Below are 51,540 nucleotides of genomic sequence, written 5' to 3' on the forward strand. Positions count from 1 at the left end.
TTCTCGAGTTGGTGACATGTGCATGTGTACTTCACTCTGATTGTATATCTGGATTTAAAATCTTTTAATATTAAAATTGCTAAATAACTGTTCTTTAATTAAATTGTAAATAATATTCATTAAATTTGTAACTACAATCGACAGGATGTCAATCGTAACATTAAGTAAAATGCTCAGATATAATTTTCTTTACAAGTTCTATTTAAAGGGTTGTGATCTTTGACCGTGTTTCTGGAAGCCAGAAACGGTTAGCATAAATTTTAAAGATTACTGGTGTAAAAGTAAAGTTAACTGCTAGTTTAAGGCAAACCTGAGAGAGAAAAGTTTAAAAGTATAAAGCATAACATTTTTTTTATATTACTGTAATCTTGTATTTATTTTGGTTTTTATTATGCGATGTTTCAAAAAAAAGGTCGTGAAACGATTAATTTGATTTGGTTTCAATTAAGTTGCCTTGGTTCATTTTTTTTCTGAAGAAGTTGATATTTTTTATTGTCCACAATGAATATTGCTTACTATGAGGTTGTGTAAGAATGTCGTCAGCAATGTCTTCCAGTAGTTTTTATTGTGATAGCTAGAACTCCCTCTTCCTATATTGTAAGGAAAATAAGCTATCAGGTGGGTAGCACTTTTTTTTTAGATAAGTGTGTTTTCTTGGAAACTAAGAAACCTGGTACTTAGTGAGTCTAAAACTTCTCCCTTAATTATTCAGTCTACTTGAGAAATTAGTTTGACAAGTTGAATCTGAGAAGCCACCTAAAATGATCTTTAAAAGAAAATACAACTACACACACTGAGCTTCTATATAGTTTATTGATAAGGATTGTTTGCTTATATGTATTTTTCCAATCTTGAAATTCCATTTTACATCGACTCACTTAACTTGAATGAATTTCCTTTTACTTAGCAGACCTATCGAGAGTTATGCCCTAAACTAAATACCAAAACCATGTTATAGCCACATTAGCAAAGACAAAAACACTAGGCCCAAAACTGCAAAAAGAAGAGGCTAACTGGTTTAATACATCTCTGATCAACCTAACATTCCCCATTTATTTCCAAGTTTCTGAAGAAATTCATCAACCACGACAAACCATAACACTAACACAGACTATTCTTCTCCTTAAGAAAAGTTTTAAATTAGCTTGCTCAAAATTCAAAAGCTAAGTATCACTCTTTTTCGCTGAATCTGTAAATATATACTTCCTATCAGTAATATAGATATGTTCACAAAAAAAAATTTACTTTGTTTTATATTATATTACATTTTACTTTTTCTCATAATTGGAGTTAACTAGATAGCTATAAGATTATTGTTTCTTTGTTTTGAATTTTCCCAAAAGCAACACGAGGGCTATCTGCACGCCGTCACTAATTTAGCAGTGTAAATTTGTTTGTTTTTTTTTATTTCGCGCAAAGTTTCACGTGTGCTATCTGCGCTAGCCGTCCCTAATTTAGTAGTGTAAGACTAGAGGAAAGGCAGCTAGTCATCACCACCCACCGCCAACTCTTGGGTTTCTCTTTTACCGACGAATAGTGGGATTGATCGTCACATTATAATACCCCCACGGTTGAAAGGGCGAGCATGTTTGGTGTGACGGGGATTCGAACTCGCAACCCTCAGATTACGAGTCGAGCGCACTAACCACCAAGTCATGCCAGGCCAGTCATTGTTCGAATTTATCACCAACAAGTCACAGACACCTACTATAGAAGAATCCTTACCCCACATATACATTAAACCCTGACACACAGTCAAATCATAACTTCTCTATTCACTTTTAGTTTCATTGACCAGAACACTGTTCATGTTAATAGGCTTATTAATAATGACTTCTATACTAGAGAAATAAGCGGAAAAATGGAAATCAGATTCAAAAGACACAAGAACTTTCACACGTTTCTGAACACTGCAAATTAAATAAACACAACATAACCACAGAAAACACTTAGATACTGAGTAAGGAAACAAATATAAACAAACGTGAAATCAAAGAGCTCTTACTTGCACAACGACTAAAATCAAATTAAATCAATATAAAGAAATACCTTTATACCTATACTAATTAATAACCTAATATATAACTGCAGCGTCTCCTACAATCCCGTACCCACTTATACTCTCGTTCCTAAGACAACTGCCCGGCAACGGTCAGTTGCAAACTCTCTCTTTGTTAGCCTAAAGATGACCTAAGGATGTCAACGTTGTTCTCTGCTTTATTAGTAAAATTGATACTACCCATACCAGACTTCCTGAGATACATTTTCTCTTCAGTGGCATTCCTCTTCTGAACTTTGGATTCGACCTAATTTATTGTTCTGTTTTACACGAAGTCAAAACTCTGACACAATTTATTTATGTATGTCTCGCAGTCCCAGAGCTCCTTCAAATGCTTGATGAAGTTTAGGGTTGGACCATCTACACTCTGGACTAGAATTTAATACCCTGTCCTGGAGTCCAGCTATTCCATGCAGTTACTTAAATGAAACATTTCAGAATATGTTCTAAATATTCCATTAATATGTTTCTATATGCTGGTGGAATAATCTCCTTTACTCTTCTCGTAAGAACTCGTGATTATGACCTGAAACTCTGCTTTCCAACTTCTTGACCATCTTCTGCATGAGATATTCTCGACATTGTCAGTACAACAAGGTTGGAGTCCTCAGGGGCCAAAACACGTTCATAAGTGTTAGGTTATTGAAGCAGAGTTTCAGAGAAGTGAAGTGCTCTAGATAGCTTATCCATCATCTCTGCTTAACTTTATAATTCAGCATCCATCTTCTCACTATGGTGAGAAAGCTCCAGTGTTCAATAATGGTGCCCAAGTCCCACTTCATCTCTGTGTGGATTTGAACTGAGATGGTCTTGAGACATGTTGGTTAACATAAGTCTGAGCGTCATGTACAGCTTACTCCATCTACTTCCAGATTCATAAAATGTCAAACTAACACGATAGTTCTCAGTTTGTACTTCCCTTTCATCAAGGTCATTATTCATGGTAAGAGCCCAATCAGTTAATATTTGTACATAAGATCGAGGTCAGGTATCTTTGCAGCATTGGCGGAAATTCAAAGTCCAGGAGAATACTTTTTCAAAACTCAATTGTTCTATCAGAGAAACATCTTCATAGGTTATTGACTCTACTTGGAGGTCCATCAGCCTTTAAGCAGTTTCTCTAATCAGATGTATTTTTTAGCTTAATGATAATATAGTTCAAATAAAGTGCAGCATTACTTTCATCAGATATTACCACGCTTCACAATAATGATATCCTGTGATTATTGCATCAGAGTTTCTCTAACTTACCCATTCCGTGATATATTTAAGCGAATTGAGTATATATTTGAGCTATCGGATAGATATGCTGAATAACAGGAGATTCGTTCAATGAGTCACTGTGAAATAAAATATCAAGACTGCACAAAAGTAATGTGCAAATGAAGAATCTTGATTAATAAACTAAACAAAAACTTTAGTTTCTATGAGACATTTTATGTAACCAGAGCAACATCTGCTTATCATGTAATTGGTAATTCTCATTACAATAAAAGCAGGGCTCTAATCTTTAAATATCCTCCTAACAACCATTGTTAGGATAGGACACTGTTGTCTAAATTCTTATAAAACGTCTTATTAATCAGTGTTCTCCACTGACAGTAAGAGATATTACCCATTTTTGAAACAACAAAAGCATATACGTAACTTGAAACAAAGTAAATTTAACTTTTTTCTCCACTGCATGTTACGTGAAACATACGCATTTTCAGAACAAAGAATAAATTCGTAAGTATTATAACACTACGTGAAGATAAAAACACATAGTATATTCATACATTACAATAGGATAGGTGCTTATCAAAAATTAGCATATGCTTCTAACAACTAGAAGTTTCAAATGAATTTCTTCATATTTCACAACTGAATATGAAAATGAGCATAGATTTTGTTTGTTTTTTAAAGTAGTATCCTCGAACAATATAAGATGTAGCCCCTTATTGAAAGTCATTAAGCCAGAGATTATAATCTTAATTAATGTCAATTGATTTCTTTTATTCAATTAATTAACACTCAAATACTTTGTTAATACAAAGGGTACTAACAATAATATTTTCATAGCACACACAGCTTCAATCTTAAATATCTCATTGTTGTCTACAAATAGGAATTTCTATTTAACAGCATTTTATCATTGAGTGGATTAGGCTAATAATTTTGCTACTTCGGGGTTGTGATTGGACAACAGGTTATATATCTCTCATTATCTAAAAAATATAAAATTTTTATCAACAAATGTTTTCTTTAATTTCTTAAACTATTAGCTACATACGATATTCAGCGATTGCAAACCTGGATTTCAAAAATACTTTGTAAAAATGTATCTCGGGACGACTGGTATGGGAATTAACACATTTACCAAATTAAAGCATAAAACAACGTTTCGACCTTCATAGGTCATCTTCAGGTTAACCTGAAGTGTTAATACCTACACCAGCCGTTCTAAGATACATTTTTACTTCACATGGGTTTCTCGTCATCACGAAAAATTCTTGGTAATTTTATTGTTATAGTTGGAACACACTTATATTTGTATGAATAAAATCCAGAAAATTTGTAACAGAAATATACGACATGCTTATTGAAAAACATATGTAAGAGAAAATTTTCAAACTTTTGGTAAATAAATCTTAAATTGGTATAATGAAATGTATTTAGATACGCAATGTAGTTTTACATGGTAACTGCGGAGAAGTTACGATTCCGAGAAAAATGTACTCGTACAAACATCAACGCCATGAGTCATACCCACTTTTGGGCATATTCGATTACCGAAGTTTCCCGAATGATTGCCTCCTCAGATAAGTTATTCTAATTTTTTTCAAAAGATTTTATTTTTGGTATACATATATTTAAGTATTAATTTATAAATCTAACGCAATACTTTTAAAACGTGTAATTGAACGTTTCCTATAAAATTTTTATGGCCGGAACTAAACGTCATTTTAACGTCACCATTTTCCAGGTACGGAACCTTAGTAATGACGTCAATCAGTTCAGAGTAGATTTAGAAAGGAATGATGTCATCGGGCGTATAAAAAGATACAGTATTTCTCTACCTTTATAATTTGTGTGACTCATACTCAAGGAGGAGGGTTGGTTTAAGAGTTGACAGTATTAAGTTTTGTGAGTTCGTCAACGTAAAATACGTTTATAAGAAAGTATTTCTTGATTTCTCAACAACATCCACGTTTAACTGATAACTGTATTTTCAGTTTTACCAGTCGATACCATTTCTAACGTTGAGAACTACAGATATGTTTACTCATTGTTCCAATGATTCGGAAGCTGAAAGCTCGCTCTCTGATTCACAGCTTACAGGTCCAGCTGATACTTCTGAAGTTGAAGAACAAAATATAGCAAACACGGTAGGTTATTAGTAATATCACTGAAGTTTACCAGTAATTTTGATTGTAAGATGAACAATTTTATTGAGACATTTCTCGTGTAGCTTTGTGCGAAATATCGATAAACAAACAGAACAAAGTGGTTTGGTGAATTAGGTAAATACTGTGAAAAACTGATGGGAGGAAGCCAACTGTAAGAAAGTTTATGCTTCACAATGTTTTAAATTTTGTTAGAATTTAGAATATGTTTTAAAACGCATTCAATGTATCATGTACCTGTTAGAAGTAAATAAGGAACTTCTGTGTGTCCAGGATGGTATGAATTACATATGTATTTGGCATATGACTGTAAGAAATAAGAAAAATTAAAAGAGGATTAAAGTTTAACTTAAAGCATGTCTCATGGTTTAGGTTTTGAAAATTTTATTGTCTCAACAACTAGTTTAATGGGAAAGCTGTGTTGTGAAGCTGATATTTTATTACACACTTTTGTTAGCCATACTAAAAATATTTGTTTTTTGACTTGTATGGAGCACTGTTTTTGTTTTACCTAATATGTATAAAAATATATGTATTGGAAAACATTTGATAAGGTGCCTTACAAAAATTAAATCTGTGGGTGGGTGAGGAATGTTATCAAACTGGAGAGAATATCAGCTGGAGAGTTGTAGTAAATGGAGTTAGATCTGAATAGATCAGTTACAAGTTGTGTGTCCCAGAACTCTGTACTAGGTCTTCTGTTGTTTGTGAATTATATTAATGATATTCATTTTATAATGACTAACTTAAAATACATTAAGAATTTTGGGGTGGTTAACTGTATCAAAGATACTGGGAAATTTAGGTGGTTTGATGCATTATGCCACTACATGGCAGATGATGTTTAATTATCAAAAATGTAAGGTGATGCATGTAAGTTTTCACAATTCAGGTTATTCCTACAATTTAAATGGGAATACATTAAATATTGTAGTTGAAGAAAACTATCTTGGTTTTGTGATTTAAGAATTCACTTAAATCATCTAAACAGTATATTGTAGCTGGCAACAGGGCTTTTAGAATTCTAGGCGAAATCTATAGAAATATTGAATACAAGACAAGAGATATTGTTTCACTGTAGAGATCACTTGTATGGCCTCATTTAGAGTGTTGTGTACAGTTTTGGGCTCCTTTACACAAGGACATTGAATCATTGGAGAAGGTTCAAAGAAGAACCACTAGGATGATATATGGGATGGTGGGAGTTTTTTTATGAGAATTATCTAAAATCTCTGAACTTGATTTTTCTGAGAAGGGTCAGAGGGAATTTGATAGAGGTATTTAGCAGTGAAAACAATAGGACATGGGGTCATAAATTCAAATGTTTGAAGTGTAGGAGTCCTCTGCAGCTTGGACAGTATTACTTTTCAAACAGGGTAGTTGCCTTTTGAAATGAGCTGCCTTCAAAGGTGATGGAGGCAGAAAATTTTACTGAATTCAAGAAAAGATTGGATGAATAGATGATTAGTAAGGAGTAATTAGAGTGTGGAGCTGGAAGTGACATCTTTGACAGACTAATTAGTTTCTTTTTGTCCCTTTTAATATGTTATGGAATTTATGAGTACTAAATCTATAGTTAAAAGTATACTTTTCAATTGAAAATTAGCAAAAAAATTGTTGCACAGTTTTCTGTGCTCTAACTACATATCATTCTGTATTATCATTGCAAAATAATGTTTCTAGATTTAGGAATAATTAAGTACTCAGATTATTGGCTATTTTGTTAGTATATTTTAAAAAAAGCTGGATTAATGGTCATTACACATTTTTTTAATAATTATTTTTTATCAAGCTGTGTATTCACACTCACAAAATTATTGAAAGATGTCTTAGTTTGATTTTAAACCTTTTCTGTATTTAGTTGAACTTGTGTGGATTAATATCAGGAATTCTAACCCAAACAACACACACTTCCACACCAACAACCTTGAAGAATATAGAAGAATCATTTTTGGAGCTACAGCCTGTATCTCCAACACTACTAGAGCATCAAAATCAGGCTGGTTTCATACCTCCTTCAGTCAGTATTTTGGACACCTCTTACCAACCAATGACTATTAAGCAAGAGCCAGAATTTGTAGTATCAAGTCTGACATCATCTTCAGATATCTCATGCTCAACAACTGTAAAGTATAATGGATCCAAAAATACTGGTGGTCGAAAACCAAAAAATGATCAAGTAAGTTTTTATTGTATATTTCTAGGAAAACTGCAGTGTATGGTACCTTACATCTTGATATACGTATGTTAATGTATAATTTACTGTAGATCTTAAAATTTGTAAAAATGTTAATAGCACCACTTATTAGAAATTAAAAAAAAAAGGTTTATAAAAAAGCTTACAGCCTATAATTACAATTTTGTTTATAATGGTATAGTGAACTTGTTTTTGTGTGTGTGGGATAGGTGACAGCATAATTCTATTAGCAATCACGCTGTAATGAACGTTAGCATGCATATTGTAATTACTTTTAAACGACTGCAATCAGAGGTAATGTTCTTTTATAATTATTATTTTTGAAACAAAATGTTTGAATAATGAATGCAATAACAAAATATCAAAATAATTCTGTTAAAGAAAACTAGGTGTAAGATCAATTATGAAAATTATTAGCTAATTTTGTTATTGTATTAAAAAAAAAAGCCTGATTACAGTAATGAGGTCTGTGCAATTATAAACTTATCTGTCATTCATACTTAAATTATAAGTATCAGTTTGATAAATGAATTAAAAGGTTAGAAATTTGCCTACTCCATTTTTTGTGTGTAATAAGTGCGTTATTGTTACAATACAGTATTATTTAAAATCGTGGCCAGTCGTGGTTTACAAAATTTGAAAAGAAAACTATATATGTATTTACTTCCTACTTTTAAATTGTACTGAAGAAAGGCAAACAATCATTTATCAGCTAATTTTGTTTACTTTATTTGACATTTTTATAATTAATGTCTAAAAATATTTTCATGTAGCAGGTGTGTTAATATTTGTCATTTGTCTTATCAAAAGCTTCCTCCTGAAGAAGAGGAGCGAATGAGGCTACGTAGAGAACGAAATAAACTCGCAGCAGCAAGATGTCGTAAAAGAAGACTTGATCACACTAACAGTTTGTTGAAGGTACAAAACCGTACATATCTATGATTTGAGATCATCATGTACAACAATATTTCATTTTTAATATGTACAGCATTTAGAAAGCAAAATATTATATTTGATTGAGCTAATTTTACTTGTGTACTTAGTTTTCTTTGTTTTCAAAAGTTTTTTTTTATGATTCTTTCTCTCAAATCTTTGCAAACCAACTTCTGTATAGTTGATCAGACTGAGTGCAAATGAAACATAAAATATAACTTTTAATTTCTTTAGTAAAACAATTATATGTTATCGAGGATAGTTTTTGTTCAATTATTTTTTATTTTCATTGTTCTGAAAAAATAGTGGTTATATATAATTTTATTAAAATGTAGAAAAAACATAATCATGATGGTTGTCTACAAAAATATTCTTGTACTTGTAGGAAACTGAAGGTCTGGAAGAGAAACATCAAACACTTCAAAGTGAGATTCAACTACTGACATTACAAAAAGAAGAGCTGCAGTTCTTGTTAGATGCTCATAAAGCAACATGTAAACTCAAGAAAAATAGTAACAAAAATGTTGAACCACAGGAGCATAAGCTCTCAAACAGCCGCTATAACAGAGTATTTGAACACAACAACCTAGAAGGCTTGAGGACCAAGAACATTCAGCGTCCCACATCTCTTCCAATCTCGTCGTCCTTTACTAATCCTGCTGGTATCTCAATAACAACACCATCTGGTGGTATTCTGAATCTTGATTCTTGGTTAGAATATGGTACTGGCTTAACTCCAGTTTCTTCTGGCCTCACTCCAGTCATTTCATCCTGCTCAGAACAGCAGAGAAGCTCAAAAACAGACTTGTCAAGTCCAGACACATTGTGTTCTGTTAAACTTGTCTCCCTGTAATACTTAAGTGGTATAAAATGGCTAGATGCACATTTAAAACAATTTTTTCAATTAGGATGCATATGATGAAGTCTGTGGCATTTTCTTTTGTGTATAGAAGTAAAAAGAAACAAATTACTTTTTAATATAATGCTATATATATGTAATATATAATCTCAAGACAAATTTTAAAGTTATGAAGACTTGTGTTGAAACAAATGGGGATTATTTTGGTTTTCATGGATGTTATTGTATATACAGTGTACAAAAACATAATACATTATTTTTCATGTGGCATTATTATTCACAAGCATTCATTTCAAAATACAGCTTTTAAGATTATTCTAAAATATTATTTTAACTTATGAACAGTTTGAATGTTTATCACATTCCATAAATACAAGAGAATTATCAGTAAAAAACAAAACTATTGATATTTTATTATCATTTTTAGTCATTATCAACAATTCATCATAATTTTTATTTATTTCATTTGTACAAAGTTGCAAACAAACATTAAATAATAATTTATCTAATGAATGAGTTGCTTTGAAAGTCAAACAGAAATTTTCTGCTCATTTCAACTTTAATTTTTATGTTATAGAATGTAGAAATGAATAAAACAGTTATCCTAAAATACTTGTAAACTGTTAATGCAACTTTATTTTAAATAGAATATGTGCTATTTATTTATGTCAATTTGTTTAAAGTTCAATAGTTTCAAATAAAGAAAGAATTAGATATTTTTAATGCTTGTTGGTAATGTGCATAGTGTAAAATTCATAATATTTTAGATGACTGAGATGAACTGGTCAGAGAACTTTCATTGTTTAGTATTAAATTTTTAGAGCTGCAAAGTTTTACAAATAGTTGTATGGTCATTTTGTATTACATTTGCACTTGTTCAATGTTGTTTGTAGTAGTGGTGGACAACATTCAGCCCCTTAGGGGCCAACCTGTAAATTAAACAACACAACTGGTTTGTCTATAAGTAATATCAGCAAGCATCATTAATGTTAAAAAATTAAAACAACTTTTATTTTTAATATTGGTAGAAAGGATTAATGCAATTTTAATGTTACACACACACATAGCTATTTTTTATTAAAAGTGATTGTTTTTGGCTAAGATTGATAAAAGGATACTTGTAGTCCTTCAGGATGTGTAAGAACCACACTTGTGGCTTATGGAATGTTTAGAGTTATCTACTACTCATTTACAAGATTTTTCTTTTCATTTCATATGAAAAATTTTAATTTATCATCACAAAAAGTTTATTTATGCTACTCCATAAACTACTTCTTAATTTAGGAAATAAAATATTTCACAAATATTGCAGATCAAAAATTGTGGATTAATTTATTTCATTGTATTTGCATTTACGTCAAGTTATTAGTAAGAAATGCTGAATTGTCAAACACACAGAAAAAGTACCTAATATTACTAACAGTTATACTTGCATATACATGTGTGTGTGTGTGTGTGTGTGTGTACACTACATATATACTATGTAGACACCCACTTATACATACATACTAGGTGGTTAAGAAGGCTAGTCACAAACAAATAATTCAGAAATGAAAAGGTATTGAAGAATAACTGTTAGTGGCATGGGAAAAGGTGTTGTTGGTCTACCATGATGAAATCTCTGAGGGTTATTCAAGGTTATGCCACTTGAAGATTTTAATTAAGATTACAGTTTTGATTCACAGCCCAAATACATTGTCAGTAGCAAACTGTTTGTAATATATAGAAAAACATTATGATTAAGCCACAAGTATAATAGAAATCTAGCATTATATCCTAAACAAAAGTATTTCTTAATAGTTAATCTTGCATACAAATGCTTTATTAATGAAAATTTTGACTTCATTAAGTAATAACACTATGTAACACAAATTTTGTTTCTTGATAGTATACGTATTTCGTAATTGCTTATGTTGTAAAAGTACAGACAATGGTCATTATTCCCTTAAAATTTTGCTTTTGTGATCTGGATAATGAAATTTAGAAATTAACCTATTTTCTATGTAAAAAAATGGGCAAATTTGCACATTTTCATTTACATTAGGTGTGAATAAAACAACATGAATCAAGATTTACATGTATTTATACAAAAGTTATACAAAATGAACAAAAATGCTTAGAAGTGAGTAGTTTTTAGAGTTGGTTTGTTTTTGGAATTTCACATAGCTACTCGAGGGCTATCTGTGCTAGCCGTCCCTAATTTAGCAGTGTAAGACTAGAGGGAAGGCAGCTAGTCATCACCACCAACCGCCAACTCTTGGGCTACTCTTTTACCAACGAATAGTGGGATTGACCGTAACATTATAACGCCCCCACGGCTGGGAGGGCGAGCATGTTTGGCGCGAACCCGCGACCCTCAGATTACGAAGCGCACGCCTTCAAGCGCTAAGTTTTCAGAGATTTGCGAGGGTAATGTAAATCACTTTCACGTATCAGCCCCCAAATACAGTTACCACAGAAAGTGTTCGTACCCTACGTCGTGAGTAGTTTCTCCTCATAACTTAAAAAGTATTACGATAAGGAAAATGAAAGTATAGTGTATTATAAATATTGTACTAACACACATCTACATAAAGTTTTATGTAAATTAAATGACAAATAAACTGTTTATAAGCATATAACCAAAAATAGGAGGAGCAGAAAGTGTGAAAAAACTGATGTACCCGTAAAAATTTTATTTAGTTTGGCGAATAAACTACATTATACCATTCCAGAACTAGACACTGGGTTCATAATTATTGGAACTTAGCCAGCAAAAAAATGTACTTCTGGCAGTTTAGCACTGTCTCCGTCATTATCTGCTTGGTCATCATGGCGAACAGGAAACAACTGTCCAGTGATTTAAAAAACCGAATTATTGTAAAATACAAGTCTCTTACGTCTCTTTCCGATATTGCAACACAACTTAATGTGCCAAAATCTGCTGTTCAAAGCATAATTGCCAAGTTTAACCTGTTGACTGCCAAGTATTTCAGCTGCTACAATACAACTCTAATGCTTCTTCATTTTGTAACTTTTTCGTGACGCCATTTTGGATCGGAAGTGATTCAATTTGTAAGTAGGTCAGATGCATGTATAGTGCTGACATCTAGCATTGAAGTTAGGTATTATTGAGAACAATTTATTCGTCCGTGACACTGTGCTACCGATTGGCTTGGACGAGTTATCTCGTCTACGGCACTGAACAGGTTAAGCTTACAGGATCAACTGCTAACCTCCCTCGTTCCGGCCGCCTCACTAAAATTCCAGAGAGTACCAATAGGAAGGTTCTCAGAGAAGTTAGTGGGAACCCTCGTTTAACACGTAATGACATACAAAAACTGATAAGGGAAACTGGGGTTGAAGTATGCACCTCTACATTTACGAACATGTTATGCTCTTCTGGGTTTAAAGATGCCGTCCTAGTAGAACTCCATATTTAAAGCCTGTTCATTTAGAAGCACGATTGAGGTATGCAAGAAAGCATGCAGATAAACCCTTTACCTATTGGAAGAGTATTCTTTGGTTAGACGAGAAGAAAATCGAGCTTTTTCGGCCACAATGATGTTTCCTATACTTTCCGTAAGAAGGGAGAACGAAATCTTCCAAAGAACACCGTCCCTACAGTTAAACACGGAGGTGTCTCGATGAAAAAAGAAGAGTACATTGATATATTAGGAACTTATATCAAGAATGATGATCGGAACTTGCGGCTTGGGCTTTATTGGATCTTCCAGTACGACAGTGACCCTACACACACATCGAAATATGTGTAATCCTGGTTGCAGAGGAACCATATAAGCGTTCTGGAGTGGCCAGCGCAATCACCCGATCTCAACCCAATTGAAAACGTTTGGCATGAGTTGAAGACCAGGGTTCATCAACGTCATCTGAAAAACTTGCAGGAGTTGGAGGCCTTCTGTGAAGAAGAATGGAAAAAAATACCAGTCACGTACTGTCAAACGATCATGGAGGGCTATGAGGAGAGATTGCACCAAGTAATTCATCTGAAAGGCTACACAACTGACCATTAAAGTAGACGCACGAACACTTTCTGCCCCTCCTATGTTTGGTTAGTTGTTTATAAAGTTTATTTGTCGTTCAATTTACATAATTTATGTAGATGTGTGTTAGTATAATATTTATAATAAATTACATTTTCATTATCCTAATCATGATACTTTTTAAGTTATGAGGAAAAAACTACTCACAACGTAGGGATATGAACACTTTCTGTCGTAACTGTATAGTCTCCCATCATGTTTTTGTTATACACGCCTAGGTAGCAGTGTTCAAAGTCCAGTGTATCTTGGTGAAAAAGCTTGCCTTGCTCCTCTGAGTGTGTTCCCATGTTATCCTTGAATTTATCAAGATGAGTGTCAATGATATGGACTTTCAGGGACATCTTGCAGCTCATTTTGCCATAGTTCTTTGCCAGAAGCTAAACCAGTCCCACATAATTTTTGGCCTTGTGATTGCCCATGAAGCCTCAAACCACTGCGACAAAGCTGCCCCAAGTTCTTTCCCTTCCTACGGAGCTTCTTGGAGAATTCTGTACACTCCAGGATCTTCTTTATTTGTGGTCCAACTAAGACACCAGCTTTGACTTTTGCCTTAGACAGCTTCGAGAAGAAGTCTTGAAGATACTTGAAGGCTGCAGACTTCTTATCAAGAGCTGTGCCAAATTGTTTCATAACACTCAATTTTATGTGCAATGGTGGGAACACCTTCTGAAGGTCCACTAGTGGCTCACACTTGACATTGTGTCTCTCCACAGAGAACTCAGTCTGTTGTGGCCACTGCTTCCTGTTGTAGTGCACTGTAGTGTCCCTGCTGTCCCAAAGGCAAAGATAACAGGAAAAGTTGATGAAGTCTCTAATAACTTCCCAGCCAAAATATGCCTTGTCGGCTTCACACATTTTAGCAGATGCTGTCACAGAGTACTTTTTCCCTATTGTCTTGATAGACTGGCCACATACATAGCAAAATGCATCTGGAGAATGCTTGCAGCTTCTTGATACCATCTCTGATAAAATCAGATAGGTCTATATGTTCATTTAGGTAGCTAGAACTAAACTGAAGTGGTGAGCCCCTGTATATATATTACTATGGAAAGTTCTAAAAAATTCTCTATCAGCTTCTCAGTGTAGAATCTACTTGGAATGTTCTGGACAATGGGTAAATTTGAAAATTTCATTACCCAGATCACAAAAGCAAAGTTTGAAGAGAAAAATAGGTCTTTTCCATTTTTTGGCATAAGCAATTGGGAAATAACACTTTCTGCCCAGGAAAAAGAAAAAAAAATTTGTTACATAGTGTAATGAATAATAGTAATAAAAACAAAAACAATACTTTTAAATTTGACAGAAAACACAACTACAGAGGTTAAAGATTTAATGGTGATTGCCTTTGTATATTACTGGTTTGTAAAATAAAGAGAAACACCAGAGGGTATAACTTTATTCATGGAATGGCATTTGGACCTATATCATGTAGATGTTTTCTTTCTGATAATTACAAAATACATTGTTAAAATTTAAATGGATTATTTTGAATTAGTTCTGGTAAACATACGCCTTCTTTGGTAACATAAGGTCTTTTCAAGATGTAGATTTATTTCTTTGGTAATCATTTTTAGACTGATAGAACTTTTAGACATTTTATAACTTGTAACAAATATGAATTATTACATGTTGTGGTGGAGAACATCCACTATCTTTAGGAGATGAATAAGGTGCAAATATTCTCTGTAAATGCAAATGTACAATTTTTTTCTCAAACTGTGGCCTTATTTACCAAATTAACTTCCAGAAATTTACTTTTGTGGAATTTAATTTCTTACATACATTTACAGGGTTTTTAATGGAAGTTTGTGCTTCTTCTTTGTCACCTGAAAATGGTGGACGATGTTCTCTGAAAGAAGTTGTTCTTTAGATATTGTTTTTGCTTTTAACTTCACATACATAAACTACTGTGTATCTTTAGAAGTAAATGTTGTCAGTTTATCTTTATTTAACCTTTACAAAAGAACTGTTAGTCCAACATCGCATTTAAGAAATGACTACAACAAACTGTCCACCTGGACAGTCAGAGATTCAGGTCAATATAATCAAATATAACTGAAATAAAGGATCTGTTGCAACCAATTTCAATCTAACTTAGAATCTGAAAGCACAAATAATGCTGTCTGAGGTAGTCTCTATTTTCAAGATGATGAGGCAGCTACATGAAAATGCTGTTGCAACTGACCTTGAAGCAGCTGAAGAACAGTGGTTGATGTAACATTCTCCAATTACCAGGGTTTCTGCTTTTATCTTATCCAGTTCCTGTAATCCAGGCTATGTTTTTGGATTCAAAGTACAGAGATCAAGACTTGAAGGAAAAGTATAATGAATCCATGAACATAATCATGAAGGTAACTGAGAATATTCCTAAAACAAGGATCCAGTGATTTTGTGCAACTTAGCTAAATCTAAAGCCACATAGAAATTACTGGATGGAGAAGTCTTATGTGGGTAAGCACCACTGCACTTTTAATGTGGTAAAAAGAACTTGTGGGAATAAGCAGTTTTTCGAAGTTACTATGCTTGTGTCAAGTTCTCCACCAACTGTATTTCCTTGTAAACATAATTAGATAAAAGTCAGTAATTAAAAATATATAAATTGAAAAGGTAGCTGAACAATAATTATCAAACTGATCCATATCTTCAGTTTAATCACTGGATGGGCAAATTAGTGAAAGTTTTTGAAGTGTTTTATATTATACAGTCCACTATAAACCTCCCTTATTATGGAAGTATGCAAATACATTATGTTTTCCACCCCTTTCCCTTTAATTAAAAAAGAATTTTTTTTTTTAAATCAGTTTCCTGGTTTTATGTAAAGCGAGTTACTAGCCTTTATTTTCTTTAAATGGCAAACTAGGTTAAGTGAAGACCAAAGCTGTTTATTTAATTTTCTTACAGGAACAACAACACTATTTTTGATTAGCAAGCTAAGTTATTATGGTTGGGAAATCAGATAACAGTTGTGAATAAAATATTTGATTTTCACTTCTAATTGGTCAGCTCATCTAACAGAAACCAATCAACCTGTATCAGGATGTTGGGTTTATGGGTATATTTTAAAAATTACACACAATTTCTTAATTTTTAATAGAAGTTTCAAGGCAGGTTATATAACTTGCAATAGTTAGTTTTTTGCTACTTTTACTATTGTTTTTCCATAAATATATGCCAGAAACTTTAAGTTCCTTGTGTTTGTTTTAAGCATACAAGGTTTAAAGTGTTGTAGTGTTTGTTTTTAGTATTTTTTAGCCTTTGTTCAAGTTAAGGGTGAACAGATTTAGAGTATAGCTTTAGCTTCACAACATGAGGTTACAGTATACAATTAACTGCCCAGTATTACTGTATCGTGTATCAGTAGTAGTGTATTGTTTATTGAGATGCTTGTGAATAAATACTATTTTTCATTGGATTGATTTATGTCTTGTTTGGTTCTTTGCAACCTATCTACTGTAACTTGTTAAAAATTATACACACAAGGTTGAGAATCTTGTGTTGTTATTAGGCCTAACTTCTCTGCTCTGCTGGTTATCTGCAAGATGCTATATTACACAATTATTACACTAAATTACTGAAAATATACTGAAGATGCAACAGTTTTTGTTTACAATGTATTTAAATAATGATCTTTGTATGATTTCCTATAAAACAATGTGAGAAACTTGGCATTTAAATAGATCAAAACAAACTGATAAGACAGGAGAATAAATGTTACCTATTTCATTTTTTATTAAGGTGATTAATAAGTATTTTTGAAAAAAACATGTAACATAAATTTATAACATTACATAAAAAAATGCATGTAATAAATTAATTACTGTTTGTAATACTTTGACTTCAAATGTTATATAAAAACATTTACAAAAAGTCTAAATTTTAGAGTAATTGAAAGCTTTTTAGCTTTCAACCTCCTGCTTCTCCATTACAAAGTACAAACATAATTAAACCATGAAGTGTGTTTTCTTACTTTCCATCATTTGTGTTTGTGCCATGTACACATCTTTATATACTTACTAACAAAAACATACAACTTCCACAAATGGACTCACATACACTCACACTCATGACTTGAACAATTAATTAAAAGAATCTTAACTTACTCAATTTTATTAAAAAACATTATTAGCAATGTTGAAAATACTTTCTGTTACATCAGCTATAAGAATTTCATTACAAAAAAAATTACTCCAAACTAACTGGACCTTATAACTTGTTAGAAATAAGCTTTCTTAATATCTGTGTTCACTTGCATGTCAAAATGTAAAATGTAAGAGCTGATGATACTGTAAGTTAGTGTTAATGCAATAGCTGTGGTTTCTCTTAGTTTAAATACCTATAATGATTGAAATAAGCCTAAATTTAATGTGAAACATGGTTTGATAAAAAAAAAGCTAACCTTTAAATCCATAGTTACTCAGAATTACATCTTAAAGACATAAACAGTTTTATGTTCAAAGGAAAAACAGAAAAGGTTATTTTTGTTAAGATAAAGTTTCTATAATGATATTAATTTATTACTTAATGGTTAATATTTTACACTTTTACCAGCATTTAAAACAAACTGTTTTGATATATTTTATAATCACCCACATCAACTTCTGCCCAAGACAGTCAAAAATGAAGTATTTATTATTTTAATAGCTGTTGTTACGAACTTGAATTGTAACTTTCTATTCCTTAACTATAGTACATTCCACATACGTAAAAAAATTGAATTTTACATCTCTACTCTGTATAGAAATTATGCTTTTGTGGCGTTTAAACTGCTGTTTAATCACAAGTTCACTCATTTTGCAGAAAAAAAACTTTTAAGACCACAGAACTTGAAACTAAGGTAAATGGAAGTTGCACTTCTAGAATTATTACTACTTTACAATATTTTATCACTGCATTAACTTGTAGCATTTGATTATTGTAAATAAGTTATATAAAAAAAAGTACACACTTCTTGATTTCTGTTGGTCAGATTCAACAGAATAAAATGAATGAAGTCAATCCAACTGTTCACAAACACCAAAATAATTTCTACACTTTGTTTCTCTGTAACAGATTAATATATATATATGTATATATATATACTCTTAAAATAAAGATTGATACACAACATATAAATATGTATATATGACAAATATGTACAGTAACTTCAAAGTTACACTGACAGTGGTAATGAGTGTAATATAACAACCCATTAACATTCAAAAAATACTTCTCGTGAAATATTTCATTCTTTTTTTTCCCCAAAACTATAAACTATTTTCTCAAATTTTATACCAGTAATCTATGAAAACCCTATTTTTACCTCAACTAAAGGAATAGGAATATTTTTTTAATGTTCCACTTAAAAACATTCTCAATTTGTAACATATGGATCTACATTATACTACATATATAATTTGATAACCAAGTTTCTATAGATCTACTGCTCCAAGTTTATATTTTACTTGACCAACAAAACAAATTTTGGTGTGAATATTCATTTTTTTTTCCTGAAACGTAATTTTAATGCTTTGTTTCTCTGATTAGGGTCATTCTCAGGATAAGGAAAACTCCTCTTTTTAACAGTACTTTCTCGTTTAGTGCAACTAGGATTACAGACAAAGGTATTTGAGGCATCAGAACTTTCATGATCAGGGTTTTGATTTACAGATACTGAATCATATGATTTATCAAGCAGCATCTTATTCTGATCAGATGATGAATCAATTGTTTCATTGTAGGCATGAGGATCCTGTTGACTGGAGCCCGAAGCACGAAGAGGATCCTGAATTCTAGTCAATTCTGCCATTATGTCTGCAAAATGTCTGTCATATTCTAACAGTTTCTTATTTACTTCACCTATTTTACCTTCCTGCTCCATAATTCGAGCTCCCTGTTCAGCAATGATCTGACTTTGATCTAGAAGGTGCTTTTCTTGTTCCTGGAGCTTTTTGTTTTGCTCTGCTATCTGATATTGAAAAAAAACCAATTAACATAACTTCTGAGGAACAGTATTGAAAGTGAGAGGATTACTCCTCTGTTTATATTCTTTTAATTTAGCTGCAAATGAATATTAACAAAGGTTAAGGAAAATAATCTTAAAAGACTTAGATTTAAACATGAAGAGGAACACTATTAACATCAGCTACTTTGAGTTTGAGTCAGTTACTGAAATGAGATGTACTGTAAAATTTTCACCTTGTTACTACTGAATTTGAGTTAATTACTGAAATGAAATGTACTGTAAAACTTTCACCTTGTTACTACTGAGTTTGAGTTAATTACAGAAATGAGATGTACTGTAAAACTTTCACCTTGCTACTATTGCCCCAGAAATCACATTATGAAGGCAAATTTGAAACAGCATTTGATTTTTCTAAACCTACCTTTAGAAAAATGTTATGGCTAGTCTAACAACTAGAAACACAAAAGTAAAGAGATTTGAATTATCTCTCTGATGAATATATAATCATATTTCAGTGTGTCTGAGGAATGAACAAACAAACAAACACACCACAAAAAAAAAAAAACGAGTTACTATTAATCAAGGCAAACATGGATTTTTATAGAATATATTTCAAAATAAAATATGATTCAAGCAAAGTAACTTTTAAACTGAATTCAGTGGTATGATGTACAGAAAAAAAACACTTAAAAATCTTTTGCTTTGTAAGATAAAAAAGTTAATTTACTTACTTTTGCCTTAAACTCTATGAGGTCTTTTCTCAGTGTAACATTAGATGAAGATAACTGTTTGATAGTCATGTTGATCTTAGCTAGTTCTTGTTTGACTCCTATGTTTTTAACATAATGACGAGATGTTGAAGGAAAATGTGTTGGTGGCCCTTTAGAAGTGAACCAAAATACATATATTACAAAACATTATAGTAAATGTTGTTCATTTGTAATCAAACACGGAGATATACTGTGAGTTATCTGGATTGCACCCACCAAAGGTATGGAAACCTGGTTGTTTGTGGTTTAACTCCAAAGATTTAGTACTGTGCCACAAGGGGCATTATAGTAAATCTGTGCAATAATTACTAGCTGCAAAAGCATTACATACTCATTCAAAACACAATAAAAACAACTGTGGTTATTCAGAGGTTATTCTTACTGAACACAACATGTTTCCAAGTTCAGATAATTTCTGGCAAATAAAAACAAATTATTACAAATATTAATAAAATGTAAAAAGCAATCTTATGTTGTTTGTAAATTCCAAAATAAAAATTATATTTTAATTTTTTATGTCTTGTAAAAATATTAATTGAGAAATCTAAAATATGGGTGACACTTCAATGTCTGGAAAGGTATATAGAGATAAATGTAAACAAGGAACCAAAACCATCTATATATTAGTCCAAAAGAATTATGAAATAGGGAATTCAGCATGAGACATAGATGCAAAAAGTATTCATACATGATTAATGCATTCAAAGGACTCAAAATATGCTTGTAATAAGGATACAAGTTTCCATAATAACAATGCCCAACCATCTGAGTATTAAATGAAACCAAACAAAAAAAAGGACAAAGAGGAAAAAACCTTCAAGGAAAAATTGCTTTACACCATGACCTACTTTAGAATAAACCCAATGTAAGGAGATATTCAGCCCACTCTTATCAATACAAGAAAAAGCCAATCCTCCCTAGCATCATCTGGCTGAAGTAAAACTTGTAAGTCAGTGTTATTCAAGTATCAAAAAAGTGATATTGATAGGATACAGTAATCTCTCTTGGTCCATATGGTTATGGCTCAAGAACAATATAGACAAACGTACTTTAGATTTCTGAGCTATCCATGTCTTTGAAGGAAATACTTTTTTGGGCACAAAGATAATGTGTGATACATCAAATGCCAAAAATATCCTGAAAGAAGTAACAAGAAAATAACCAGTAAGATAAACACAGTGACATACTTACAAGTAAACAATATTAAGAAGAAACCTTACTGTTCTGATAAATGACTAGATGACATTCAAATATATGGCACAGAGAATGATTTGTTACAAGAAAACTATGCAATGATTAGTACTCATAACCCTTCTATGAAAAATAAAAATCATATTACTCAACCACATTGAGAACTAAACAGGAACCACGTTTGAAATGGCCCACACAATGCCACAAGTAACAGTTGATAAAAATAATCCTCACAAATAATTCCAAGGGAATCATATAGAAAGGACCAAAACAAAGTGTGAAAAACAAGGTAACAACAGAAAGAAGTAATAATTTCCTGGGCAGAACATTGTTTTATGTAGTAATTTTGCTATGTTTCACTTTTAGTTGCTAAGTTTCAAAGCCACCAAAACAAGTTGTTTATGGTATTACAGTAAAATCATTTGTTTTGTGACAGTATATTCACTAATCTTTTAGTTTGATTTGAAATTTACACAAAGCTACATGAAGGCTATCTGGATTAACTGTACCAAATTTAACAGTAATAAACTAGAGGGAAGGCATTCAGTCAACACCACCCACTGCCAACTCTTGGATTGCTCTTTTACCAATGAATAATGAGATTGATTGTCACATTATAATGTCCCTGTGGCAGAAAGGATGAGCACGTTCAAAGTGCTGAAGAAGTAAACCTGCAAGATTTCGAGTTGAACACCTTAACTACCAAGCCATGCCAGGCTGCCTATTTTTTTAGCAGCACTCACAAATTGCTTGCAAGACATTTGTAGACCTATATACACTGCACAGGTTATGCACACTTTAAAAGCATCCAATGTTTAAAACTTATTTAGAAAAATGCATGGGTTTCTCCAACATTCACTGCTTTGATGTTTTTTTGGATAATATGGAAAGATTTTGTAGAAGTTCAAATTTAAAAAAGTAATCTTTTTTTAATCTTATTGTCACTATACAATAAAATATAGCTGCAGAAGAAAAGCAGTAGCTGTTTGAATAGTTCTGGGAGTTAACTCAAAACTTCTTTGAAAATAACATGTTATTCTGTTGAAAATATAATGGAACCTCATAACAAAGTTGTATGCTTGCACATCATGTAATATAACCACTTGAAAATTTGGAGATTTCCCCAAGATACAATATATTTATAACTAAGATAAATACATGTGTGGGAATAAGGATATGCTTGTTTGTTTATGGAAAACCTGTCTGCTACTGTTCATAATTTCGAAGTGCTGACCATAGAACAAAGAAGTGTCAGGAAACATCCACTACCAGCTCTTGGGCTACTTTTCATCAACAAAACTGTTGGAATGACCATCACATTATGTGTTCACAGATGAATGGGATAAATATGCTGGGTGATTAATTTCAATCGTGTGATCTGCAGATTGTGAGTCAAGAATTCTAACCTGCAGTATATGCAAATTCTCTTACAAGGAAAGAAGATTAGTATATGTTGTATGACACAATAAATGTATACAAACATATATGTTGTAGGCCATATGACACACCACACAACAACGATTAATCAACTGATAGAGTAATCATTATAAAAGCATTTGTAAACTTAAGATACAAGGGATTATTTCATAGTAGAAATCTAGTGAGACAACATGAATATATCTGGTTCAATAATAACTTAAAAGAAATATGGAAAGTTATCAGCCTATATTTAAGTGTCATTTTATAGTAGTTTCAGATATATGAAAGTGTTAGTACAGATAATAACCAACCTATTATGGAGAAGATACTGAAGTAGAAGCAAACACAGTGTTTCACACCCACTTCCAAAATGTTGATCAGTGAATGTTCACAGGCTTCTCCCCAAGTTTCTGGGGTTCAACATTCACAGACATAATAACAAATGGTGGTAAAATGGAACTCCCACTATCTTGCCAAACATACTTAGTAATTAACAATGTAAAAAAATAACCATAAAGAACAGAAATACCCTCAAAACTATATAAAAAAAAAGGAGTTGACCAGCAAACAACAAGGGCAAGCCACTAAGAAGAGATATGCGAGTGATATCTAACAATTTACCTAGGTAAAACCTATATGAATATGAACTTTCAAACAAATACGTACTTTGAAAAAACTGATGTAAACTCAAAATATTAGTTATATGTATATATTATGAGTTAAAGGAAAATAAACAATATAACCACCTCAAAGAAAAAATACTGCTTGAACTCATGAAGAGAATAAGACACTTATAAATGACACAGAGAATCAAATGGAAAACTATGTACCATTAATAAAAACAGAGTACAAAATGATACAAAGCTATTGTGTTCAAACTACACATACAAATATTCTCTACACAGCTAAATGTTATTTATATTTATGAAGTTTTACCAGTAAGGCTTATGCAGTTTTGTGAAGATATATTTGGGCCAGATGCACCAATCTTCATTTTAAGAATGGGAGCAATATTTTCATCAAAATGTTCCATTGCCATGGAAGAAATATCTCTTAGTTCCTGCAAGATTTCATGGGCTCTTGGTGGACACTTGGTTGTTTGAATATATCTCAACACTCCATAGATTTCATCAATAACCTTTCATGAAAAAAATAATTTCAAAATTAGTAAGTTAAAAAAGAAGTAATAATACAGATGATATTGTTTTTAGCAATAGATTTGGCATAAACTTGTGGAATGCACCTTCTAATTACCATACATCTCTTAATAAATGGAGAATCTCCATTAAAGTAGGCTTATTAATAATAACATGCTTTTATGTTTCTAACTTAACACTATGTGTAAGAGTCAAACAAGTATATAGTGTATATTATACTATTAGCATAAGTTAGGTATACCTTGAGTAATCCATTTCCAAATGGATGTGCTGCACAGAGATATTTGCTAGTCATGTAATACCTATATGAAAAGTAATAACTTACCATTCTAGGCATTTATTTTTAATCATGAAAGAACACTGCAACTGAGGTTTTACAATAAAAAAAAGGATAGTAGTCTGATAATGAATATGTTTTAATGTTTTTCAGTGTTATTAGTAATGCTATGTTTACATGTCAGTGTAAGTATAAGGTCATTTATTGCTAAAATGAGCATGATTTTACAAATTTCTAGAACAGTATGAATACATTTCTAGAGGAAAAAGAACATTTTGGATATGTAATCCAATTATAGATAAAGGTAGAAACGGTACAATATGAAATATTCAGAGAGAAGATAGTGGGAATATATTTCTTGCAACTCATAAGATATTTACAATTAACTTAAACTTTATACTATTACTCAGAGAAATGACAATACAAATGAAAATTCCATGTAGTTTAAATGAATAATTTTAGAGGAAGATTAATTTTTATGTACTTGCAGATTTTCCTGCCTGGAAAAAATTGACTCAAGTCCCAATTAACTAAGGTTTTGGATGCCTTTACTATTCAGTTGAATGAATATTAAGTCTCTTTATAACACTTAGCTACTCTTAAGCTATAATAGCAATTTCACTAGAAATGAATCATAGGAGATTTGGATGTACAGGCAAGTGGAGATTGTAAATTCCATTTTAAAACTTTTTGAAACATTCTTTTAGCAGTTCTTGTATTTTACTTTGCTATTTTAGGTGTCTAAAACCATCTTTTTAAATAATTTTAATAGTTGTTTGATTTTTGCCCCAGTTTAATTTTAACAGAGCTTAAAACTGACAAAAAAGGAATCAAAATCAACAAGTTTTCACCTCTTTGTTAATCCACTATACAATAGATTTTATAAGGTTTCATTGTTCATCATTCATATTTCATTTAATTTGTGAATAATATAAAGTCAGGTACATAAAGTATAATTAAACTTTGTTTGTAACATTTTGAAAGCATTAGATATGTATTTTGTTTATAACACTTAAAATGTTCTAAATACTTTTTGTAAACACAAACATATATTGCCATGTTCATAACTTCAGAACTGGCATAAGGTAACACTTCTTTGAAGTATTCTTAAATCATACATAGCTCCTGAAAATGTATTACTTTAAGACTTGTAGAAAAAATGAACTTGTAAGGAAATATGAAGCTCCAAATAAGTAAATCATATTATCTTTACAGCCATACAGTATCAGTATTAGCTAAGGTTATTGCCATTATACTCTGTCACTGTAATAAAAGTAATAGATAAATAGAAAAGAAATAATTGTACTCTAAACCTCTAATTATCATTAAAAGGCTAAACCAATTTTAAAATCAATATAAATAAAATACAGTTATTTAATTATAATGTTGATGTGATGAATTGTTGCTTATATTTTATAGCTTCAATACTGAGATTTTCAGTACAATCTTAAGCACAAAAAATATAGTTGTCTTGAATTCATAATTATAGACAGATGTTTTCAACATCTTTATTATTTTCTGTTGCCAAAGCTAATTTAATTGCTTCATCTCCCAAATTTTTTACAATTATAAAAAAAATGTTCATGACAAGGTTTTGAAGAAATTTCTCAGCTGAGATTTCAATTTCATTTCCTCTTAATATATGCTAACTCAAATTGTTGCATGCAATTAACTTTTCAAGTATCTTTTGTTTTGACTGGTTATCAACTCATCTTTATCACAGCTCCAAGAACCTCTACATAAGTTTTAAAGGAAACTCTTCAACTAGAGTAACAGAATGTAAAATCTGTACAATGTTTTACCAAAAAGCCATTTTTTTAAAACTTCCATTAGAAGTTTCTATTATATAAGAGTTTCAGGCAAAAATTTTTTTAACCATTATTAGTACCTTCAAAATTGGTAATAAGCTATGGTCATCAATGCAACTATTACATACATTTTTATAAGTTACAAGAATGAAGAATGGCCATTAATGATTTACATGCTTACATGTACTTATCTAGACTCTCTCACGTAACTTATAGCTAATAAAGAGGAAATAGTGAAAGGTGTTTGTAACAGTTATTTAAACAAATAGCAGATGATTTATTGCTCCTTACATGTGCATATAGAAACTAATGTGAAACACTGTACTGAAGAAGAAATTCTGGCACACAACATATGCAAAATACAATCTTCAGATACTTGGAATTTGTTGAAAACCTAAAACTTTAACTGAAATCAGAATTTTTTTTGTAATAAAAACAAAAGCCCATACACCCAAACAACACAATATGAAATAGCTTGGATTATTATATTATTATCAGTCTTATAACACAATAAAATGCAAAGTGTGAGTAATATAAAAGATAAAAACACAGTTGTATTGACTAGACTATCATATAGTATAAACATTTTTTTACTGCAAACATATCAGAGGTTCACAAAATGTTAATTCTAATATATCTGTATCTAGTTCCCTATCAAATGATCAGATGCATATCGTAAAATATTTTAACAAGATTATATCAAATATCCTAAAATGGATACTGTGAGAAAAGATTCAATATTGAATATTACAATATTAACAAAAAAATCTGTATTGTTGGTAAAAAATTAAAAGAAAAAAGATTAAATCATTTCAATGCACATGAAAAGAAAAAATAGTCCAAAAAAAGTATTCCTATTTATAATGAATATTTCTCTCACTATTATTTTAATTAAAGTTCATTTTGAAGATGTAAGCTTAAATGCTATTACATTAAATTAAAAATATTGAAAATACAGGCAGATGTGTTAAAAATTAAAAATTTGTCCTAAGTGCTTAATAAGCAAATTGTTGCTAGGTTAGTAAAAAATAAGCTGTACAAATTAAAATATTCTCAGCTCATCATCAGTAACTTGATCAATCTTCTCCACATAAGCTTGGTCATTTTTAGCAATCTTCCAAGCATCATGTAATCATAAAACTATACATACTATAACTTTTAATATGGTAAGTATAGCTTCACAAAATTTCGCTATTTTTCAGTAAACATTAGAAGTTTTTTGCACACAGAAGATTAGGATTTTCATTAAGTATGTTTACTAAATACCTGTCTATGATTTTTATGTTAAGATTAAAATACTTATCTTCATCTGAAAACTGTAAAATTTCATTTGCATAATTTCTAAAATCTCCTAAATAAATGTTAAACGTTTTATATTTTATATGTTATTTTTCTCTAACCTAATGCAATGTGAGATCAGTCCATTTGACTGACCTTGTAACCACCATCAAAAATATAAGATAAATCTAAATTACTACTGTTTTATTTATAGAATGACTGCCAACTTTAACAGAAAATTACAATTATTCATTCCAAATATTTTCAGGTTTTTAGCAGTTTACACCTATTTTAATTTTATTTCTCTTTAAACTATATGTAACTATTAAACGTGTATTTGGAGAGAACAATGCTCAAAGTATGGTAGAGCAAAATACCAAATTATGTAATACACGTGCCACTGAGAATTTTTATTAATGTTTTCTTACCTAATCTCATGAGTTTCTATTTTTTTACATTTTAGTTAGTTTTAAATGATAAATAAAATTACATAAAAAACAATAATTTCAGTAAATATGTGTAAGTCTTGGACTTTTTTGCATTCAAAGTGTCAACAAAAGTTAAATCTAATTTTTGGTAGTGTTGCTGTTAAACTTTATACTATATTTAATTTTTATTTATTTAAAATATTTAATTAGAAACACAAAATAATATTACAAAGATTAAAATGTCCTATAACTGTTGTAATTTAATTGACTTTCTAATTAAGCTAAAAAAGTGGTAAAATATTTCCTTAGTTAATGAGGTGAATTCAGCAACTTTTGAATTTGTTGGCTAAATAATTCAAAATCTGTAACCAGAACTACAAGGTAGCCTATCATATAATTTATTAAATTAGAATATTCATTTTCTATTAGCTATAAAAAATGTATTAACAAATTTCAGAGAGAATTACTGATATATATTGAAAGACAATAAAATAGCATGTACGTTTGACTTTCTGGTTTATATCTCTGTAAATGAAGATGTTTGGAGGCTATAAAATTATATTATGTTTTGGTAATGTCTATTGAAAGGCTGTAGTTTTATTAAAATTCAGAAACTCAAATGGAATAATGTCTAATCTGGGAAACAGGGAGTGAAGAAGTGTCATATGATACAAAGCAGTTATGGTTGAGAATTTATTTAAATATGTACTTTTGAAATGAAGAATTAAATATATTAAAATTTGATTTATTAACTATGTTTTGATGTCAAGTTTACTTACATTCATTGATGCTACTGTAGTTTAATTAAATCTTGAGTTGTGACATGTGCACCTTTACCTACTTGTATCCAAATGGTTAGATTGAAGAAATCTACTTTAAATTTTGCTCTAAAAGCTTTCCAATTTTATTTCAAATAGATCTGTACCTCACCAAAGTGCTAATACACAGCTTAATTTATACAAGTACAATATACTATAATATATTAAATTTAGTACTAACTAATCTTTGATTTTAAATCAAAGTAATTAAATTTCCATAGTATATGTATAAGTAAAAAATTAATATAAAACAAATTCATTTAGTTTGTTAAATACAGGACCACAGGCTTGAAAAGAATGGTGATGATTGTCACTTGATTTGTTTACAATTCCCCACTGTGCAGATGTAGCATAATTTACATCAATCCATTTAATATGTCTGAGAGTGAGTGCAGCACTGAAATTAGGGGCTATGCAAGTAGTAATAAAAGACTGTTTAATTTCATCCTCAGAATACAATTTACACTTATGGTAATTTAAGGTAAGAGACAAAACCTAATCTAAATGTTTTGTTTTTATTTTCTTAATCCACTGTGACCACATAACACACATTTTTAAATTATTTTTGTCACCAAAGAAAATGACTACATTTTCAAAAGTTATCATTTCCTTATTCTGAAAATGTATTTCTCATACACAGTAACTTCTTCTCACATAAATAGCTATCATCTTTCAAATGTGCCCTCTACATGCAAAATATTACTTTGCATGCCAAGTCTTGAGCTCATATATACCCTATGATCAATATGTCTCACATGTAAATCATCGTGCAATAAACCTCCACCACTAAAAGTGTGACACACCTTTCTGACACATGACTCCTTTATGGAATTCTGCTGAGGAATGGTTGCAAGAAAAAAGGGAGGCGAGTGCCTATTGGAAATATATTTTTGATAGAGGAAAATTATAACTTCTGATACAGTACATTATCTCTGGTCACATAAATAGCTAGAATCCCACACTGAACAGGTGGAGGGACCTATGCAAGGGAAAGAAAGAAGCATTCTTCAAAAGCATCCAAAAAACTTTTTAAAAGAGGAGATCCTCACATTAGAGAAACATACATAGGAGACTGCACTGCTTCTGTACCAGGTAGACTCTTCACCTAGTGTAGAAAGAGGTGACTCAGATATGGGCAGAAAATGAGAAGAGCACATCCAAAAAGCAAAGAAACAATGGTTGGATAGTGATCCGAGCTACCTGATTCTGAATCTCAATCCTTAGATGACTGTAATGTTGGTGAGGGTAAAAAAAAAGTTCCCCAAAGTGTAAAGTGGCTAGGATGTGATGGACAAGCAAATCAACTGCATCCAAAACTCAGCTACTGGGAACTCATACCTATGCAGGGACAGGATGAGAATCATACCATCAGTAGGTCAACTACAAACCAAATCCCAGCAACTAGGAACCAACATCCAAGTTGAAGTAGGAAAGAGGATCATACTATCTTCACCTCAAGTTCAGCAGACCAGAGGGATATGACAACAGAGTGAGAATATTAAAGATATCCCTGCACAGTGAAATAGCCCACTCAAATCAATCAAACAGGAACCACCTCTAGCTCATTAACATCCTCAGTATATTAAAATCTTTGAGGGATAGTGTAAGAGGAAAAACTGTAGTAGCCTGCAAGTTTCATCACTGTGACCTACAACACAGTAGCAGTCAACAAAAAACCAAATGAGTGAGGGAACAGAGACATTGTAATAAAGGTGTGAGGACTTATGTTGATTGATCAAGCACTCAATACAAAACCCAGCCACTAGAAACTAACATCCACATGGAGGTAGGATGAGGGATCCCAATCAAAGGGATAATCTGCAGTTCTGATGGCTCACTCCAAAGCTACAACATTCCATTGCACAAACTCATTCAGAAATGGGGAGGCAGATTAGAAAATATCTTGTCTTCTACACCAACAGAACATTCAGGAGGATGCCTCCATTGTCTACCACTCCAGCAGCTTCAAACTGGAAAGCTGTAAGGGCTTCCGTACTCTACTGGAAAGAAAAGGAGGAATCAAATGAAATGAAAAGGAACATCAACACTGGAGACAAAGCAATGGGTGACCATAAAAACCCTATTTTGATAAAAAGACCATGCCTGATTTATTCAAGCTTAGGAATGTCAGGGATTAGCAGCTATCCTCTTCAGCTTTACCCATGTAGTCCACTGGTGAGTAAAGTCTGGAATGGGCATATTAATGAGGCAAACTGATACTGCAAAGAAAAAACCTACAAGCAATTTTGTGCAACACCCATCTCAACAGTGTGTGTTTAGTAATCAGAAATTTATTAATGTTAAGTCATCATGGTCTGACAGTGCAGATTTTACTAGTTGAAGGATATCTGGTCAGGCACCACTTGCCACAGAGTGGGATCTGCAGAATGAAAAAGGGAAAAGCTCCTAAAAAATAAGAGGTATATATACAAAAGATAATTTACCAAGTCACAGTTTCATCAAAGTCTGAAGAATGGCCACATATGGATGACAATAACTTGATGATGCAAGTAGTAAGTAAAAAAATGAACATATATGGTGTGGTCTTCAATTTCTTCCAAGGGATGACAGAGATGAGATACCTGGGAAAAGGTTAGGTGACTAATCTGATGAAGAAATATCTGAAACAAATTAGGGAAGAAAATATAGATGGAAGTATGAGCTAATCAAAGTAAAAGCCAAACCCAATTGGTAATGATGGAAGGAGAAGGGTCACAAACACAGGATATCTGCCATGGAAGAAAGCTGTGTGAGCAATATAACAATGAAGAGCACATACAAACACAGTAGCCTATCTGGATCAGACCAAGGATATAGGTGGAAGGAAGGGAAATTGGCAAGGAGGAGTTATACCCTCATGACCCTCCAAAGTTTGAGAAGGAAAGATCAATGGACAAAGGCAAACATATGTGGAATATGCACAAGACATTGATGGCAAATAATTCTGACCAATGATGTTCACAGGCCAATAAAAGAAGGAAATAAGTTTTAAGGGCTTAGTGAAAAATCAAACATGAGGAAAGAGATTCAAACACAGGCAAAATAAGTCAGTGAAGAACCACACTGATATCTTAATTCAGAAGAACTGCATGCTAAGGAGGAGGAGGAGGAATCCAGAAGAAAAGTAACAAATGGGAGAGAGTAGAAGAAGCAAAAACTTTACAACACAAAAAAAAAATGAAAAGAATGGAATTAGATTACTTGATAACCTATGGTCAAGGAGAGCAAAGACCTCTTATCCAATAGCCATGTGAGGAAGTTTATAAGAATAGGAACAGTGGGTTGAGCAGGAGAAAAGACCAATGGCAGAAAACATTCCACTTCCACTGATAAACATTCACAGAGGAAGGGTGAATAGAATAAGCTAAAAATAATACAACTTGCCAGAACAATCCAGATCTCCTTGTCAAGGACTAATTAAAAACAAGGTGTGAAGATGGAGGATATGAAGGGCTGAATGAAATGCTAGGGACCAAGGTTGATGTAGAAGGGTTGGAACAAAAAGAGGTAAAGGTGGGACAGGTTGAAGCTTGAGCAGCTGCAGAAACCATGGTTGTGCCAGACAGTAAAGAGCAATAAAAAAGACTTGATATAGAGTGGTGTTGAGGATTGAAATCATCCTGGGAAAAAAGATAGATGGAAAGATACACATAAAGGTATTTGTTAGTTCAATCCTCACTCTGAGCATGATAGCCAATATAGAGGTAACTTGGTACTGAGGAATGTCACAAGCACGTACAAGTGAGGAGTACTAAAAAAGTACTACTACTATAAACTATCCCATGATGAACAAACTGAAGATAGTGCTTTGACAGGCAAGATATTGAAGGTTTACACAAACATGGAGAAAAAGCCCATCTACGAGTGAGAAAAGGCTTCATGGTAAATCGGGACAGAAACAAATAGATCACAGGCTGCCAGTTCCTGGTTTTGTTGGTTACAACAAACAGCCTGGAATAAAAACCTGGAGAAAAATGAGTTACAAGTTCACTGGCTTTTTGGAAAAGAAAATTTTGATGCTGACTGGTGGTAGGATCCTTAGGCAATTAAAGAATAAAGGCACCCGAGACAAAGAAGAAGGGAAAAGGAAGTGAATGACAAGTCCCTCAGATAACACCTAAATAGCTCACAGAAGTGTGGCAAAAATTTGCCATAGAAAAACAAAATCAGCCAAGTTTACCCCCACAGATCCAGAATCCATTAGATAGTCACCAATATCATTTGTGAACTACTGGTCTGCACTGAATAAGAGCACAAGAGAAACTCCTGGAGATAAGAACTGGTAAAAATGGGAAGGAAGATGATGAGAAAAAAGACTTTTCTAGGCTGTAGATAAGACAAATTATTAACCAAAGATAAAAGAATTGACTATCGTCTCACTGGTTTAACATGGGAATCCAAAGTCTCAGGTGTATTTTAGAGGAAAGACTGCTAGAGAAAAGGAGATATACGTTAAGCCCAGGAGGTAATTAGGTGGTAAACAAATGTGGGACATTGCAACATCTGTCCCCAAAAGATCCCAACAACAGAGAAACCATGTGTGTGAGGAAAGAGCTGAAGAAAACAAACATGCCAACATGGAGGTAATCAGTAAGAATAAATATTTCAAAAAACCCTCAGGATCTCAGTAGAGTGCCTCAGAAAGGAGGCAGATAGACAAATACCACAGGAGAGTCAGTAAGGTAAAACAAAGGTTGGAAAATCTGGTGTAGGATGAGTAAACAGGATAATCAGGATCAGTTCCATATATAAGCAAAACTGATTTCAATCAATGTGAATTAAAAATCAGAAATTCAGCCTGATGGTTGGCTAAAGCAAACTGATAAGAAACCCAAAGAGGGCAAGGAATGTTAGTACCTTCAACCATCTGAGAGGTAAAATGCTCTAAATGAAGTTTAATATCTGGGGAAGGTGAGGACACAAAATACTGAGAGTATCATGTAACAAAGAAGGAATGAAATTACAAGAAACTGGGGAAACAGATACAACATAACACACCTGAGAAATCATATCTAAGAAAAATGTATTAGGCCAAGCTGATTCTGCAGCAGGAGCATAGGAAGACAGGGCAAAAATCAGGTGGAGAAAAAAGACTGTAAAATTCATCATCGACCTGTACAGGTTTGACATGTGTTAAGAGGAATATGGGTAAGATCAGGAGAAGCAGGTTAACTAATGTAACAATCAAGCTCATGGCTGATGGAAGTTTATACTTCCATAACTGGATTACTCCAACCTGCATTCTGGGTAAGTGTGCTGGTAGAAGGTATTACTTTTGAAGTGGTAACTTGAACTTCAGAATTCATTGCTAACAACAAATGATCAGACACAATGGTGTTAAATAAAGAAACAAAAATGACACTAGGGGAAGAAATAAGTTATTTTGAAGTTAACAAACTTTTCTAAAATTGAAAAGAGCAATTCCATTTCAGAATTAATTAAAAAAAACCCACTAAGTTTACAGAAAAAACACAGTTGAAGAGCACAATAAAAATGTCTTGACACATGTCCTGCCAAACAAGAAGTGTCTTTATTGGTACAAATGAATAAAGAGAATTACATGCATCACAAGTGTGTTGTACTCCAATTGGTGGAGGGTTGTCACATGATCATTAATAAGTGAAACTTAGTTTAGCCATATTGACAGTAGGGTAAGTGGAAACCTACTCAAAGCTAGTGACATGTTAAAAACATTTTTGCATATAGAGAGCAGCACTAAATGGGAATAGCTATTTATGTGAGTGCAGGTAATATATTGTATTGGAATACAAACTGGCTTCATCAAATAATGATAATCTCAAGAAGCCAGTACCAGAAAGGATAACTCAAAGACTAATCTGCTCTTACAATAAAGCTATAGTATAATCCTTTACAATGAAAATAACTTTTATGATTAAATTGTTATATACAAAGGATGTGGACTTCTATAAATCATCCATAGCAAGAATGCAAATGAATATTTCCTAGTTGGGAGTTTCCTGTAGATTATGTATCTTTGGGCTATGGCTTGTAGGTTAACCATTCAGGCAAAGGCATAGAGCAAAACTATTTATTTATTTTGTTATTGTTTTTTTTTAGTTTCACGCAAAGCTACTCGAGGGCTATCTGCACTAGCTGTTCCTAATTTTGCAGTGTAAGACTAGAGGGAAGGCAGCTAGTCATCACCACCCACTGCCAACTGTTGTGCTACTCTTTTACCAATGAATAGTGGGATTGACAGTCACTTTATAATGCCTCCATGGCTGAAAGGGCGAGTGTGTTTGGTGCAGTGGGGATTCGAATCCACGACCCTCAGATTACAAGTCGAACACCTTAACCCACCTGTTGATGCAAGGCCTGCAACACTATTTAAATATGAACCATATAATATAAAATAAAAAGGCTTTCAAAATTCCAATTAAAATAAATTAAATAAGAAAAATAAGCATTTTTATGCATTAAAAATATATTATTATTCTTACAAGCAAAATAATGGAACTATAAGTTTAGAAGATGACAAGTAGGATAATTTTGGGGATGGAAAAGTTATCTTATAAGGCTATGTTAAGATAACTCTTTCTCTCTTGAGGAAAGAATGATCTTATTCAAACTTAGAAAACTGTTTGAGGGATTTAAAAGATGAAGGTTTGTGATTTCTATGTGAGATATTATAAAGACAGTTAATGAGAAAACTACAGTTTAAGATTTTATAAAAACAAAACAAACTTCAGTTAAGACAGTTATGTTTTTAACAAAGTTTATGGAAATGAACTACCATTAGCAGTAATACAGCCCAGCACTGTAAAACAGTTTAAAAGGAAAATCAAGTTTCCTGACAAATAAAGGGTAGGTTTAAGCACTTATTTTTTTTTAAAAGGAGAGTATGAAGGGACATATAGTTGTCCATATATTAAGTGTTAGTATGCTACAAACTGTATTTTTCACTTACCTTTCCAGGAATAAAACAACACAAACCCATTTCAACATACTTCATGAAAGTCATGCTCAGTAGAGACAGCCTTGTTTCAATTGCTGTTAAAATGTCACAATGACGTGCAAGTGGATGATTTCTTCGTTCAGACTCCCTTCTTGGTAACTGTGCCTTAACATTTCTGAGGCACTGAGCATGGAACTTTTCAACCTGAATAAACCCTACATTCAGGACATGCTGACAACATCTGTTAAACTTCTTGCACACCTTTAAGGAAAAAAAAAAATTGACAGATGATTCAATAACAAATTAATTATTATTAGTTGTTTTTTTTTGCAGGAAACTTTAGATACATAACTTAAATAATTTTTACCATTAATGAATATATTTTGTGTCAAAAATGTTTCAGAAATAATTTTGTAAATAACTTAAAAAGAAATACTATGTTTGTTCAGTGATGTTCTAAGGGGTAAGTAATTGTAGGCTAGAAGGAGGGGGAAGAGTAGAGATTTTGCAGGAAGAAAATGGTAGAGAGAATGATCACTTCCCTGGAGAAAGGTATACACACTAAACAACACAGAACCAGCACTCCCTTTGCAAAAAATATAATATTTAGAATATAATAATAAAGAAACTTTGACAGAATTTCTAAAATACTGAATACAATATTTTAACTACTAAAATGTTGGCAATTATGACATGTCGTTGGAGCTGTTATGAAGTAGAAATAAATAAAATAAAACATTTTTGTATGATGTTGAAACAGCAATTTAAATGTTAGCCTATATCTAGAAATCAGTTTTGAACATTTTTATGGATATGTTAATTTTCTATTAGTTTTTCTTCCCTCTCTTTCTCCTGTTACTCACATACATTCCAAAAATTCCAATAGAATATTAGTATTTGGTGAGAAAATATTTCAAAAAGTAATATTTAATGATAATTAAATTTTTGTTTACATATAATTATCAATATTCCTCATGCAAGGACCACTTTACCATGCTGCTTTTACAAACTTTCGTAAAATAAGAAATAAAAAGCATGTTACTTATGAGATATAGGTGATCTCCAAAAGAACTTTAAACTGACCAAATCTTTTCAGTTTTGAAACTAAAAAAATATTTATTTTTAACTTTCACATGTGTGCATGTAATTTTGAAATGTAATACAGTATACACTGTACTTATTACTTAAAACATCCAAAAGCTTATCATATTTTAACACTGTTAACCCTTTCTTAAAGGGTCAAGGGCCAGAGGCCATGTCATCACATTTGTTGAGTTGCATTAAAAATTTTATTGAACTATTGTTTTGTGAATTTATGTTATGAGTTTGAAACCAAATTGTAATTTATAATTCAAATTTTAATATTATATATGAATTAATCTCTTAATTTAAAAGAACACACCTACATATAGATTTTAGTGAGTCATGTGGTATGTTGAATGCAGCACTGTTCAAAATTAGATATTTGTGATGTCAAAATATCAAGCCTATATATATGGCTTATGTACTGAACCAAACACATCTCTTTCCATTTTTGAAAATGGTCCCTTATACACACTTACTTCAATATATGACATGTGAATAACCAATCAACAGTGTGGAATGTTCACAGAGTGGTTTACTCAGCCATTTTAACCTGTCAAAAGGCTACCACATTCTTTCAATCCAAGATTTCAAGAAAGCAGGTTGTGATTTTAATCTGCTCAAAGTTTCATATATTTTTAACTCTAAATACATCTCAGTTACTAAGCTTAATAGATTTTAATGGAATTCTATAGTATCAGTGTATAATTTTTTTGGTTATTCAACTGTGTATATATATAAAACATTAAAAAAAAAAAGTTTGATATCCTTCATGTGTGAGATTTTAAAAGGCTTAGCAACCTATGTCCAGCAGCAACCAAGTACAAAGGTCATAGTGAGAAGAGCTAACTGTTTGCTTTAATTCTTGATTTATTGTTCTATATTTTAAGAAAAATAGGTTTAATCATTTATTTTTGTATAGTAATAATCTATATATCTATATATAATCTATAATAGTTGAAATTTGACTATATATTACAAAATACTAGTCCATTAAAACACAGTCAAGACAGGGAAGACTAAAGATCAGTTGTACGTTACTAGATATATAACATGAGTGCACGTGCACTGCATCAATGCAAGTTATGTAATGTTAGCTAAGCATGACTGGAAGGTCAATATGATAATAAGTATATATTGTTATGAGACCTAAGCTACTTAGACTAAACATATGTATTTTTGTATTATAACATGTAGTCATTCTAGCATAAAAAGAGCATAATTTATATTATTTCCTAATTTTTTATGATGGTTACAAATACAGAAAATAACAATATATAAAGTCTTATTGAAACAAACATCTAAAATTTATTTAAAAATTTTAGAGATTACACAAAAATATATATGACTTCTTGGATGAAGAATATTTTTTCAATCATAACAAGAAATAACTTTGTACTCAGACTAGTAAAGAAACAGGCTCTACTTTCACAAACAAATCTTAAATAAAAATATGTTATTAAAAATTTGATATTTTAGCATACAAAATATTTGCTTTATCAAAAGTTATAGTGCAAATACTTAACATGCACAAATGTGTATATTATACTCAGCCTGTCGCAAAAGGGTTAATTACATTTAATGAAACATATAGTACAGTATTTTTCAAATCATAGTAAATACAAGTGATGGTGGTGGGTACTGGCAGAAAGATGTCTTCCCATTTGATAATAATTCAAAATTAGCATGTTATGTAGCTTTACACTTAACAACAAACAAACTTAATAACATTTCTATTACTTTGATATGGAGAGTTGGAACAAACAAAAACAGTAATAACTGAAAACACCAATTTTGATTAGTTACTTATTTTTATGACAATCAATGTAATTTAAATTGACTGATGGGATAATCAAAAACACTAATTTCAATTAATTGATTTAATTATACTTTTGGTGAATAATTGATTTATCTGACATTAACTGGTGGAATCAATGTTCATATATCCTTTATTAAAATGCACACCTCTAGATCCAATACATATTGTACTTCACTCTCAATATTAATTTTGACTTTTAATGACTCTTTAAAAATTTGAAACAGAACACTTTGTTTTCAATAGATCATGCAGCTAGTAATAAAAACATTTAATTTTGCTTACCATAAAGAGCTACTACAGTACTTGTTCAGAATACATACAAAAGTGAAATTGACATTAAAGTATACATGCCTAAAATGAATAAAAAAACAAAACAAAAACAGTACACTGATTTTTATTATGTTCATCACCAAATGCCTATCTCTATCCTAATGGCACAGACAATATTATTTTAATAGGGAAAAATCATAAACAATTAACTTTAAATTGCATATTTGAAAAAAATATTTTAAAAACACAACATCTAGAAACTGGTCTTGTAAGATGAAGTTATAATTTAAGAGTTTAAAATACAAGTTTGGATCTTGTTTCTCAACAGATACAAGAATAAAATAGTTATTTATACTCTTAAAATATTTCATATTTCTGTGTTTATGTTTAATGTCAAGTTAAGCGACTTATGTAAGCATAACATTATAACTAGTAAAAAACAAACAAAATTAACTGTGCTAATATTAACAATGTACATTACAAACAAGCTCATTTCTTCTCGTCATTCAAAAAAATCAATTTTCTACAGAATTAAAGTAAATTTTACCTTACAGCCTGTACTGCTGAAGTGTTAGTAGTAGTTCTGGTACTAAAATAATACTAAAAGGCCAGGTAACTACTGCAGTGTTTTATATTTTACTTTTAATCTTACCAATCTTCGATGACATATTTCATCATAGGAAAGAAAGGTGAGGATTTTCTCTAGAAGCTCTGTTGGTAGCTTCAATATATGCACATCATCATTGTCGAATTCAGCATCCATTAGCTTCTGTATATACGTGATGTACAATAAGTTTCAATTAATTATCTTATAGTACATTAAAGCTCTTAATATGTACAAAATTAAAATATTTTAACCAGAAACATATTCTTGATGAAATCAGAAATTTCGGTTCCATCAACGTAAAATTATACTTGTCACTAGAGGGATACTTTCGTAGGCGAAGGGTAGCACTTTACCAAAAATAAAATCACTTCATTATGCTTATAAATCATTGTTTGCCATTTAACTATTACATTCGAAAAATACGCTTATTTTCACAAATATAACTCTTCGTTAATAAGCACATATTTGTGTATGCATATGTCACTATTATTTAAGTCACATAAATTATTTAATTCTAGAAATCATCATGATATATTGTTTGTTTGTTTCAGAGCAATGCCGCATTGGACTATTTACTGTGTCTACCATGGGGAATCGAGTCCCGAATTTTAGCGTCGAAAACCCATATATCAGGGAACAATGACCTATTGGCTGTCCCAGAGTGTTTTGTATCCATCTCTGTAAAGCGTTATTACTGATAATTCAGAAATACTTAAAGCTAAGATTCTATATTTGCTTTATTTTCATATTTTTACATTGTTCGTGAAAATAATTTAAGTTGAAAATATTTTTATATTTGAGCCCAAAGTTTCTCGACATAGGCGCACTTAATTTTAAAATAATAAAAACTCGAAGTGTTTGTTTTTTGAATTTCGCGCAAAACTAGAAGAGAGCTATCTGCGCTCGCCGTTCCTAATTGAGTAGTTTAAGGCAGCTAGTCATCACCACCCACCGCCAACTCTTGGGCTACTCTTTTGCCAACGACTAGTGGGATTGATTGTAACATTATAACACCCCCCTTACGGCTGTAAGGGCGAACATGTTTGGTGCGATCGGGATTCGAACCCGCGACCCTCAGATGACGAGTCGAACGCCTTAACCCACTTAGTAATGCCGGACCCCAACCTCGAAGTGTACTTCATCTTTTTCAGGTAGTACCATAACGCACTACGATAACTATATTAACACAAAAGCAATGCTATGCTACTGGGATTTATTTTTGGCAAAATGTTGATTTCCACATATTATGTGATTAATGGGAAGTGGCCTCCTTTGGCTTTATATTTGTTATTTCAGGTGGTATAACATAGGTCTTAGAACTTTGACATAACTTGGCAATACTGAACATACACAGATACCTCGAGACCTTGAACCACATATATTTAATAAAAAGTATGTATATTAGAGTTTCTCATTTATTTATTAAATTTTCCGCAAAGTACACAAGGGCTATTAGCACTAGCCGTCATTAGTTATGAAGAAATAGACTAAATGAAATACAGCTAATCAACCTCGCTCACCACTAGATCTTAAGAAAATTTTCACCAAAAAATAAATAAAAATGGTAGAATTGACTGTTACCTTATAACGTTCTTACGGATAAAAAAGCGATAATTTTCGGTAACCTATTATAATCGATATCTTTGTTTTATATAGTAAATGACGTATATTCTGCTTGAGACGATATTGTAATGATATCTGGCATTCGGATTGAAGGACTGACATTGCAACATCTTTTACTAGCCATTATGACGTTGAATAATTGCAACAGTCCACTAATGCTGTGAGGTAAAAATGCACCAGGTTATGCTTTGAAATGTATAGAGAAAGAATAATAGTCAGGGGTTGCCATTCTTTTAGTGCTTAATTTCCTGTAGAAAAGGATCATATGGACGGTGTACACACCTGCTTTTATTAGTGTTTTATGTTGTATCTAAAGCCAGGTTTGCTCCTACAAGTATGATGTTGGACAGCAACTTTACTTTTTTTTTTGGCTTATATTGAAAAGGTTTATTTAAATTGAACATAAACTAGGGTTCATGTACTTGGACTCAAATTATAATTTGTTCATGGGCTGTTTTCTTGGTTCAAACTTAATTTTGAGTTTGTTTGAATAGTAACGCAACGTTTACTTTATTCTAATACTCACTAAGGGTTATATTCTTTTAAAGTTAGAAGTTGTAATCCAATTTCCAAAGGGAAGCATACTGAGTTTCACCACTTTTCTAACTAATTCAGGACCTATCACAAAGCGCTTGACCTTGTTCTATGTTTAATTGTGATTGTGTATTTTTATGACTCTTTCTTCTTGAAAACATCAGTTAGAGACCAGAGAGCACACAGTCACAAATTCTGTTGTATATTATTTGAGCTTTCAGTTGGCATGTCATAACTGTATACTCTACAGGAGAGGCAGGTAACAAGGAATACCACAGAGTAGTAAGGTGAATATTTGGCGCTGTGATAAAGAATATCAGTATTATGGATAGATATATTATTTGAGATTGAAATGTGACTCATGAATTCTTGTATAAAGTACATTAGTTTAAACAAAGAATAAGATGTGCATATGAGGTGGAGGGACATGAGTCTGGTGCCAGGGCAGAATGGTCTGCAGGAAGACTGATTGGATCTGTGGGAAGTCCTCACTTGCATATTGAACATTTGATAACATTCTAAAGATCCCTCACGTCAATCACCCTACAGTTGGAGAGTGAGAATTATCTGGTTCAATTGTAAGGCCTTAGGAATTTCTCACCCTGAAATTAAGCCTAAGTAGTGGAGGTGTTTGAACAATTGAAAATTGTCAGTGTAGTTTGTGATACTATGAGCTCTCACCAATGAGGATGGTGACTGGTAAGTCAGGTGGATATCTTTCCATGAAAAAAGGCACTAAACCACTCCAAGAGCGGCGACAAAGGTGGCGATTTCCAACAACTCAGGTTTCTTCAAAACATTAGAAGACCTTCTGTATAGAATACCTTCATCTGTAGAGCAACTTGGACCCCTACTCAGGGTGGGAAGCAAGTTGCTGAGACAGTCATAGATCATGAAGAAACTCAGGAGTTTTTAAGACAAACAGTTGAGGTGCATCCAGCATATTATCATTTCACACCTACCAAGTCAATGATCAACAGAGCAAACGGCTTCTGGAATCCACCTACCAAATAAACTCTCCATTGCACCAGATAGCTTCCTCACTTTATTGGACTATACAATTCTAGATGTACCATGTGTTTGCCAAGGTGAGATTTGGATGGAGAACATGTGATACTAGGGCCAATGGAAAACAGATCTTTCTCCAGGTGTATGAAGAGACAGATCGAGAAGACTTGGGCTACTTTCTACAACGTCCTAGCAAAACTGTCTAGAATTGATATATACAGCCTACTGTACTTGTACAAGCAGTTACAGATGTAGAGCAGCATGTCATATTAATTCTGTCAACAACCAAGACATGGTAATCAAACTATATTACACATACTGGTAGGCTGCCCCTTGTGGGGGCAAATTCTTAAAATAATGCACAACAAAAGAACTAAACTACTACTCTACTAGAGCTACTCTAACTAGTGCTAATATAAAAAATTTTACTAGTTAAGTTTGGATTTTGTTGTTGCTGGTGTTAGTACTGAACAGTATGTGTGCAGTAGAGAATAAAATAAGCCTTGATAGGATAAACTACAGCAAAGAAATATTGGTTTGACCTTCAAGAGAACAGCCCTGGATCAATATAAACTAGTTGTTACTGACTACTTGACCAAGTGGGCAAAAATTTATCAATTGGTTAACACTTCAGCACAGTCTGTAACTGTTGTATTGACAAAACAGTACATAGAACATCTTGGAGCACTTTGAAAAATTCACATGAATTAGAGAAAGTAATTTCAACAGTCATTTGTTCTTTGAATTGTGCACAGTGTTAGGTATAGTAAAAATGTGCAATTCACCTTTATCATATCTTGTCTGATGTTTGATACAGATTGTCAAACAAATGTTTGTGAAGTTTTTCAAACTGATTGGGGTGAATATTTTCTTTATCTCTTGATTGTGTGCTGTTCAAAACAACAGTGAATGACTGTATGTTTGCCTAGTTTGTTCATATTTGGGTGAGAAACAATTCTCAATGTTGATGCTACGTATGGCTCATCTCTTAAGGCAGATGCACCATAATACACACAAATATATGTTAAGTGGGTACAAACTGCACCGGATGATGCACACAAGTTTGCATGCCAGGAGCTAGGAAAAGCTAATGTGAGACAGACGAAGAGCACTGATCAAGCAGTCAAGAAAACACCTTATAGCCTAAAGACTACGTATGGCTATGGTACTTGACAATGGCATAGAACCAACTTGATTCTGATTGAATTAGTTCCTTTTGAGAACTTTGATAAGCTAATCCTCTGGTGTATGAGATTTGTCATTGACTGGGCATGCATAAGTGCATCAATCATATTATAAGCTGAACCATGTATTATAGATGAACCTCTTCTGCCCTCACATGACCAGAAATTGAAGATTAAAAGATGAGAGTATTGTAAAGAAGCACCTCAGCTTAGTCATCAAGGCAGAGGAGGATGTCGTGAGTGTGTTTGATGAATGAGATGAGGAAGCATCTCAAGAGGAGAAATAAAGTTCCAGTGGTTTTCTAGGATGTCATTGCCAGTCTCTGGATCAGTATGGCTGGGATAAACTATATACACCATGAGTTAAAACAGCTTGACTGAGTATTAAGTCTACTAAACTATTGATACACTAGATTTAATTGAGGTAGCTAAGAGTTCAAAAACTCAAGTGAAAGGGCAATGCAAACCACGCTTTCTCAGTTATTTAGCATTTCATAATATCATTTACACAATGATTTCTTTTTATGTTTGATACAAGCTAATATGGTAGTTTGGTCATGCTATGAATAACTGCAATAACATAGAAACCCTTGCTTTCCAAGCCTTAATTGATGTCTCATCTGTAATGAGACAACCATTCAGCAGCTTCACAGTTGGATGGTTGTTGGTTGAGAACCCAACTACTGATAGGGCTAAACAATCCTTGCTTTCCAAGTCCTGTTTGTTGTTTCACTTTATGGTAAGATGATCATTTGATGGCCTCACACCTACAATAATTGTTAGTTGAGAAACTGACAAATGAAAGGGCATAGAAACCTTTGCTTTTTGAGCATCTGAGTGATTTTCTTTGCAAAATTTGCAGTCTCCTATTTGATGACTGGTGGTTTGCTGAAAGAGGTTGTTAGGTTCTCAAGGAAAGGACTTGTACACATACCTAAATGAGTATATTTCTCTATGTAATATATTAAAGGGATTTTCTGCATTTAATATATGTGTTAAAGGGGTTGCATAGTCTGTGTTGTAAGTGTTTACAGACACAAGAAAAAGTTACAGTACTCCTTGATCAACAGGAGCTTTAAAATTCAATTTCATTTAATGCTAAAATTAGTATCAGATTAACATACATTTCTTACCTTCTTATTTTAATATAGGTATGTGTTCAAAAATTGTAAGCCACATGGGTATATGTGCAGTTTTGCGTTACACATGGTCAGTAGTCATTAAGCCGTCTTTATTCTAGCTACTTTTGTTCTCAGTCATTTTTGTTCTATAACATCTAGTCTGTACCTTATGCTTGAAAGTAGACTGATGGATTAATCTTCTAATGATAAGTCAGGTGATTTCATAACATCTTCTAAACTAAACTATCAAAAAATAAGTTTTAAAAAATAAAAATCTTAAAGCCAACCATTATAATTTATACAGTTATCAAGCTTTCTTTTAAATCCATTTAAATATATTGTCACCATAACATCCAAAGGCAACCAATTACATAGGTCAATCATGTTAGAAAAATAAAACTGTTTTAGCTAATGATGATTTCTACCTTGTTAATTGTTTGTTTGTTTTTGAATTTCGCACAAAGCTACTCGAGGGCTATCTGTGCTAGCCGTCCCTAATTTAGCAGTGTAAAACTAGAGGGAAGGCAGCTAGTCATCACCACCCACCGCCAACTCTTGGGCTACTCTTTTACCAACGAATAGTGGGATTGACCGTCACATTATAACGCCCCACGGCTGAAAGGGCGAGCATGTTTAGCACGACAGGGATGCGAACCCACGACCCTCAGATTACGAGTCGCACGCCTTAACATGCTAGGCCATGCCGGGCCACTCTACCTTGTTAAAAATTTATATCTGTGTCTCCTAGTCCTACTATTCTCACTGTAAGTATGAAAAAAATGACACCTTGACACTGTCAGTTCCTTTTACAATGTTAAATACCTCAATCAGATTCCCTCTAATTTTTTTTTTCAAGAGAAATCAATGTCAGAGATATTAATCTCTTTTCATATCTCAAGGTTGCAATCTCCTTTAGTTTCAAATGGAAATGACTTTTCATGTGAGTGGCACTAATCACTTTGGATAAGTGTGATGTTACCAATTCAACTGAGTATTATTCACTTTACTCAATCTGAAAAAGATTTCTTGAGTGGTTTTGTCAGCCTGGAATGGAATCTTGAAAGGATAACACCAGTTTGGTTAACCTACCTCTTTAGTAAAGGCTACCGTTCATTGTACACATGCAATAACCATAAAAACAGTTGTTTTGCATTTAAACATAATTTCATTGTGTCTTACACGCTTGTGCCCAATAATTATTTCTGAGGGCAGATTCATTTAATTTCAGTGGAACAAAGAAGTATCTCACTACATATCTTGGCAAACCTTTATATACTTATTCACTCTTGTGAGAAATCATTTTCACCTGAAAATACCACACTGTGTCCACCAGTTTATTCACAGTTTCTCAATTTTAGCCTCAGATTCTTTGAGTTATTCCATATGTTTTGTGAATATCATTACATCACCACTTATATCAAGCAAAATTTACATTGACCTAACAATGCCAATTAATTCATGTATGCTACAGCTAATTAGGGCATTGTATCATCTAAAAGGCTTCAGCCTCAACTCATAAAAGATACCACTTATGTTAAGAGCAGTTCCAGACCTACAGGATTTTTCCAGTTCATCATTCCAGTATTCTGTTGCCAAGTGAAATGAGTAGATGTATTTAGGCGTTAGAGAAAAAAAACTCTCTTCTGTTCTTGATAGGAGGATGAAAATCCTTATCTGTCAATTTCTAAACTTCTCTGAAATCAACCCAAAACCTTTAACTGCCTCACCTCTTCTTGTATAACAGTTAAGTTACATGTATTATTTTCACTTGTTCTCTCGGTACAGTATCTACATAAGCATACTATTAAACTTTTAATTTACATTCAGTGGTTACTTTTCATTCAGTGCAAATTTAATATAGGATGTAAATTCAAAATTTAGAAAATATCATCCTAAAAGCATTTCACTAAAATCTGTACTAATGAGCAAAGTTTAAATGATTTTTTAACTGTTTTTGGTCCATCTTATTCCTGGTTACCCAATAATATGTTACTAATATGGAAGCTGAAATTCCAAGCTCAGAAAGTAAATTTTAATTATCATCTGTCTCTATTCTTGTATCTTTTTTTTCCCTTATATTTCTCTTTGAGTTACTATTCCCCTCAAAAGCACAAAACAAAATGATGCAGAAGGCCACATGTTGTAGTTGAACATGTGTTGTATTGGGTGGATGTGTATCTGCTGCTTACGTTTATGTTCTGTTTTATTATCACATACAAGACTTGTAACTATAACTTCTTCACTGCTGGACTTTACTTCTGCAGATCTCTCTTATTCAGTGGTGCATCATCTTTCTATTGAACATTTGCATTACATTTTCTGAAATTCCAAAAAAATAATTTATTTTACAACATCTGTAAGAGTATTCTTTTATATTATTTTATTAGCAACAGCAGTCAGTTAATTTATTTTTTCAAAACCACCTTCTATATGATATGTTGATTTGTTGTGTATGTAAATTACAGACCTAAGTCAAAACATGATGCTTTAACAGAAATCCAAAGACTAATGGAACATATACTTAATTAGCTTTGATAAATAAAGAAACCTATAACTCATAAAGTAGAATAGATGCAACAGCTCTCAATAATAACACTGAATAACATTTCGGATACTAAATTGAATCATTAGCTGAATACTCTTTGATTTTTACATAACTGAATAATTTCTACTTAATTACAGAATTAATTCAATTTATACTAATTCACTACTTGCTTATTAACTGATTGGCAAATTACTGATTACTTGTATTTATATCATACTTTTACACATTACACAAATCTTCCCAATTCATAACTTACTGAACTTTATGGATCTTAATGTCACGTGTCTTCGAGCAAACACCTAAATTAAAACACTAAAAATACAACTTACAGCACTACCCTTTTCTAGGTCATAAAGTCCCTTGAACAATTTTTATATACAAATAAAACACAACATTGAGCTGTTTATTAACCAAATTTTTTGATGATTTTCTTCTTCAAGGGTTATGGTATGCAAATGGAATAACCTCTTGTCCATTATGATCTCAAGCTGTCCTGTCACTGGGAGAGTGACTATATGTAGTTTGTTGAGCAGATCTATTAGTGGCTCTATCCATAAATATTATCTGGAATGGTCTCTAGAGGAACTATGGGGTCTCAGCAGTGAGATAACTTACACTCAAATTCTTAATTCATATCTGAAATTATCCATGTATAGCTTTTCACAACATTCATTAAAGTGTGGAGTTTTCAATTTAGGCAGCAGGACTGTACAGCCATACCATGCCATGGTCTCTGGTCTTATTAACATTAACGTCATACAGATTTTTCATTTTATCATTAGCTGATTAAAGTATACTCTTCAAAACAAGAAATGCAAAAGGGATATTTTTGTTATTTTAAAGAGAAATATATGTAATAACGTTACAAGCTCAGAGTATGTGATGTTACACGTGTTAAGGCACTGATTGTCAGACCAAAATGACAATAAAAGTTGTGCACTTTGAAAACGGAGGAAAACATCGGTTTTTCGCCAAAACACATGAGTGTCCAATAAATTTGTGAGAGATCTGCATGTTCTGCAAGTGCAACATTTGCAAAATCCCTATAAAAGTGACGGGTTCTCGGTTTCCATAGCTCAGTGTTAAGCCACCGACATGCAATACAGTTACGCCAAGACTGACTGAAGCACAACGCAACAATGCCATTGGTTGCTTGGAAGCAGGCGAATCTCGATCAGATGTTGCCAGAGCTGTGAATGTCCACCCAAGCACCATCACAAGGCTATGGATTCGTCACCAACAACATGGATCAACTCGTGACCGTCCATGATCTGGCAGACCTCGTGTGACCACGCCCGCACAAGATCTCAACATCCAGTTACGTCACCTTCGGGATAGGACCAGCACTGCGACGTCTACTGCCTCAACCATACCAGGGCTGTGTAGGATTCCTGATCAGACCGTACGCAACCGTCGACGAGATTCTTAGGCCCCATGTGCAACCCATCATGGTGAACGTCAACAATGTTTTTCAACATGATAACACCGGCCCTCACACAGCCCGACTCACCACTGTCTTCTTGAGACACCACAACATCAACGTTCTTCCCTGGCCCTCCAGATCACCAGATTTAAACCCCATCAAACATCGTTGGGACCAGTTGGACCGACATCTGCGACGGCGACAACCTCATCCGCAGACTCTACCTCAGCTTGCAGCAGCTTTGCAGGCTGAGTGGATAGCCATTCCACAGGATGTGATTCATCATCTCATCACTTCCATGGGCAGGAGATGCCAAGCAGTTATTGATGCTCACGGGGGCATACTCATTATTGACGTTGAGTGACGTTAAACTTCACCTAGTGAGCGTGGACTTCGCCTTTGCAGACTTTGGATGTTCAACAGTGAATGTGCAAAGTTTCACACGTCATACAGAATTATCTGGAATAAACTTGTTAACAATTTGTCTCATATTTTGCCTTTTGCGTTTCTTTTTTTGAAGAGTATATTTAAAAGGCAAGTCATGTATAATATTGATCGTTTTTTTTTATTCTTTCTGATGTTCTGCTAAGATTCTGCTGGATTTGAATACAAGAGGTAAATAGCACTTTAACCCTGATGATTTGTTGCCTGCATCTTCACGTTCAATAGTTTGTTAGTAACAGTAGAAGATGATGATATCCATTTCTTGATCTTCATCCTTACAAATGGCTAATTGGTTTAAAAGTATATGGTTATATCTCTCTATCATATTGTCAGAAGATGGATGATGAGCTGTAATTCTGGTGTTTTTGATTTTAAGAATGTGAAAAAGGCTTATTCAAAGCTTTATGCCTAATCTGAGTGAAATTCCAATATAAATACAGTAAAACCAAAGGCAGAATCACACAGGACCAAGTAAACCTTTTGGCTTAAGCAGGTTTTCTGGCTTAGACACAGTGAACATGCATTTCCTTAATTATATATAATTTTTGAGTGGAACATAATACTTGCTTGACTCGAGGGAAGTAAGACGTTTGTGAATAAGGTTATACTGTTTATGCTATATTTATTAGATTAGGAAAAAAAATAGACATTCAAAATATACATAAATACACAAAATCTTAATCAAATTTATTTGAGAAAAGTGTCTAATTTCAATGGTTTCATTTTTTTAATGGGTTTTCTCACGCATTTAAAAGAGAATGCCAATTCTATGGCCTTTTCATGACGTTCATTTTCTCCCTTCATTTTTGCATACAATTTGATAGCTCTAATATAACTTAACACTTGTGATGAAATAGGAATTTCTATTTCCTCACTATGTTTTCCATTTTTTTCATCTTTTGAATCTCTCACACTGTTACCATCTTGCTATTCTATTATAGATTTTAAATCAATATTATCAGTTTCTGTTAAAACATTCTTGTCAACGTTCACAAAACTTTCTGCATTCACAGAATCATCTGCATCAATCTTCTCAGAGTTTGGATTTCACTAGAATCGTCATAACAAACAATTTCTCCACAATCTCCGCCATTATCAAGAATAAGTCTACAGTTTCAAATGCATTTTATTAAGCATTTGATTGAATGACTTAAAAATGCTATTGCATCTAACACATCAATTTTCATGGTCATTTCAGATGCTCTTTCACAGTTGTCCATGTTTCCAATAATATGCTGAAGCATCAATTTTCTGTATTTCAATTTTATACACTGTATAATTCAATTATCTACTGGCTGTAGAACTGATGTTGTACATGGAGGTAGAAAGACTAAACAAACATTTGAAAGTTGAACTTTTGGGTGACAAGTTGCATAATCTAGGAAAAGTAGAATATTCCCATTTTCTTGTTCCATTCTTTTGTTTAATTTGTTAAAAAATTCATCGAATATAGCACTTGTCATTCATGCTTTGTTATTTGCTTTCCATTCCACAGGAAGCTGATTCTTCCTTAAATTTTTGAAATAGCATGGATTTTCACTTTTACCTATCACCCATGGTTTCTCTGGTTTTTCCATCAGTAAATGTGACCAAAAGTACAGTCAATCGTTCTTTTGAATAGTGACCTGACCTCTGGAATAATGACAGCAGAAAAAAAACAAAAACATAATATATTTAACCAATACTTACTGTAACAAAATGTTCAAGAATTTAATAACATTTGAAAAAATTATTAATTAAACAAGATTTTATTAATATTTAAAGAAATTATTAATTAAATAAGAAATCAATATTTAATCAAAAACATTTTTTCAGCCTTACTCAGGTTCTAATCCTACTTCTTGATAGATAAGGTAGGTGAAAGATAGTTTTCCATCTGTGTTACACAGGTTGTGCCATATAGAGGACCGTTTATAAGAGAAATCTTAAGATAATGCTGCAAAATTTTGATATTTCTGGCTTGTACAGGTTTCCACCTCATGCAGTTTCTGGCACATAGGTTTTACTGTATATTGATGACAAACCATGCTAGAAATTGTGACACTTGGTTAGGAATGGCATATGATTCTGGTCATTTAGTAAAACAGTCTACCATGAAATGATGTGTTTATTTCTACTATTACTTTATGACAAAAGATCAAGCATATCGACAGCAACTTTCTCAAATGATGCTCCAACACAATATTGCTGTAACTGCTTTTGCTGTTTCTCTCATGAACCTTCTCACTCCCAGAATAGTTCACATGATTTACACCAATTCTCAATATGTCTCCAACATCCAATCCAATAAAAGCATAATCTTACTCTCTCTAATGTATGTTGGAAAGTTGTAGGGATGATGGAGTGTTTTGGAAAGTAGAGATTGTGGAAGTTCCAGCTGTAGTCACTGTTTCTGTCTA

At 32.5% G+C, this 51,540-nt stretch overlaps 2 protein-coding genes across 2 annotated transcripts; one reads left to right on the forward strand and one right to left on the reverse strand.

Moving 5' to 3' along the window:
* The first annotated feature begins 5,052 nt into the window (after nucleotides 1-5,052).
* LOC143252006 (uncharacterized) lies at nucleotides 5,053-10,754 on the forward strand. The gene is made up of 4 exons (XM_076503506.1): nucleotides 5,053-5,427; nucleotides 7,307-7,624; nucleotides 8,453-8,560; nucleotides 8,961-10,754. The coding sequence occupies exons 1-4, from the start codon at nucleotides 5,317-5,319 to the stop codon at nucleotides 9,426-9,428; spliced, it is 1,005 nt and encodes a 334-aa protein (XP_076359621.1). The 5' UTR covers nucleotides 5,053-5,316; the 3' UTR covers nucleotides 9,429-10,754.
* Nucleotides 10,755-17,182: 6,428 nt separating this feature from the next.
* On the reverse strand, nucleotides 17,183-39,618 carry pall (F-box protein pallbearer). The gene is made up of 5 exons (XM_076503505.1): nucleotides 39,305-39,618; nucleotides 35,493-35,741; nucleotides 23,735-23,936; nucleotides 20,150-20,298; nucleotides 17,183-19,421 (listed from the first exon to the last, which is right to left on the reverse strand). The coding sequence occupies exons 1-5, from the start codon at nucleotides 39,413-39,415 to the stop codon at nucleotides 18,951-18,953; spliced, it is 1,182 nt and encodes a 393-aa protein (XP_076359620.1). The 5' UTR covers nucleotides 39,416-39,618; the 3' UTR covers nucleotides 17,183-18,950.
* Between the last annotated feature and the right edge of the window lie 11,922 nt (nucleotides 39,619-51,540).

This window comes from Tachypleus tridentatus, chromosome 6 (genome assembly GCF_004210375.1).
Source record: "Tachypleus tridentatus isolate NWPU-2018 chromosome 6, ASM421037v1, whole genome shotgun sequence".
In the NCBI taxonomy this organism is placed as follows: domain Eukaryota; kingdom Metazoa; phylum Arthropoda; class Merostomata; order Xiphosura; family Limulidae; genus Tachypleus; species Tachypleus tridentatus.

Coding starts and splice junctions, on each gene's coding strand:
- LOC143252006 (XM_076503506.1), top strand. CDS start 5,317: ATGTTTACTCATTGTTCCAATGATTCGGAAGCTGAAAGCTCGCTCTCT. Junction 5,428..7,306: donor AACAAAATATAGCAAACACG/GTAGGTTATTAG, acceptor TTCTGTATTTAG/TTGAACTTGTGTGGATTAAT. Junction 8,561..8,960: donor ACACTAACAGTTTGTTGAAG/GTACAAAACCGT, acceptor TTGTACTTGTAG/GAAACTGAAGGTCTGGAAGA.
- pall (XM_076503505.1), bottom strand. CDS start 39,415: ATGGATGCTGAATTCGACAATGATGATGTGCATATATTGAAGCTACCA. Junction 35,742..39,304: donor AAATATGTCATCGAAGATTG/GTAAGATTAAAA, acceptor TTTTCCTTAAAG/GTGTGCAAGAAGTTTAACAG. Junction 19,422..20,149: donor TCATAGAGTTTAAGGCAAAA/GTAAGTAAATTA, acceptor TTTCAATATCAG/ATAGCAGAGCAAAACAAAAA.